The 72,089-nt window shown below is 44.7% G+C and overlaps 1 long non-coding RNA gene across 1 annotated transcript; it reads left to right on the top strand.

Moving 5' to 3' along the window:
• Nucleotides 1–52,345: 52,345 nt before the first annotated feature.
• Nucleotides 52,346–71,087, top strand: LOC141984460 (uncharacterized). The gene is made up of 3 exons (XR_012638736.1): nucleotides 52,346–52,405; nucleotides 56,780–56,908; nucleotides 70,665–71,087. It is a non-coding gene; the product is annotated as an uncharacterized LOC141984460 (long non-coding RNA).
• The last annotated feature ends 1,002 nt before the right edge of the window (nucleotides 71,088–72,089 follow it).

Raw genomic sequence — 72,089 nt, 5'->3', positions numbered from 1 at the left:
TCTCTTCAGTCATATTTTTTGAGTTCAGTGAAATTAAAAATAATAGAATTTTTGCAAATTGCAAAAACATAACGATTTAATTTTAGAGCAAGCTGCAACAAAAATGTCTGAAGTTTGAAACCTATTGTCTCCTAATTGTGGTCAAGTGGCTTTGTCTGGCATGGAATAAGTTGATTTTGATTTGCCATACCTGATCCACAGTCCATTGGAGTCATTGTTCTTTGGATCAAGCCCTTTAGATTTGTAGTTCCATCATATTTCTGTAGAGAAAGTTTAATGGATACATACCTCTCTGCTGTTCAGTTCTCTCATATAGACAACAAAAATGTCACCAATAATACTGGTTACAAAGAGGGACTTTAGTCATGTTAAATGCTTGGAGACTAGGCTTGACATAACAGTTTTTTGTTTTGTTTGTTGCTCTTGCCTCATTTACTGTAAAAGGACCTGACCCTGAAAAATCTTACTAGCAGTCCACTGATATCCTCAAAACCACTGCTTGGCTTTTGCCTAACCCTCTAGGTGCCTTAAGTCAACTAGCCACCTAAGTTGTGATGCTGCCCCACAACTGATGAGCTGCTCACTGGCCCTGCTCATGCCTAAGCCCCAGCGGGATTCTCAAATTAGGCATTCCCCTGCCTGTAACCTGTGGGGCCCTGTCCGGTAGTCATTCTTAGAGTATTTCTATGTGGTTGCGTCTTGCACAAAAGACTGCCGGGGGCAAGCAAGACGGAAATTTTGTGTCATGTTTGTGGCAGAGCATGGATTTGAATCTGGGTCTTTCACATCCCAGTTGAGTGTCCTAACTACTTGGCTATAACAGGGTCTCCCCCTCTCTCACTTTTCATGAGATCTGCCTGACCTGGCTTAGGCGCTAAATGCCAGGAGAGGATTCATGGCTGGCAATCTTGAGCGAAGACAGTCACTTAAATACCTTTGTGAACCTTAGCGCTAAGCCCTCTCCTTTCCCCTGCACTGCACTCCTGCCTAGTGTAGGTAACTCCCCACTGCTGGCTTTTGCTTTCTTTTTGTAGGTGCCTAACTCTCCCCATATGTTGTGTGGGGAGTCTGGGTGTCTAACTCAAAGCTGTGAATTCCATTGGGCAGCAGGTCACCCGAGGAGTCAGGAGTTGCAGGTCTAGTCCTTAGTGTCTTTCTCTCTCAGATGTTTCTAGGCTAGAGTGTTCTACTCAAGTCTGTTTGTGAAACCACCACCCTCCAATATTCAAATCTCTCCCAGAACTCACTTGTGCTGCAAAACCAACCAGAGGACATGAAGAGGGAAGTAGATAGATGAGGGGAAAGGGTAAGCTAACCAACAAGTTATAATTTTTTTTAAAAAAAGGAACTGAACCACCAAGGAGAGCGTGTGCCTTATGAAGTAATCACTGATCTTATGACAGTCACCCTTGAACTTCCTCTTCCCTTCACTACCCCTCTCTCATCTATATATGTCCCTCACTTTTAGTTTCATATCTTTTCCAGATTGTCAGCACTTTTCGGGTAGGTACTTTCCTTTGCTTGTTCAGGAGGTGCCCAGCACATTTTTTGGATGCTCAGATGATGATGATAATTAATAATACTGATAAGATGGTAATTCAGGCTCTATGCCCATTTTATTTTTGGCCTCTCTGCTTGACATTCGTAACAAAGATTCCAATTCTTACCAACTGGAGGATGGATTATTTGATGTACAGCAGTCACCGAGCCACCGGTAGCAGGATACCTCAAACTCATGTCACATAGGCCTCCAAACAGCTGTCAGATGGATCAGGTCTGAAACGATAACCTGGAGGTAAAAGGCCTTGAATCCCATCACAAATCTCTTGAGCCGTCAGGCAGGCATTTGTTTGGTTTCTGACACTGAAGGATTTAATTATTAGAGATTTATCATTTTTCAGAGCACCTCTAATTATTGTTAAGCATTGGTTTGGAGAACAATTTCCAAGAGCTCCTTTCTCTTTTTACTGTCAGTGTTTCTCTTCATGTCAAATTTCATTATTATTATTTCAGAGTGGTAGCCGTGTTAGTCTGTATCAGCAAAAACAACAAGGAGTCCTTGTGGCACCTTAGAGACTAACAAATTTATTTGAGCATAAGCTTTTGTGGGCTAAAACCCACTTCATCAGATGCATGGAGTGGAACATACAGTAGGGAGGTATAAATACACAGCATATGAAAAGATGGGAGTTGCCTTACCAAGTGGGGGGTCAGTGCTAACGAGCCAATTCAATTAAGGTGGAAGTGGGCTATTCTCAACATTGTCAAGAAGGGGTGGAAAACACTTTTGTAGTGCTAATGAGGCCAATGTAAACAAGGTGGCCCATTTCAAACAGTACAGCTATTCTGTACAGCTGTTTGAAACAGGCCACCTTGTTTACACTAGCCTCATTAGCACTACAAAAGTATCTACAGCTCCTCCCAGTTTAGTGACATCTGCAAACTTGCTGAGGGTGCAATCCACGCCATCCTCCTGATCATAAATGAAGATATTGAACAAAACTGCCCCAGGACCGACCCTTGGGACACTTCTCTTGATACCAGCTGCCAACTAGACATGGAGCCATTGATCACTCCCGCGATCGCCATGAGTTTTCAAAGATAATGGCCAATGGCTCTGCAATCACATCCGCCAACTCCTTTAGCACTGTCGGATGCAGCACATCAGGCCCCATGGACTTGTGCTTGTCCAGGTTTTCTAAATAGTCCCGAACCACTTCTTTCTACGCAGAGGGCTGGTCACCTCCTCCCCATGCTGTGCTGCCCAGTGCAGTAGTCTGGGAGCTGACCTTGTTCTTGAAGACAGAGGCAAAAAAAGCACTGAGTACATTAGCTTTTTCCACATCCTCTGTCACTAGGTTGCCTCCCTCATTCAGGAAGGGGCCCACACTTTCCTTGACTTTCTTCTTGTTGCTAACATACCTGAAGAAACCCTTCTTGTTACTCTTAACATCTCTTGCTAGATGCAGCTCCAAGTGTGATTTGGCCTTCCTGATTTCACTCCTGCATGCCTGAGCAATATTTGTATACTCCTCCCTGGTCATTTGTCCAATCTTCCACTTCTTGTAAGCTTCTTTTTTGTGTTTAAGATCAGCAAGGATTTCACTGTTAAGCCAAGCTGGTCGCCTGCCATATTTACTATTCTTTCTACACATCAGGATAGTTTGTTCCTGTAACCTCAATAAGGATTCTTTAAAATCCTACTACCACACTGTCCCCACTACCACAGGGGGATCTAGATCCTAAAGACCCCAAATAAAGTCATGCAGCTGCCAGAACATCTCCATGGGGATACAGTCCCCTCTGAAACCTACAGGTGTTATGGTCCCCTTCCTCTTTATACCTGTGTCGGTGCACAGTGGGAGTTGAAGCACCATTATCTCTCACATGGGTACTGCTAGGTATTAATTGTGTCTCCAGAGTAGCAGCCCACACAGCAGTTGCAGACTCAGTCCCAGCCCTGTCAGACCCTCTCAACATCTGAAGCACAAAACCTGTGGTGTTGCAATGGAGTAACCACAGCAGGCTTGCGGGGGATGGGGGGGAGCGGGGGGGAGCAGAAGGAAACACACAGTGGATCCCCTTTACTCCAGCTTCTGCTCAACTCTGCAGGAGAGGTGTGGGGGAACATGAGTCTTTGTATTTTTGGGGTGATGTGGCTAATGGGATGTTTTAATGATGGGCACAGTGAGACGTAGTCACTGGAGCTCCTACTCACTACTTCCATGCATTTTCCCATAAATGCACAGTGACGTTATCTAATTAGAGTATGACCATGAAAGTCATGTTGCTAGCACTGTTATATAATTGCAATGAATCTTATACAAAGTGTGATGCATGGCCAGAAAGGGTTAAGCATCCTGCAGGATAAATGACCCAGATTCAATCTTTACAGACATGCTAGAAAAGTATGCAAATAGTAATTAGGGCCATTCCATGCTAGATAGGCTAGAACTTTGAAGTGTAAACCTGTATTGTTAGAGAATTAGAGGTAATACTAGTTGTATGTGTTTACTTATATCTTGTTAGATGCTAGCCATGGAGACAGACAGTTCCTGTCTGTCACAATAGCTATTGATTCAGAGATCAAAAGAGAATATTAACATTTAGATGAATCCTAGGTGCAATAATGTTATTGTCTATATGTCTCTTTAAAGTTTGTGATAGACTGCCTAGTGGATAAATTGCCTTATGTTAATTTGTGTAGCTAATTACTGGTGATGCTTAGGAAATAGGTCTACTTCAAAGGCTCCATAATTGCCTATTGTTCGCCTAAGAACCCTGAGCTGTCAAAGAAGACCTGGAACGGTATAAAAACCCCTTTGGTCCTGATCCTTTTAATCTCAGATCTGCCTGATGCTTCATGCAGGGGAAGCTTAAATCATAAATCTGAGATCTCCAGTCCCAATCTGGAACTACCCTGAATATGAACATTGGACTATAACCTATGGATTAAATCTAAAAGAACTCTTTGCAGCTACAAATCTCACCCTGATCTCTACTATGAATTTACTCTCAAGAACTGTACTCATGTCTGTATGTATGTTGATCTTTTAACCAATACTCTCTCTCTCTCTTCTTTTTTAATAAATTTTAGTTTAGTTAATAAGAATTAGCTGTAAACATGTATTTGGGTAAAATCTGGAATATTCATTAACCTGGGAGGTAATGTATCCCAATCCTTTGGGATTGTTAGAACTTTTTTATATGATGAATAAGATTTTCAGTAATCCTCATATATTTGACTTGGGTGTCTGAGTGGAGGCCTAAGGCTGGGTTACTTTAAGGGAACTGTGTTGTTGGCTTCTGGGAAACCAGCAAGGTATTATAGAAGCTGTTTTATGCTGGCTTGATAAATCTAAGTATTGGAATGTCCACCAGCTTTGGGGATTGTCTGCCCCATTCTTTGCAGTTCACCCTAATTGGCTCCCCTGGGACTCTGGTCACAGGCACATTGACTTATGTGAGTTGTAGTTCTGGAGGCTGATGCCTTCATTCTCCTCTATGGGCCAGGCTCCCTGGCTGTACTACATCTCCCGTAATACACCCAGAGTCACAAGACTTCCAACATGACCTGAGGAAGACCTGAAGAAGAGCTCTGTGTAGCTCAACAGCTTGTTTCTCTCACCAGAAGTTGGTCCAGTGGACTCCCGTAAAAGATATTACCTCATCCACCTTGTTTCTCTAAAGAAAATTTTGACACTTCCAAATCAACATTTTTCAGAATTTCTGTTTGGTAAAAAATATGAAATACACCCCACTTTTTTTTTTCAAAACTGAACATTTGTCACATTTGATCTTGCCAAGTGATGATCAGTTGGCAAGAGCAAACAGGACAAATGCCCAGTTTTATCAAAAAAAAAAAAAAAAAAAAAAAGTCAGGACATCCAAGACAGGGTTTAAAAAGGGGACAGTCCCAGCCAGAACACAACATTAGTCACCCTAGTATTACAGTATGTGAACACCGACTCCTTACTATTCCCAGAAGCCACTTTGCTTTACCACATGCTCATCAGTTAGATAAAAATCACAGGAAAGATCTGGATCATTATGCAGTTGCAACCCATATACTTTCTGGTGTGGTGTTCTGTCCCTTCTAATGGCACTGAGACCACTTAGAGAGAGCGAGCCAGTTGACTTTTAGCTCATGCGGTAGAGACCTCTGACTACTGTGTTTCTGCTCCAGCTAAGTGACATCTCTGCCGATCCTACAGGCTTCGTTGCCACTCCAGCCACTATACATAATTGTCACCTTTAGATAGAGCACTTCCTGCTACTTGTGGACAAGATCTGACACTTCATAAAGTGGGGCCAAGCCAAGGAATGTGCAGTGGAGAACCAATCAGATTAGCAGAGGCCTTGTTTGCTTTGGCAGTAGAAATAGTAGTCCACTTGTGATCAACAATGGATTATACTTTGCACTTATGTAGCACCACCAACGTCAAAGCAATTTGAGACACCACCATCAAACAACCCCGTGATGTGGGTATTACAGCAACTATACCAATGAGTGAACTCCAATACAATGAGGTTAAGGCCATTTGTAGACACCTAAATAAGTGGACTGATTTTCAGAGGCACTGAGAAAACACGCCATATGGCAGAGTCCAGCAGAATTTAATAGGATTAAATTTATGGGTTTCTATAGATATTTAAGAGAAATTTCTCTAAAAAGCAATTTATAGAGTTCCACATCCTTTCCATAGGTTTTTTTTTAAACTACTTTATAGGAGATATATAATTTTCTATTAATTAAATTCTATAGACTAGTCCAAAAACACCTATAGAAATGTTATACCTTCCTATTAAGTTCTCTGAAACTTTTCCATTAGGCGCAACTCCCATTGGAATCAAAGGAATCACTTTTGGGCCCCCAAATCTAATATTTTTAATTGATGTAGAAACAACAAAGATCTGTTGAAGAAGAAATTAGATTTGCAACAAGTGTTATGCCTGGAGGCATTCAACACCTTGGAGTATTGGTTGACCACAGGATGACTATGAGCCGCCAATGTGATATGGCCGTGAAAAAAGCTAATGCGATCTTGGGATGCATCAGGTGAGGTATTTCCAGTAGAGATAAGGAGGTGTTAGTACCGTTATACAAGGCATTGGTGAGACCTCACCTGGAATACTGTGTGCAGTTCTGGTCTCCCATGTTTAAGAAGGATAAATTCAACAGGTACAGAGAAGGGCTACTAGGATGATCCGAGGAATGGAAAACCTGTCTTATGAAAGGAGACTCAAGGAGCCTGGCTTGCTTAGCCTAACCAAAAGAAGGTTGAGGGGAGATATGATTGCTCTCTATAAATATATCAGAGGGATAAATACTGGAGAGGGAGAGGAATTATTTAAGCTCAGTACCAATGTGGACATAAGAACAAATGGATATAAACTGACCATTGGGAAGTTTAGACTTGAAATTAGATGAAGGTTTCTAACCATCAGAGGAGTGAAGTTCTGGAATAGCCTTCCAAGGGAAGCAGTGGAGGCAAAAGACCTATCTGGCTTCAAGATTAAACTCGATAAGTTTATGGAGGAGATGGGATGATGGGATAACATGATTTTGGCAATTAACTGATCTTTAACTATTCATGGTAAATAGGCCCAATGGCCTGTGATGGGATGTTAATTGGGGTGGGATCTGAGTTACTACAGAGAATTCTTTCCTGGGCATCTGGCTGGTGAATCTTGCCCACATGCTCAGGGTTCAGCTGATCGCCATATTTGGGGTCGGGAAGGAATTTTCCTCCAGGGCAGATTGGAAGAAGCCCTGGGGGTTTTTCGCCTTCCTCTGTAGCATGGGGAACGGGTCACTTGCTGGAGGATTCTCTGCACCTTGAAATCTTTGAACCATGATTTGAGGACTTCAGTAGCTCAGACATAGGTGAGAGGTTTATCACAGGAGTGGGTGGGTGAGATTCTGTGGCCTGCATTGTGCAGGAGGTCAGACTAGATGATCATAATGGTCCCTTCTGACCTTAATATCTATGAATCTATAAACCTGTGCTCGTCTAAATGCAGCCAAAAGCACATGGCCCTCCCGGCACCGAGCTAGCTGGCAAACACTGGCTTACACACCTAGGTACCAGGCAGGTAGAGACACAAATGTGAGTCATCCGAAGCACAAGAAGGTGAATAACTAGGAGATGGTTTCAGCCCTGAAAGGGCACAAACACCACATTTAAGGAAATATGGGTTTGCACAAAGCTAAACTTTTATCTACTCTCCTTTTCAAGTTTCTTTTTATTTGCCAGTTACACTTTTATTTTTCAGCTGGGCAGAAGTACTGAGTGAAGGAAATACGTGAGCCAGTCCCAGGCAGGTCTTTGAGATTGTTGGATCAGGAATATTACTAGGGAGCATTTGAGCTGAACCTCTTGTAGTGGATCACCTGTTGGTATGAGTTATCCATTTACTAACAGAGGCCCTGATGAGTCACAGTTGCACTAAAGCCCCTTTTAGCCCATTCTGGCAATAAACAGGAGCCTTAGCCCTTGTCTTCACTGGGAAAAACAGGTGTAATTTGTATTAAAATCCTAGCGTGGGCAAGGCCAGTTGTAGTTTTAACATGTTAGCTGGTTTGAGGTAAATTCTAGGCTCCTCCCTAGATCACTTCAGCCAGCCAACATGTGTTAAAACTACAACCACCTTGTCTGCCTTAGGGTTTTAACACAGTTTATTCTAAGGTGGACATGGTCTTAAAGGAAGTAGAAACAGCCCCCTGAGCTCCAGCTGGCATGGCCCTTCTCCCTGTCCAGCATGGAGTACACATATCTCATCATGTGTGGGCGTGAATGTGGAAGGGAGGGAGGGCGGAAGGTGGTACACCGTGCGTAGGAGAGGGCATAATGCTTTATAGCTATTTTCTGCTTCCTGAGGGACAATAGCTCCAGGGCGGCTATAATTTACACCAGGTGCTGGGCAAGTTGTTGCCCATTATTGCAATTTTGTACATTTGGTGTTTTTCTTAAGCCTCCAGCTCTTGGAGTCATGTGATTAGGTGAGAATCTCAGCTTTCATTTACAAAAAATTAAGTTTCTAGAGCTGTGGTTGCAGAGAAAGCTTGAAAACATGAACTCTAAAAGACTCCAAACCCAGAAGACTAATGAAAAGAACGCAATATAATTATTCATGATTATGAGGCCAGTCTAATAATTATAAAAGATTGCGGCTGGCAATACTGAGTGTATGGAGTGCAAAGGTGGTTTAAATCAAACTTTCTTCCCCCTAAAACCTCTGTTCTTGCCCCAAACTCAAGAACAAAGTACCTAAGAATTGGGTCCCCAGCATTCATATGTAATCTGATTGCACAGACTACATTCCAAGAGGCCCAATCACTTAAATTACTAGCCGTCCCTGTTCTAAGCAGGATAATTAGCTCTTTCTCCTAGTGTCTGCTGATAGCTACCTGATGCATTCCGCTCAAAAATGTGCTGATTGTTTGTATGCTATGCATAGAGTAACAGTTTATGGGGAGAAAGTCCATCAACATCCTTAGCCAGCAGTATGAAACAGCAATTACAATGTAGTCAGACAGCAAGGAGCCTGTGCTTTTAATGCTATTAATTCTGTCATGGCTTAATACATTCAGTGCACTGGAGTAGTCAAGACTGAAGTTTAACAAGCACAGCACTGAGAGTTTTTAACCTATTTACCTTCATATTTTTAAGAGAAAGCTGCCCTAATCTGAGGCCTCTGATAAATTGCAAGCAGCAACAGCCATAAAAGTCTATTTTTTTTTTAAATCTGGTATTTTTAGTTTCTCATTTTGTACATGCCTCACAAACTCTGATTTTTAAAAAACAAACCAAAATTACATACCATTTCCATGGAGTTTAAGGGATAAAATTTACCACCCTTCTCTTCCTATGGGGTATGTATGTGGAGGTGCAGGGAGGACAATTGTTTGGGGTCCTTCACCACTTTTTAGGGGCCGGTTGGCGAGAGATGCCAGTACAGCATCTTCGTCCTGCTGATGGATGCTGCCCTTTTTCAGTTTTGTGGGATGGGAACATTGGCTAGCTCTGGGGCCTTTGATGGTAGTGGGGGGAGTGGAGGGACCATCCAATGAAGTGAGCTGTAGCTCACAAAAGCTTATGCTCATATAAATGTGTTAGTCTCTAAGGTGCCACAAGTCCTCCTTTTCTTTTTTCAGGCAGTTGTGTCATTTCCATACTTAATGGGGTCTGCTAATTCCATCCCCACAGCACCCCTGTGCTGAGCTACAGAGGGTAATTTTCCCCTTAATTTTACAAATGGGGAAACTGGCAGAGAAATTAAGTGACACACACGAGGCCATAAGGTGTCATTGTGTCATTATCAGAGCAAGGGTTAGAGCTCAGGATACTCCCAGTCCAGAACACTAGACTGCAGCTCTTTATTGTAACATACAAGGCTTTATGAATGTGAACAGTTAAAAACCTTCCCTTCCCACAATGTGTGCAAGCCAATTTCATTTTTGCAAATATTTTCTATTATGAGAGATACGTTGGAGGCGGGGGGGGGGGGGGGGGAGCGTGGAATAAAAGTTTCCTGACAATATGACCTTGTGATCTGAACCAAGGTCAGATATCTAGGTGCACTTTTTCAGTTGATTAAATGTATATGGCTACCAATATCACTGTACAGGGACCTTCCATCCCAGAGGATCCCAGAGAACTTTATTAACTATTTGCAAGATAGGAATCCATTAACTCCAGTGGTGCAAGTAGAAATCATTTCTTGCCAGTACTGCATTCATGGGAGGGATACAAGGGAAGGCATGTGACCTCCCCATGTGACTTCTCCCTGCCCCAGCCCAGGGCCCCCACTCTCTCCCCATCCCCTCTGACACCCCCCTTTGTATATACAAACATCAACATGCGTAACTACTCACTTTCCCCCCTAAATATGTAGTGTTCAGTCTGTTTATATGGAATATGGGAGTTGGGTGAGGAGCCATTTCAGCATATGTATGACTTATTAAAAGACAAATTTTAAGTAGAACTGTATCCTAAACTGCTTTATGGTATTGTGTCCAAACATTGCTTTTCAATGCGGGATTCTACTTCCTTTATAGGAACAGACTACTGAAACTTTTACCAGCTCACAAAAGTGGTCCATAGTCAGGCAAATAGTCCCATTGTCTTCAATGGGATTGATCACATGATTAAAGGTTTACAGGATTAGGTTCCAAGTTTGTAAATTGTTCTGGATGAAACTGACAATGCCTGAGCTGTCAGATCAGAAGGAGCTTCTTTCGAATAAAGGTGGGCAAATGTGTGATAAGTCTTAGCTCCATTGCTAAGATGAGGAACATATTTTCAGCAAAGTTCTTGGAAGATTCCTGAGGCAGCTAGCAGGCTTAAGGCTGGTTTAAGGCTTCACTTATAGTTTTCTCACCCACAAAGCTGGAAAATGAGGCATTTGTTTTCTTTGTTTTGCTGCTCCAGTTCCAGTTAACAAAATTCATGTTAGACTAGTTTGGCTGCAAAGAAGAATTCTAGGTACACTGGGGACAACACCTGATTCCCATCAGGCTGCAGAACTGGGCTGACATCAGAATCCAAACATCCTCTGGTCAGTGCAAGCAGAGGCATTCCTCTAATGATTTGGACTTGCTGTAATGCAATATGGATGTCATGAATAATTCGGAACAATGGGGAGAAACAGAATAAAAAACACTGTTTAAACACCTTTCGTCCCCCCCACCCCTCCCCTTTTGAGGACTCCTGACCAATGTAATAGCATAATATATATGCTAACAAACTTAAACAAAGCCTTTGTTTAAGTTTGTTAGCATATGTATGGTGCTGTTAACGCCATATAAAGAATGAATGTCCTCTCTAGCCGCATTCTGCTCCTTTAAGGAGCAGAGTGCAGCACCCACCCACCCAGAGGGGGGGCGGGGCTAGCCCCAAGTCTTTCCGATACCCCGTACCCACTACAAATCTCTTGCCAGGACTGCATACTGGAGAGTACCGCCCTACTTGCACCCTTGGTTAACTCACAAGTGAAATGTAGCTACTTGCAGTATTCTGCATATGCAGCAGCTGTCTAGCAATACACAGCACCACACAGCTGTTTAAGGAAGGAAGTGAACAAGAATTCAATAGCCAATTGAAACTGCAGGGAGAATTTAGAACCAGAATTTGGCACTTGAATTAACAGTGCTGCTCTTGAGAAAGGTGTCCTGCAATCTGTAAAAACAGCAAATGGTCAGGACCTCAGTTTGTACGTCCAACCCCAAAGACAAGGACATTGATTTCTCAAGGGAATTAGGTTATACCAGAGCTGTGCATTTTCCCTCAGGCTCAAAGCCTCTGCAGAAAATGACTGCTGAGAGACTTTAAATGGGTGTGCCTCATTGATATTTCTGAAGAAAGCTTATTTGCTGGCAAGCCAGTGCAGACTGGTTTGACTTGACCAGTTTCAGAAGTCAGAAAATGTAGTTTCCTCAGTAAACTTTGACACATGAGGCTTCAAATAGTTAGGAACTGCTAAATAACAAACAACAAATGTATTATGTCTTTCCTTCTGCCAAATAGCTTTTGCTATATGAATGCCATGGAAAAGTATACTCTTTTTATGCTACTATACTTCCCTTGCCATCTCTAGAATGATAGATCTTGTAAAGGTAAATGGAAAATAGTGTACCAAAAATTTATCTTGCTCTAAAGACATGAGGGGTGGAGGTAAATCCTGATCAAGCGGAGCTCACATAAGATTAAATGCAATAGAAATAACAAAGTTTTCTAATTATGTGGAGATGGCAGAGCTGCTTCTGATACACAAATATGTATAAGAACATACATGTTATATACCCTTCTGTGCTGGTACATATGGAAAAAAATGTGTTCTGTTAATTCTTTTTCTATTGCCAGTAGGGTGACCAGACAGCAAATGTGAAAAATCGGGACGGGGGTGCGGGGGTAATAGGAGCCTATATAAGAAAAGGACCCAAAAATCGGGACTGTCCCTATAAAATCGGGACACCTGGTCACCCTAATTGCCAGGTAAAACTGGCAGCACACGTCTGGTGCCAGGCTGAGGCTGAGGCTGCCTCTTTTACATATGCATAAGTGAAAAGTGCTACCAAGAAACAGACTCAAGGGAGAAATTGTGTCCCATTCATAAGAACATAAGAACCGCCATATTGGGTCAAACCATGTATGGAACTCCTGCCTCCCATGTTCTATAGTTTTTCTGAGGCTGGAGCAACAGATGGGGCATTCTCAGTGTGTGAAACTCTTGGTGGTAGTATGTGCAATGCCTAACCCCATATAGGCTTAGCTACAGTCCTACCAAGTTTAAGAGCATTTTGGGGCTGAGGGCCATTTCTACAACCTGGAGGGCTGTAACCACCTTTCAATTAATGGAATTTGATTAATATGTGAACATTAGGGCTGTCAATTAATTGCAGTAACTCACATGATTAACTAAAAAAAATTAATCGCGATTAATCGCAGTTTTAAATGCACTGTTAAACAATAGAATGCCAACTGAAATTTATTAAATATTTTGCAGGTTTTTCTACATTTTCATATATATTGTTTTCTGTGTTGTAATTGAAATCAAAGTGTATATTATTTTTTATTACACATATTTGCACTGTAAAATGATAAACAAAAGAAATAGTATTTTTCAATTCACCTCATACAAGTACTGTAGTGCAATCTCTTTGTTGTGAAAGTGCAACTTGCAAATTTAGATTTTTTTTGTTACATAACGGCACTCAAAACCAAAACAATGTAAAACTTCAGAGCCTACAAGTCCACTCAGTCCTACTTCTTGTTCAGCCAATCGCTAAAACAAACAAGATGGTTTACATTTACAGGAAATAATGCTGCCCTCTTCCTATTTACAGTGTCACCAGAAAGTGAGACCAGGCATTTCCATGGCACTTTTGTAGCTGGCATTGCAAGTTATTTATGTGACAGATATGCTAAACATTCATATGCCCCTTCATGCTTCAGTCACCATTCCAGAGGACATGCTTCCATGCTGATGACACTCGTTAAAAAAAAATGCATTAATTAAATTTGTGACTGAACTTCTTGGGGGAGAATTGTATGTCCCCTGCTCTGTTTTACCCGCATTCTGCCATATATTTCATGTTATAGCAGTCTCGGATGATGACCTAGCACATATTCATTTTAAGAACACTTTCACTGCAGTTTTGACAAAATGCAAAGAAGGCACCAATGTGAGGTTTCTAAAGATAGCTACAGCACTTGACCCAAGATTTAAGAATCTGAAGTGCCTTCCAAAATCTGAGAAGGACGAGGAGGGGAGCATGCTTTCAGAAGTCTTAAAAGAGCAACATTCCAATGTGGAAACTACAGAACCCGAACCACCAAAAGAGAAAATCAACCTTCTGTTGGTGGCCTCTGACTCAGATAATGAAAATGAACATGTGTCGTTCCACACTGCTTTAGATTGTTATCAAGCAGAACCTGTCATCAACATAGACACCTGTCCCCTGGAATGGTCATTGAAGTATGAATAATGTGGCACCAAAGATGTGCAGTAGGCCCTATCAGCAAAATGGGTCAAATTCTATACTGCTTGCACAGCCAAAATTCACACTGTAGGCTACAGGAATTTTTCCTGTTTAAGGAGCAAAGAATAACTCTTTAGAGCTTATAACCATTTCCAAACAGACTGGCTCACCAGGAACTTGCTATTGGGAGGTACTAGGATGGTGGTTGGCTACAGTATGGTTTGGGCTAGCAAGGCTCCCATTAAAATAAACAAAGAAACAAAACAACACTCTGCACAGGCCAGGGAACCCATGGTAGAGTTGTGATTGCAACAGGCAAAACAGTTGTCAAGCACAGAGGAGGCACATTCATGCTCGACAGCTGGTTTGAAACTCCAGTGTTACTAGCAGGCCTCCAGCTGAAGTGAGGACAGATTTGCTATGCCTACAGGACCCTGTGCATTTCCCTTTTTTTATATGTATCATGAAATAATATACTGCAAAATATAAAATGTCAGTATCGATCCAAGTGTGCTGCATGGGTTGTTCCAATTAGGAAAGGTCACAGAAGGAAGCCCTGCTTGAAGTGAGATCTTAGCAAGTTTAGCAAATTAGCAGACTGTGTAAAAGGAATTCGCCCACAACAAGAAAAGGAATCGTATTGCACATTCTTTGGTGCTGATTCACTGAGAGCAGAAGAAGCAGGCTGCTGACCCATGCCCCCAGATTCAGCTCTGGGCAGTTTTTTCTGTTACTTTAGTTGAAGAACGATTATCAAAGAGAAGTGATGAAAAGGAAGCATCTAAGTCTGTAGAACTCAATTCTTTTAATAAAACCTCAGCTCTTTGTGTGTGTTTGGGGGCAGGGTGGACTGAATAGAAGATATTTTACAAAGGGAGCTCTTCTTCCCTTCTCTTTGCACAGTGTAGGGGGTGGAGTCCCCCAAAATTACGAACATTCTGCAAGAAATTTGCCCAGTGATAGCATGGCAGACAAGGGTAGTGGGTCACACTTAATGTTAAAGTTCCATTTAAAAGTACTCTATGAAGATCTAATACATGATCAATAGACAATTAAGTAGATATTAAAACAATTGTTAGAGATGGTTAATATCCAGCAGGTCCATAGATTGCTTATAGCTAGGTCTGGTCAAAACGTGTCCACTGAACCCTTTTTTTTAGATGAAAAATTGGGTTTTCAATTGAACAAATATTTTTGCAGCAAGTGCCTGGTAGTTTTTAGATTTTTCTTTTTTATCAGAACCCAACTTTTTCAAACAAAAATGGAACATTTTCACATTTGGAGTTTTTCAAAGACAATTCAAAATTTTGCATGGAGAGGGAGAGGGGCTTTTTTCTGACCAGTTCTACTTATAAACATCTTTAACACTTCCTTCTGATGTCTTTATATCTCACTATCAAACATACTACTCTTGTCTGGTAATGACAACATGAGAGAGACAAGGTGTGTGAGGTAATATCTTCTGTTGGACCAACTTCTGTTGGTGGAAGGCACAAGGTTTTGAGCTTCACAAAGTTCTTCCTGAGGTCCTGTGAAGCTCAAAAGCTTGACCCTTCCCCCAACAGAAGTTGGTCCAGTGAAAGGTATTACCTCACCCACCTTGTCTCTCTCATATCCTGGGACCAGCACAGCTACAACAACCCTGTAACAACATGCTTATATGTGTTAATAATTCATTAACGCTTCATAAACCCTTTATAAATTAAACCTTAATAGAAAGTATCCAGTGCATCTCTCTGAGTGTGGTGTCTTGTGGCAGATTTCCTTTTTATCTGTTTTCTATCTAATCTGGGTGAATTTTCAGAAGGGCTCTGTGTTAGCCTAACTCTGTTTCTCTTCGGTGGGAGTTTTACCATCAATTTCCATGGAAGCCAAGTTAGGCCAATGTTGAGCACAGCTGAAAACCCCACAATCTAGTAGCTCTGTAAGTAAAGCACCCTGAAAATTTACAGTAATATGTGCAGTACTTTATTAATGACTTAAACCTTTATACATTAAATCAATACTGTCAAACTCATTGCCACAGAATGTCACCATGGCCAGAATTTAGCAAGATTGAAAGAGCAATGGCTATATGGATAACAATAACCTCCAAAGTTATAATAGTTCATGTTAACTACTTCAGGCTGTAAACTAATCTCCATGCTTTAGAAGTTAGGATGCAAACCTTCATAGGGGAACAGATTATCCCACACCTGCCAACTGTGGGGCTCTCCCACTTCCTCTGACCTGGTGCTGCCCAGGGTTGGAGGCAGGTTACTGGGCTAGATCAAGTATCAGAGGGGTAGCCGTGTTAGTCTGGATCTGTAAAAGCGGCAAAGAGTCCTGTGGCACCTTATAGACTAACAGATGTATTGGAGCATAAGCTTTCGTGGGTGAATACCCACTTCATCGGATGCATGCTAGATCAGTGGCTCTCAACCTTTCCAGACTACTGTACCCCTTTCAGGAGTCTGATTTGTCTTGCGTACCCCAAGTTTAAACTCACTTAAAAACTACTTGCTTACAAAATCAGACCTAAAAATACAAAAGTGTCACAGCACATGATTCCTGGCAAATGGCTTACTTTCTCATTTTTACCATATAATTATAAAATAAATCAATTGAAATATAAATATTGTACTTACATTTCAGTGTATAGCCTATAGAGCAGTATAAACAATTCATTGTCTGTATGAAATTTTAGTTGGTACTGACTTCCCTCGTGCTTTTTTTGTAGACTGTTGTAAAACTAGGCAAATATCTAGTTGAGTTGATATCCCCCCTGGAAGACCTCTGCATACTCCAGGGGTACATGTACCTCTGGTTGAGAACCACTGTGCTAGATGGATCTCAGGTCTGATCCAGTCTGGCAGTTTTTACATTCATTTATTTTTCCATGCACCCATCCATCCCAGAGCCTGACGGACTCATCTCCATAACAGCTAAGCATTGAGGGAAAACACATTACAAGAGGAGCTATGTCCTTCTCCCTCTCATCCATTCAAATTCCTGCTTTGCATCTGTGCAGCAAGGGCCAATAGCCCATGGTATCACAGCAGGCTAACCCATTCATCGGGAATTTGTCAAGTCTCTGAGCCATTTTCCCCCTCTGCCCCCTCCCTGTGCTATGCAAAGGATTGATCCAATGCCCTCTGGAGTTAATGGAAAGACTTCTATTGACTTCAGTGGGTGCTGGATCAGGTCCTGGGTCAAGAAGCAGTAAAGCAAGGGAGGTGGAGAACAGGTGCCCATAATAATGCTCTGGGTTCACCCTAAGAGGAAGCACCTGAGCTATTTCAAGGAATTATATTCACCTTTGCAGCCTCTTGGAGTGAGAACAAAGGTATTTGGGTCCTGATTCTGCAGAGTGCTGAATACCTCCTAGCATCCCATCAGATCATGGGAGCTTAGGGAGTTCAGAACCTTGCCATACCAAGCCACTGGTGATTGATGGTACCAAGCACTGCAGAGATGCCGGCTGGATGAGCCCAACCTCATTCCATGTGATCTGTGAGAGTAGATATGGAAGGAGGAGTCCAGCATTATTCAACATACAAAGTTCACACTCAGGGCTCCATTTGTCACCTGTTGAAGTCCATGGGAGTCTTTCCAATGACCTTAGTGCAGCTAGACCTGGTCCTTAATGTACACCTTGCATAAGACAGCATTCCAGTGCTCCCTAGGAAATAATCACCAATTACAGAATGTCTTGGCTCTATCATTTTTCTTTTTAATGAAGAATGAATTTAATGAAAGCCCCTCTATTTTAAACAAGTATTAAAGTTGCAAAGAGAGAGACTGAAAATCAGCAATTGCCAAAGTTAAGACTGCCCTTGTGCTTATGTTTTATTGTCGAGTCTTTGATTACAAGATCAGAAGCTGCCTCTTTTCCAAAGGACCCTGCCTGATTCATGGCATGTGTTAGACATTTTGCAGTGAATGTGGCAGGGATATTTAGGGATTGAGAGATCAGGGGACTAAACATGCTAAAAGTCAGGTACGTGCTCAGGTGCTTTTCTGAGGTGAGCCTGCGTGCTCAGTACCATGTAGGACTGAGCCCGGATTAATAAGCAAACTCATTAGGAAAAAAGCAGGCAATTTAATCTGAGTGCTGAATGGGCTTTTTGGATTAAGGGATGTAGTTATGTCGCTATTCTTTTGATCAGAAGGGAATTATTACAAGAAGTTTTTGTCCTTCCCAAATAGTCTAAAAGGATATCCTTGTCTCAGAACAGAATCAAGCCATATTCCAGATGTTGCAAGAGGATGTTTATTAAATGACCTAGGGACTACAGACAGACTAGACCAAGACAACTATTTAACTACATTCAGTCGTTAACTCTTGGATGCCAGGAGTTTGACTAGCCAAAATCATCATGCAAATGCAAAATGTTCAGGCTAACATGGGAGCTTCAGGGCTGTTGATTTATTCGTTTTTAAAAAGATAGTATTCTGGAGGGGGACAAGGTTTCTAAATAAAAATTGTTTGAATGTCACAGAAGTGAAATAAATCTCTCCGAGGGGTACGGGTGGGGAGGAAGTGTCTTCCCCAGTATGTGCAACCTAGTGAATTATATGGCCAAATAAAAATATATTCTCAAAAGATTGTTGCCATAGTTCAGAATGAAAGGGAGTAACTTATCACTCCACCGTAACAACCTTTACCAAGAGGAAACAAGAAGGGATTGTTGTTTTCTTACGCTCTATTTTTCCAGTAGCAATTTCTTCAGCTATGATGCCTGAGATTTATAAGTTTATAGAAATATTTTCATTGGCTCAAAATCCATCTGAAAGCTGCAGGCACAATAAAAAAAACCACCTTCCTCAGCCCAGCTTGTGTCCCTTGAAACTTCCCCATCTAACACAAATAAGATCCTCACCACTCAAACTCAGTAAAATACATTCTCAACACACTAAGATCACCGCCCCCAAACACAATCCTGCTGGAAAGGCCATGGCTTATCTAAGCCTTGGTGCATGCCGTTAAAGTCAATGTACCAGTGTCAAGGACCCTTTGCTGAAAGCACGCTTTGACAGTCAACAGCTGTTTAAGCTTTGTCAACCCACAGGCTACAGCTGGCTACAACTGTCACTGTCTTAAGCTCATCGAAACCTGCAGCAAACTGTTCATTTCTTTCCATCTTGGCATAAAAAGACTCCAAAGGAGAAGTAAGCAACTAAGAGATCCAGCACCATCATTAGCAAAGGTAAGATTCCCCTTCACTAACGTGCATAGGATTCCAGAGACTAGTGTTAACTTTAGAGTTATCAGTGACCTGCCCTTGACTCTTGCAGTAATTCAGATGCGTGTATTATCTACACAAAAACTATGTGAAAAGGGCATTATTAAAGTTGCAAAGTCAAACCCTCAAAAGTTAGGAAATGCCAGAATTAAGCTTCCATTCCAGGCTCTGTACAGTAATAAGCACAGACTCTTTTGCCTTTTCCTCCCAAGCGTGACCCCTTCTGCCCCATTCCCTTCAACCTGTCCCTGTCCTGTCTCTTACCCATCCTTGATTCCTGGTCCCAGTCCCATTCTCCTTACCAGCCAGTCCCAGGTTCCCCCGGTCTGGATCTTCATCCAATCTGTTTTCTTCCCCTACCCTGGCCTCCAATCATGCCCCCACCCTTTGTACTCCAGGGCAGATATGGTCACTTACTATGTGTAGGTACAGTGCACAGTTGGGCTCTGATCTTGCTTGGGGCCTGTAGGTGCTACTGTAATACAAATAAATAATAGTAATAATAAACAAAAATATCACTTGGTATATATATGCACGCAAATACACACACACACACCCTGCACCCAAAGAGAACCCTTGAGTAGTTCCCCATGCTGTTCTGGTCTTAAAGTGTTAACAGCTCTCTGTATCCTGGACATGGGTTTATTCAAAGCCAAACTGGAGGAATTTATAGTCAGGATGCTTGGAAATTGTGTGCTTTTGAAAAGAAATAACAAATGAACAAAATACATACTGACAAAAATGCTTGTCATATGGGAAAACACAAAGAACAAGATTTATTTGGAAGAACTGCCTTTCTGAGCCCTCTTTAAATTCATCTGAAAAACACTTCCCTAAATCAGTTAACCATTTGTATCATTTACCTAATGTTTTACAGCCTCCCTTATAAAACCGCAGGCAGCTGGAATTCCGCTGCATTTGCAAACTTGTCCAAAGATTCACCTGATCATGCAGTCATTCCTGCCCAGGCTTTTAAGTCATCTGTAAGGAACCAATTTCACATTCAAGTCAAATAGTGGGGAAGGGATTGTTATTTCACTGGGGGCCAAGTTATCTAGACTGTGCAGCATCAGTTAAAGGTCCCTCAGCAAACAAGCAAGTTTGTTTGGAATCTTGTCCATGCTGACCCAAGTTATTTTCAATATTCTCCCAAGAGAAAGCACTAAGCATTACAATTGGTTGACACTAGTTAACACTCCTGCTTAGTGCATCCCAGCAAGGAGATATCGCACACATTCATATATCATCTGGCCCTAGGTATGAAAATAATTCATAATAATTCATAACTGTTGCAAACAGTGTCCTGCTGTTGCCATGCTTTGGTAAAGCTGCTACTTTAAGATTAAAAGGTGTAGCTAATCTCTTCCAATTACTGCATTAATAATGCTCTTATTAGAAATCACCTGAGCTGGCTGGATAGTTGAATTATGCTTGCTGTGACCCAGGGGGATCAGAAGTTCCAACAAGAAGTAGCAGTGCTGGGAGAGTGGTGTTATGCTGCTATTTAATCTCAAGAAAGGCCTTTTTTTCCATATCAAAGGCAGCAAAGACATGACAAATTTTACCAAAATGTTGCCATTTTATCATGGCATTCTGAAATCTGGAAAACATGACACAAAGCCCTGCCCTGTAATCCTACCGTTGAAGTGGGCAAAAGCCAAGCACAGGACGGGGGCTGGGACACAACAAAAATAGCTGCCCAGTGGGCATATCTGGTTTCCCCTTCTATCCGAGGTGTTGATTCGCTCAGCTAGAGTGGCTCTCAAACTCTGGCCTCATGTGATACCCTTGTTGCTCCCTTTGTAGATACTATGGTGGCTTAACAGTGGTTCTGGGAATTGAAACAGCTTTAAAAAGTCAACTTTTACCTCAGTTTATTACTTAGAATCAAATGACAATACTGCTGTTATTCCTTAAGTAGAAGGAAAGACTGCAACAGCTGAGCGAAACCTGTAGGAACTGAGTAAATATGCCAGGAAGGAATAGCTTCTCAGCTGGTGTGAGTAAGGAGCGCTCCGTTGACTTCCGTGGACCTATGCTCAGTCACCTGATTCTGACCCCTGTATGATTGAGGTGAAAAGTTTTTCCTGTTCTCAACGGTCTACACCACAAGGAACCAGCCAGCTAAGCTCTTAGTGTGGTGTGCAGTCTTGAGCAAGGGTAAAAGACACTGTTGGTGCCACCAGAACTGCCCTCAAGTGATTCCAGTCATAGCTAGAAAACGTTGGCATTAGCTCTTAGGATTTGTGGAAAGCCTTGGACTGACCACTCTGGGCAGTGACAGTTCAAGCTACATGCCACAACTCACCAATGTATTTCAACACTGTTCCAGCAGACACAGCTCTGGTGGCGTGAGGGAAGTTTGGTTTCCAGGCCTGGTTAGTCAATGGCCGCTTCGCTGTAACCATTCACTAACAACTAAAGTTTGGGAGTTTAGGTTCTATCATTTCCTTATGGGGTTTTCTGTTTGTTGCACACACTTAAAACTGTAAACCCAGATATCACGGTTTTGAGGCGCTTATAAAGCTTCTACTTGGGCTGGCCAGCCTCAGAAAAAGATTGTAATCTCCACAGGCTTCTAAATGAATGATAAATATTTGGAAATGGAATTGAAGAAGCTGTGTGAGATACAACAAAGCTGCTAATCCAGAGCCTGCCAGTTGTCAAGAAAGATTTTGTTTCCTTATGAGGTTAAAGGAAAATCTTTTATTTAATGAAAAACAACCCTGAACATTTACAAGCTTCTTAATAGCATCTGACCAAGTCTGTAATTAATTCCCTTCTGGACCCTGAAAGAAGTGCAAAATGAAAGGGTCACTGACATGACCTTGGAGATGTGGTTAATCTGGCAAAACACCCCTTGATGCATACGTCAGGCCATAAAAGATTATTTTCCTTGCCAGGGCCTTTCAGCCTTGAGATAGCAGCCTAGAGCAAATTCAAATAGGTGCATCATGCTTTTCATCAGATTAGCTGCACTTTAGTTAGGAAAGAAACACAATGAAGTGGTTGAACAAATATCTTTCAATCCATGTGGTCTCTGAAACCCAAGCATCCATTTCAAAAGGGTAACACAGCAAGGCTGTCTGTGTTTACATGTGCACGCTCTCTCTCTCCCTCTCTCTATATCTTTCCATACTTATGTATCTGGGGAAGGTCAGAGGGAAATGAGATATTGCCAGGCTGCCTTCACCAGCTTATTTTCCTCTAAAGCAAAAGTAAACAAAAAGCTCCACGATGGGTTTATTCTGTAGAAGCAAGTTGGGGGGAAATCTTGCTGAATTCACAGGATGTTTGCCACTGTAATTGGCATAGAAGATGGGGAGTTGTGACAAGTATGTTCAGTTTGCCTGAGATTTAAATGCCACCTGATGGATTTATCCAAGTTCATTTTTACTGCTTGTGTTTTGGGAATAAGCTTTCACTCCAGAACTTGGCAGGACTGGCCTACTTAACCTGGGAATCAAAGCCTGTCGCTGCATGTTGGTCAGACAGGTTCACGGTACAAAACAACAGCTTAGAGACATGTTTGGAAGGTGGGGAGAGGGGAGAAAAATATATCTGCAAATGCCCATTGAAAATGGGCAATGTGTCAATAAGTTCCAAATCCTGGGGGAAGGGAACTAGTTGGTGCACAGAGATTATTGTGATTTTGCACCTATAAATATAGCAACCTAGATTTTCAACAGCTCCAAGTTTGCACTTGAGACTGTGGGAAGATGGCACTAGGCCACATTTTCACTTCCCTGATCCTTAGCTGGTTAATTACTGGGTAAGTTATAATGGTTTCAGAATGATCTTAAACTCGCTGGAATGCATCGGTAAACCACTGGTGAGTCTCTCTCTCTGTGCTTGATCCACCAAGGATGTGGGTTTGACCATACTCCCAACCAGTGCTTAAATTGTCATATAGTATTTTCCGGCGCCCCCCACAACCTCCCTATTCGGGGCTCTGGGCTTCAGCTGTGGGGGGGAGGGAGTCTCAGGGCTTTAGCTCTGCAGGGTGCTCTGAGACTCAGGGCTTCAGTCCTATGGGACATGCTGGGGTGTGTGGCTTCAACCCCATGGGTTTAATAATATTTACCAGAGCTCTGCTCTGGACAGCTCTGTCTGAATTTAAACCTGCCCCCACTTAAAGAACTTTCACTCATGCTATAGCAGTGTCTGCTTTTATCTATGGAGGTCACCAGTTTGATCCTCTTTGTGTTGGCCAAGATATTGGCCATCCCATGTCTTTTTAGGAGTTTTCACCAGTGTAACTAAATTGTTTCCACATGGAACTGTCCCTAACATTTAGCCTAGTGGTTAGGGTACTCCTCCTGGATGTGGGAGACGCACCTGAGAAGGGAAATTTGAGCAGGGACTGGCAGTGATGCTGGAACAATTTTTATAGTGGGGGTGCTGAGGGCAGAAACCAAGTATTTGGGTTGTTCTTACTACTTCAAGCGAAGGGGTGCGTCAGCCCCTCTAGTTCCAGCACCTATGGGGATTGGTACCTCTCCGGTGAGTGCCCGAGCAACTGAGCTCTCAGATAGTCTGATGTGGGCCTCCCTCAGTCTCTTGTGTTGAAGCTGTTTCACTGTGGATTAGTAATAAAAGTATCATTGCGTGAGAGAGAAAGAAACAGGGCAAAAGCATGAGTGAATTTCTGTTGCCTGGTGGTTACAGCACACACACAGGATCCGGGCCCACCCCCCAACTTCAGTGACTAATGATTTAGCCATAATGGAACAGTTTCAACAGGAAAGCTTGAGGGAAATCCACATAAGAATTGCCCAGTGGTTATGGCATTCACCTGAGAGATGGCAGATCCCTGGTTGTAACAAACTCCTAAGGGCCTTCTGCATCAACAAATTAAAAATTTGGTGCCAAAAAATTAAAGAATCCACGCACAATATTTTAAAATTCTGCAAATTTTATCAAATAAATGTGGAGGCTCCAGCATGGCATTGGGGAGCACAGGCCACTGGCTGCACAGAGGTGGGAAATCACTGAGCAGCTCCCCCCTCCACAGCCCCCACCCCCCAGGGGCACAGACTCAGCAGTGAGGCTGCACCCAATCCTGACATAGCACAAGGACCGGGCCTGCCCCAAAAACACCCCCGGGCCCTGCCCCTCTGTGTCAGGTGTGAGCTGAGAGGATTCTGTGTGGGGCAATCTGGGTGCAGCAGCTCAGTGGGGGATCCAGATGAGGGGGGTCTGGATGCACAGGCCTTGTTGGGGGGTTTGGGTGCAACAGCAATGGGACTCTGCAGGGGGGTCCAGGTGAAGGTGTTTGGGGCTCAGCAGGAGGGTCTGGGTGTGGGGGGTCCAGATGCTGGAGGAGTGGGGTTCAGTGGGGTGGGGAGCCAGGTGCAGGTGGTTGTGGCTCAGTGAGGTGGGGCTCATCAGGGGTTCCAAGTGTGTGTGAGGGGGTGAGACTCAGCTGGAGGGTCTGGGTATGAGGGGGTCTGGATGCACGGGGTTGGGTGGATGGTGGAACAGCTCCCTTGTACACAGATCCCTCCCCCTGCAGATGAGGAGTGATGGTGCAGGAAGCGGGGCTTCCTGCAGCTGGGGGAGAAATCTGGAGGTGGGTCTGACCCTGCCCCAGATGCCATGCAGGGGAAGAGGAAGTCCCGTTCTCCCCAGCCCAGCTGGGACTAGCAGCTGAGCCCAGCGCAGGGTAGGAGCCACCAGCCGGGTCTTCCCCAGTCCCACTCCCTGTCCCACAGTGATTTACCTCTGACAGCTGCCCTGGGCACCCAAAACATACTGCTGAGGAGCATCGCATGACCGCTCTTGTAGTTTCTGTTTGCTTCCCCGTCAAAGTCATTTTTCTGCAGGGAAGCAAAGAAATCTGCAAAGGACATCAATTCTGTACATATGCAGTGGCGCAGAATTCCCCCAGGAGTAAACATATTGGGGCAATCCAAACCAGGGAGGGCTATGCACCCCTTCCCTGTAACCTGGGGTCCCTTGCAATGACTTACTGCTCTAGCCTCCCACCTGGACTGCTCACAACCAGTCACCAGCATGCCGATCACTCCCAGCTGTGTTTATGTAAGTACAGCCTGCCAGTCACATCCTGGCTTTCATTGGAATTGGTTATGCTGCAGCGTGTCCCCAACACACTCCCAGATATGTATGTCCTGTGCTACCCAGCCCCCTGCTGGACAGTCTAAATATATTAAGCCCATTATTCCTTTAAGGGAATAATATACCTTAGCCTGCTACCCCAAATAGAGTTACCTAGACACTTTAACTTAAACACACTGGTTAATGAAACAAGTTTATTAACTACAAAGAGATTTTCAGTGAGTACAAATAATGAGGCAATAAAGTCAGAAATGGTTACAAGAAAAATAAAGATGAAACACTTTGTAGTGTCTAACTTAACAAGCTATATTAGATTCAAAGCAAAATTTCTCACCAGAGGCTTCCAACCTTACTGACCAAACTCTTCCAATCAGAACCCATAGCTTGAGCCCCCTCTTGAAAAACATTTCCATTGGAGAACCAGGAGACAAAGTCTATGTGGAAGGATGTTCCCTGCTGTTTTTTTCATCTGTTTGAACCTCCTTTGCTTTCCCTTCCTGCTTGATGACTCAGTTTACAGCTTAAATGCAAATTAAGGCATGCACACATTCCTTTGTTTAGAACAGACCAATTCCCGATTTCTGCCTGGGCAGGGTTGTGGCGTTTGGAACATGTGTTGATAACGCCATACAGGGGGATATTATAACAACTTCACATACAATGTTGCCACATATTTTACTAGGACAATACTGACCAGCAAATTATGAATTTTCAAATGACACCTTTGTAATACTGCACCCCATATTCTTCATCGTAATATTGTTATGATAAGATTATGGCATAATTATGATGCATTTTGTATGAGACGGGGCATATAAGGGGTCACTGGAAAAGTTATGATTTGCTGAATAGGATTATCCTATTTGTATGTGTGATGCATGACTAGAAAGGGTTAAACATCCTGCAAAATAAATATCCCACAGAAGCCATGTGGGGAGATAAGGTTTGTGTTTTTGTGTATTTACATATGTATGAGTAGGGTGGACAATGTGATCAACAGTCCCTGTCTATGCTGTATTCTGATAATTCAGAGGTCAAAAGAACATCCTATCATGTAAATGAATTGTAAACATGAGATATCTCAGTATTCATCTCTCTTTGAAATGTACTGTGAATGGTGGAGGAACAAGCAAATGGTCTTATGTTAATTAGTATAGCTAAGTACCAGTGATGGACCTCCTTCAGAAGTCATCCCCATTACCTTTTGTTCCCTGAGGAATTCCAACTTGTCAAAAGACATGAAATTGTATAAAAGATCCTTAGATCTGCTTACACTTCATCAGGGGAAGTTTGAGTCGCAAGACTGAGGTCCCAGTTATGCTGGTACACCCTGAATATGAGATTTGGACATTTGGAGAATTGAACTCATGTCTGTATGTATATTGATCTTTTAACCAGACTCTCTCATTTTTAATAACTTTTAGTTTAGTTAATAAGAATTGGCTGTAGCGTGTTCTAGCAAAGTTGAGACTCACCAGCACAGCGCCTCCTGCTTGTCCTCTGGGAATTAGCTCTTTTCCAGCATACAAAGTGCCCACTGCAGGCCAGTGTCTCTCCTGCCACTGGCCTCGTGTCCCTCCCAGACCCTGGTGCCCCTTTACCTCAGGGTTCTGCCCCCAGCAGTAACCCACGATCTAGGTCTTCCCTCCCAGGGGAATCCCCAACCTTCTAAACCCACCTCGCCTCAGTGGCTACTGCCAGTCATCATCTACCCCCTTTCCCTGGAGCAGGCTGCAGTCTGTAATGGCCACTCATCACTGGCAAGGGGTTAGGACCTGCTGCCTTTGCCTATTCCCAGGCTGCCCCTCTGCAGCCCCAGTACCTTTGTAAGCCTTCACCAAGGCCTGCAGCCTAGGGGTTTACCAGACTGGAGCTCCCCAGCTCCTCTCGCCTTTTTCCCCAGGTCAGATCAGGTCAGGTCAGGCAGCTAGCCCTTCCCACTCCAGGGCTAGAGTGAGACTCCTCCAGCTCCTGGCCCTCAGCCCTCTTATAGGGCCAGCTGTGGCCTGATTGGGGTGTGGCCCCAGCTGTGGCTGCTTCTCCCAATCAGCCTAGCTTTTCCCAGCTGCAGCCCTCTCCAGGGCTGCTTTTACTATTGGCTCCCCCAGGCAGCCCTCTCCCAGGGCTGTTTTAACTCCTTCAGGGCCGGAGTAGACCACCCCGCTACACGTCTATTTGCGCAAGATCTGAAACATTCATTAACCTGGGAGGTAATGTGTCCGATCCTTTGGGATTGGTAGAAACTTTTCTTTTATATGATGAAATAAGATTTACAGAAATTTTCATCATATTTGATGTGGGTACCTGGATGGAGGCCTGAGGCTGGATCACTTTAAGGGAACTGTGTTGTTTGGACTTCTGAGTAACCAGTAAGGTAATAAAGAAGCTGTTTTATACTAGCTTGGTAAATCTAAGTATTGGAATATCCACCAGCTTTTTGTGGATTGTCTGCCCCATTCTTTGCAGTTCACACTAATTGAGTGACCACAGCTGGCTCCACAATAGGACCCCAGTCACAGTGCGCATGTATCATTTTTTTATCTGGAGTTACGAATATTAACTATGTATCTGTACTTCACATGTAGTCACACCTGAATGACACCCACTAGGCAAAATGCTTCCAGTCTAACTAGCTGGTTGTGAAGGGCTCATTCCGGGTAATGGGCCATTAGGGAAAACAATAGGCCTTAGAAGAAGCTTATTCTTCTAAGCTTTAGGTTGGTTTAGGTTGTGATATTAGGAAAAACTTTTTCACTAGGAGGGTGGTGAAACACTGCAATGCGTTACCTAGGGAGGTGGTGGAATCTCCTTCCTTTGAAGTTTTTAAGGTCAGGCTTGATAAAGCCCTGGCTGGGATGATTTAGTTGGGGACTGGTCCTACTTTGAGCAGGGGGTTGGACTAGATGACCTCCTGAGGTCCCTTCTAACCCTGATATTCTATGATTCTATGATTCCCCCACCTGGTGAACCTTCCTGTGGACATTTTGGCCAACATGTAAGTGATGGCTGCTATGACTGTACAAGGGCATGTGACCAGGCCGCATGACTCTGGACTCCATTTTGGAATATCTGTATTTTTCCACAAACTAGTCTGGGAACCAAGTTTGAAACAAAGGGTTCCCACCATATGCTAAAGCTACATAAGGCAGGGAGTGACATCATCTGTTGTTCTTCACTCCCCTACAACTGAAGACCTTAGAGATGGTCCTAAGAAAAAGGACTTGGAATGGGGGTGGGGATCCCAAGTTGCAAAGTAAGTGCAGCTTGTGCCTTGAGACTCTGCAAGCCTGCTTGTATCATCAGCCAGGGTGAGAATTTGCTTATTCACAGCCTATCTTTCTCATATCTTAGGCTTAGTTTACATTTTTGTTTATTTACTAGGTAATCTGCTTTGATCTGTTTGCTATCACTAATAATCACTTAAAATCGATCTTTTTGTAATTAATAAACTTATTTTATGTTTTAATCTAAACCAGTAAGTTTGGAGTGAAGTTCTTGGGAATCATAGCTCAAGGGGCAGGGGCTGTTGCATTTCCTCTCCAGATTGAGAGATGGGAGAACTCTATGAACTTATGCTGTACAGTTCCCTGTGCAGTCCAAGATGGTATAATTTTGGTTTATACTCCAGTGAGTGGATGCCTGAGGAGCTGGGGGTTATCTTGGCTGTAGCTGCTCTATTGCTGGTCAGAGAGCCTGCATGTAACTGCAGCTGTGTGTGTCCCTACCTGTGTGAATGCTGGTGCAAGTGTAGGACTGGAGCGGGTCAACAGCTTGTCACAGCAGCACAGTGTGAGAGGGAGCCGAGGCTGGTGAGTCAGAGGGCTCAGTGGTACCCCACTTCCAGGTGGCACTTCGGGGAGAACCTGTTGCAACCTTACAAGGCACACATTATTCAAAGATTACTACAGTAGTGTGTATGGTGTGAATACAGGGGTATATTCCATCACACTTAGCAAATCCTTTCTCCTCCTCAGATGGAGGGGGGCCGAGAACTGGGGGTTTCCCAGATGAGTACCCTAGCCCCTGGGCTAAAGCTATGAGATAACTCCTCCTCCTTCTTCCCCAAGAAGGGGTTTGCAGCTGAGAATCCCAAGCAGAGGGAGGCACCTGCACTTAGGCCATGAACTCAGGGCAGGGCCTCGGACACACCTCTGTCCTCAGCATCTCCTATTGGCTAGCTAAGGCAAGGAGCCACCTATAATGCTGACTTTTGTGAATCCCATTTTTAGGCACCTATCCCACACCATTCATAGTACGAAAGCCTGAGCACCTAACTCAGGCTTTGTGAATCCCAGTGATTTTGTAGGTGCCTAAAAGTTAGGTGCTCAGCATCATCATCATCAATGATGAGGGGGAGCCATAGCTGAGTGGTTTGAGGATTGGCCTGCTAAACCCAGGGTTGTGAGTTCAATCCTTGAGGGGACCATTTAGGGATCTGCAGCAAGAATTGGGGATTGGTCCTGCTTTGAGCAGGGGGTTAGATTAGATGACCTCCTGAGGTCCCTTCCAGCCCTGTGATTCTATGATGATTTCCACTGAGGCAAATAGTTTATTTGGCTATCAGGATTCTTTTTTAATTAGGTAATATTTTAAACATTAACTTTGTAGCTATGTATGTAACAAAAATACACAAGGGAAATTATAGTTTCAGTGCATAAATTCATCACCTGTGAAACTCAAAGAAAGCTCATTTTTCTCCACCATTTTGTACCACTGACAAGCTGCATCATGGGACTTGGACTACTGCTGGAAGCAGGATCCTGAACTAGCTAAATCAGTGATCAGATCCAGGAATGCAACTCCAGTGTTTTATTATGAACTACACACTTTGACACCATTCTGTTCCTTTAATTTAAAGAGATTTAAATTCAAAACGCCATCCACAAACTTCATTTGTGCTTAAAACCACACTGCTTAATGGAATTTCTGCCTCATCCCTTGTGGCTAACTATTCATCCCTCCTTTTTGTCAGACATCCATAAATATAAAATGATTTATCTGAGCACTGCCATGCTGTAAACATGATCACAGGAACCTGTTGATGGGAGACATCCATAATGTTAAACAATCAGTATTTGCTAAGACATTAGCTCAAAGCCAGTTGTAAAGTGCTGTAATCATTTGCAATTCAAATGAAAGTACAAAATGTCCTGTATCTTAGAGATATGCAGCTTGTGCTTTTTGAGTGGCAATCTAAACTTACTCTGCCTGCTATTATGACAACCTTTAGCACAGGTTCACACTGCGAGTTACAAAAATTAGAGCCAGAAAAGACCTATTAAGTCATCACATGTTCCTCTACTAATGCAGACTTGTTCTAGAGAACATATTATTGAGTGCTATTGGTATGTCCAGCCTAGTTTAAATGGACCAAGCAATAGGAACTCCAAAACTGCCTTCAAAAGACCATCCCACAGCCTAATAGACTTGATCAGTGGAAAAAATAATTCCGATAGTCAAACTAAATTTCGTTTTCCTCAGTTACATCTCATAACTCCTAGTTACACCTACTTGAACCATCCTGAATTTTGGCTCTCCATCCTTGGTGTATATATACTCTTCAAATACTTGTAGACAGTTATTTTACATGCCTTTCCCATTGTTTAACCAAACTAAACACATTAGTTGAAACTTTCAAAGCAGGCTAGAGGATTTTAGTCACAATTCCCAGAGAGAATAATGGGAGTTGACTAAAGATTTAGCCACATAACTCCTGTTAATTACAGTGGGAGTTGTGTGGTTATGTCCCCTAGTCAGCTTTGAAAAGATCAACCAGTTGGGTCTTCTTATTTCTCACAGGGTAAATCCCTCCCAGTACTATCATTATTTTTCTTGATGTTCTTCATAGAATATCAGGGTTGGAGGGGACCTCAGGAGGTCATCTAGTCCAACCCCCTGCTCAAAGCAGGACCAATCCCCAATTTTTGCCCTCATCCCTAAATGGCCCCCTCAGGGATTGAACTCACAATCCTGGGTTTAGCAGGCCAATGCTCAAACCACTGAGCTATCCCTCCTCCCCGACATGATGTGATGAGACTGGGTCACAGTGACCAGACTGCTAAAGCTGGTCTCACTCAACTGATTCAAACAGGGCTTGCTCAGTGCCTTCTGAGTTTTGCCTGAATAGATTTCTGGGGCTGAGTTAAGAAGTTGACAATTTCAGCAAACCTTTTTGTTAGAGTACTTTCCCATTGATTTTAGTCAGAGTAGCAATGGGACAAATCACTTGTTTTGCCGTTGCTATTTCCTAACATGTCTCTCCAAATCACCAAGAAAGTCAAATTTGTAGGCTGGTTTGGATGAAAGAGCTGCTCGCTACCAAAGCTCTAGCAACATGAGAATGAGCTCAGTCAGAGATATTTGGGGGATGATCAAAGTTGAAGACTTCTGCCAATGTCCACACCCCAGCCACATGGTCAGACCAGTTCAAGGATAATAATCATTATTTATCCTTCCACCAGGTAACTCTCCCACCCACTCACCCCCAAGCCACTTCTGAAGACAGCAGAATAGCTCTCAGGGTGCTAATAGGCCTTATATGTCAAGCTAGTGGGTTTGAAATGGTTCTTGACTCCACACATACTCCTCCATAAAAGTCTATCAAAATCTAAAATTGTGCCTGAAGGAAGTCTCCAAGTACCATGCCTCTCCACAGATTGCATATTGGGCCTGATCCAATGCCTGATGAAGTCACTTGACTTCTTCCCACCAACTTCCGTGGGCCTTGAATCAGGCCCACAGGATGTAAACCCTCTGATGAAGTAAAGTAGCTGAAGTTAACATGATATGACTTAGTTTGTTTTAGCACTCAGGGTGCTTTACTAGTACAAAATTAGCCTTTTGGGTCAACTATTAGACAAGGGCATGAGCTGTCAGACCTGATTCCTCTTCATCATACCATATGATTTTAGTCACATCTATTCACAGAGAACCTTACCATGCCTTACTTATATGGATAGTCAACCAGCTGTGCCTCTGAGATCATAAACCATCTCTTCACTCCAACACTGAGACCTGCTGTGAGCAATGAGACAAGAAATTGGAATCTTGTGCCCTTGAAGGCACATTGAACATGACACGTATAAAGCACTATTATATTAAAAGTGCAATAGGCAATAATAGCATGTCCCTGCAGTGAGGAGACTTCAATAATGCAATAAAACATCAGGCAAATAATCCAGATCAATTTAGATATGTATTCTAGTGTTTAGCTCAAGGCCTGAGAACTGGATCCAAAATTACTTTCAGCCACAAGAAAGGATGCACAGCTAACCTGAGATTTATGAGAGAAGCTATACGGTGGACGCTGATCTTAATTACTGATTAATTAGGCACTAAAAACAATTGGACAGCAAATAGGCACCACCAGCTATAAACCCCTACTGGGACGAATAGGCTGCTATAGTGCAGATTCAAACTTTTTAAATTAGCAGAACCCAACTCCTCCCAGCTGAAGCTGACTTGAAAATTAGATGTTACTGCATCTCTCATAAGCAGACAAGGATCTGTTTAGGAAAAATCAGTGACAGTGATTAAGAGAGCTCCTGTTCCTACCTCTGACATGCATTTTACTTTCCACATTGTACACACTGAAAAAATGCCCCCAACCAAAAAGCTGCACATACAATCATTCTGTAGACAGAATTAGCAAAGTATCTGGTTAGAGCCAGATTCTACCACCCGTACACACAGTGACAGTTATTATTTATCTGTATTACAATAGAAGCCCAGCTGAGATCAGGGTCTCCATTGTGCTAGTACACTACTATCATAGTAAAAGAGAGTCCCTGTGCCGAAGACATTACACAAGGTGGACAATGGGTGGGAAGAGGAAAAGAGAACACAGGGAGAGAAGTGAAATGACTTGTCCAAGGTCACGAAGCATGTTAATGGAAAACATAGGTCTTCTGAATCTCGGTCCAATGCCCTAGCCACTGGACCACACTGCTTCTCACTCATCTTCCTCCATGAATTGTCTCATTGATTTCTATGACCTTATTCTGGAGCAAAGTATAACATTAGAGAGATTCCAGAGGACTGGAGGCAGGCAAATATAGTGCCCATCTATAAAAAGGGGAATAAGGGCAACCCAGAGAATTACAGACAAGTCAACTTAACTTCAGTACCTGGAAAGATAATGGAGCAAATAATCAAGCAATCAATTTGTAAACACCTAGAAGATATTAAGGTGATAAGTAACACTCTGCATGTATTTTTCAAGAACAAATTGTGTCAAACCAACCTGATAGCTTTCTTTGATAAGGTAACAAACCTTATGGATGGGGGAAAGCTGTAGATGTGGTATATTGTGACTTTAATAAGGCTTTTGATACTGTCTTGCATGACCTTCTCATAAACAACCTAGGGAAATAAGACCTAGATGGAGCTACTATAAGGCGGGTTCATAACTGGTTGGAAAACCGTTCCCAGGGAGTAGTTATCAGTGGTTCACAGTCAAGCTGGAAGAGCATATCGAGTGGGGTCCCACAGGGATTGGTCCTGGGTCTGGTTCTGTTCAATATCTTCACTGATAATTATGATAATGGTATAAAGGGTCCATTTATAAAGTTTGCAGAAGATACCAAGCTGGGAGGGGTTGCAAGTACTTTGGAGGACAGGCAAACTGGAGAAATGGTCTGAAATAAATAGGACGAAATTCAATAGACAAATGCAAAGTACTCCACATAGGAAGGAACAATCAATTGCACACATACAAAATGGGAAATGAGTGCCTAGAAAGGAAATCCTCAGAAAGGGATCTGGGGGTTATAGTGGGTCACTATAATGAGAATGAGAATTCAAGCTAAATAAATGAATCAACAGTGTAACATTGTTGCAAAAAAACTGAACATCATTCTGTGATGTATTAGCAGGAGTGTTGGAAACAAGACATGAGAAGTAACTCTGCTCAGCTTTAATAAGGCCTCAGCTGAAGTATTTTGTCCAGTTCTGGGCTCCACATTTCAGGAAAGATGTGGACAAATTGGAGAAAGTCCAGAGGAATGCAACAAAAATGATTAAATGTCTAGAAAACATGACCTACAAGGAAAGACTGAAAAAATGGGTTTATTTAGTCTGGAGAAGAGAATACTGAGAGGGGGCATGATAACAGTTTTCAAGTACATAAAAGGTTGTTACATGGAGGAGGGAGAACTTGTTAACCTCTGAGGCTAGGACAGGAAGCAATGGACTTAAATTGCAGCAACAGATGTAATTTACTTTAATTTCCTAACTGTCAGGGCAGTAAAGTACTGGAACAAATTGCCTAGGGAGGTTGTGGAATCTCTGTCACTGGAGGTTTTTAAGAACAGGTTAGACAAACACCTGTCAGAAATGGTCTAGTTATTACATAATCCTGCTTTGAGTGCAGGGGACCAGACTAGATGACCTCTTGAGGTCCCTTCCAGTCCTACTCTTCTATGGTTCTATGAGTGAGGGATGCAGGATATAATAGCCCCTAGTGATCTGGAAGCTTTCAGCAGAGTCTCCTGTAGTTATTTTGAGACTACATTCTCCAAGAGGTAAGGCCACCACTTTTTAGCCTCACAAAATTCGGTCAGTTTTGGTTTTTGTAAGGTCATCATCCATCTTTGTGGTATCTGAGTAGCTGCTATGAAAAATAAACATGAAAATATCTCCTAAAAAATTTAAACTCTTTAAAAAACCTATTAGCAATCTTTGGACCAGATTCCTCCAGGCACTCCAGCTGCTTTTGCACTACCTGTCACCAGAGAGATAAAGCAGACAGCACACTGGTGAATGTGGCTGTTTATACTTACTCACTAATAAATATCTCCTGAAAGTTTTTTTACTATAAAACCTTTGAGCTCATTAGTTGAACTGGATCAGAGGTGCCTATTGCTGTCAATAATGTATTTGATATTACCATATCATCACTCCCAGAATATTTTTGCAGTACTTTTTGTATTTAACGAGGCTCTATTTATTCATTAGTTTTTAATAGCTAATTTTCACTGTAAAAACATTGAAATTTAAATAGAATTTTCAGCAGAATGTGCTCCAGGCAGTGCAATAGCATAACTGTGTCCCATTTTCTTTGATTAGGTTGAATCTTGATGTAGCATATTAGGTTAACCCTTGAACAAGATAGAACCTCCATGTCCTAAACTCTCAACCTCTCCTGGCTAATCCATTTGAACACAGAATAGTGTATATGAAATGGAAACTAATTGCATTTAAAAATCACAAAGATAGTGCACCTCACTGACCAATATAATGCTCCCCTCATCACCATAATATCTGAGGACCTCAGTCTTAAATGGATTTCTCCTCACAACATCCCTGTGAAGTAAGGAAGTGCTAGTATCCCCATTTTATAGATGGGCAACTGAGGCACAGAGAGCTAAGATCCAGATTCACAAAAGTATTTAGGTGCCTAACTGCCACTTTAGGCACCACTGAGATTCTCAAAACCATTGCTCAACTACCATCTAACCCCATAGGCTCCCAAATCCCCTAGCCACTTAAGTTTCCACCAGGCAGCACTCACAAAGCTGCCTAAATGCTGATACTGCCCCCAAAGCTAAGGAGCAGTTTGAAACCCTAGCTTAAGCCAAAGCCCCAGACAACCCAAAAGAGGATTCTCAAACCAAGCAGGGGAACATGCATCTTGCCAGCTGGGCCTGCCCAGATCAGCAGGGCCCAGTGCTCAGAGAACATCCCAGGCCTGATACCTGTCACAACAGCCAGCTGAGGGTGAGCAGGCCAGGAATTTTCCAACAAAACTTGTGTATGCGTTCTGCCAGTTAGAATACCCACCTGGGATGTGGGAGAGCTAAGTTCAAATCCATACTCTGCCTGATTTGGAGGAGAAACTTGGACCCAGGTTGTCTACATCTCAGGTGAATGCCCTAACCACCAGGCTACAGCTTATTCTATGGTGTGGGTGTCTTTCTCTGTCTCTGTTTTTTCACACAAGGATCTGGTTTTCAACTGCTAGGCCATGGGTTGGTTAAGATGCTTAACTCTGGATGGTTCACTGCTGAGGATCCCAAGTGGAGAGAGGTGCCTATCTCTGGTCCATCAGTGACCAAACTCAATGGGAGATAAGTGCGTAAATACCGTTGGCGATCTGGACCTAAGCCCTGCCCCTTTCCTTTGCATTTCACATCTGTCTAGCTTGGCCAGCTCCTTGCTCAGGTTGCTGGCTTCTGATAATCCCTTTCTTTGGCACCGAACTCTCCCTATACAACGTACAGGGAGCATAACCAAGGGTGGAGGAGTCCATTTGGTAGCAGGACACCTACAAGTTAGGTGTTGCAATTCTGAGCAAAGCAATGCCTAACTGCCGTTGAAATCAATGCTTTCAATAGGAGTTAGGTGCCTAAATACCTTTGAGGATCCAGGCCTAAGTGCCTTGCCTGAGATCACATGGAAATTTTGTGACGGAGCAGGGACTTGAACCTACATCCTCGGCTAGAGGCCTAACCTCTGGACCACCCTCCCTCAGTAGTACCACATTAACTGTCATAAATTACATGCTTTCACACTAATTCGAGAAAGAGAACTATTCACACTATGCATGCAGATCTGAACTTTGCAGCTGATGCCTAAAAACAGAAAGGACTTGAAAACACCTACTGATGGGATCCTCAGAAGCCATCGATGTCTCAAGAGAGATCTCAGAACTACCCAGGCTCTGACTGGAAGATCTGAGTAGTGCTGCTGGCTTGCCCCTTTGAGGGCTGCTAGGTCATGGTTAAATAACTGTTAAACATAAACTATTCTGTGTTATGACTATTGCATATGGGTTCTGAATTACTTGGCTAAAAGACAAGTGTCAAAAAAAGCACTTAAACAGAACAGCTGCTTCACTGCTGCCATCGTTCCTGCTGTGCAACAGTTGGCTCATTTAAATTGGCCCCAAATCCCCGTGCAAAGAGAAATTTTCCTCTGCAGGAACACAGGAGACACTGCTTAGGGGTATAGTTAGTATTTGTTACGTTTTAACATGAGTCCCCAGATCCACTTTGCTACTGGTTTCCCCCCCGCCCCCCCCATTTTTGAAGTCACTCGGTTCTGACTTACTTTGACTTAAGTAAAACTGAGGGCTTCATTTTTGCTGTTTTACATTGTGGTAGCACATAGCGCTAGATCCACAAAAGGGACGTAGGCGCCACTGAGCTGCTCAGAATGCCGGCTCAGCTACCGCCTAACCCTGTAGGTGTCTAACACCTCTGGGTGCCTACCAGTAAGGCACCTACTTTTCTGCCAGGGGGCACGCGTAGAGCGGCTTAAGTCCTGACACTGCCCAGCTCGTGCCTAAGCCCTAGGAAGACGATCACACTCGGTGGTTTCCTCACTTATCTCCCCTGCAGGGCCCAATCTGGTGGATGTTGTCAGAGCATGTCTAACTTGCACACTCGATAGCTGTGGTGGTTCCAGTCCCCCACTATACCCAACGGCTCAGTGGTCAGTGCACTCACCTGGGGTGTGAGAGACCTTGGTTTGAATCTCTGCTCTGTCTAGTTTAGAGCAGGGGTTTGCACCCAGGTCTCCCACTTAAGGGCCCTAACCACCAGGCTGTACAGTCAGTCTCACTGTCTCTGGCTCAATGCATCATTAAATATGCTATCCAAAGTGGAACAGCTTCAACAGGAAAGGCTGAGCAGACCCCACCCCAAAATTCCCAGTGGTCAGGGCACTCACCTGGGAAGTGGGAAAACTGGGTTCAAATCCCTACTCCAATTCAGGCAGAGCAGCATTTCAAACCTAGGTCTCATGCATCCTGGGTGTGTGTGCTAACCACTGGGATACTGGGTATAAAAGAGATTCCTACCCCCTCCTCATTTTAGCAAGAAATGTGCCTAAGCCTGGTCAGCTCTAACTCCAGAAGAGAGCTCACGACTGTGAATTCTTAGTGGAGGAAGGCACCTCCCTCTGTCTCAAAGTTAGGCACCTAATTCCTACCTCTCTCCTCAACATTTCTTACTGGCTAGCTTAGGAGGCTCCCCACTCAGCTTGCTGCAGCCTGTGGATCGACTGCATTCTTGGGCACCAGCTCCCTCATGCATTGTATGGGGAGCTGGGGTGCCTAATTTGTGGCTGTGGGTTCCACTAGACAGCAGGGCACCTACAAATTAGGCTTTGCAATGCATAAGACCCTTTGTGGATCTAGCCCATAGAGGCCAACCAGATAGTTCCCCATTTGCTAGGCCTGATCTAGACGCAGCTTTTGAACCAGCATGACTATGTCAGTTAGGGGGTGTGGGGTTTTTTGCCGATATAGTTATATTGGTAAAACTCATATAGTATACTGATAATACAGTATTATCGGTATACAAGTGTCTTGTAGCGGTATAATATATTCCCCTTCCTGTACTGGAATAGCTATACTGGCAGAAAGCACCTTTATACAACTATAACCATGTCCACGCACTCGGGGGGCGGGGAGGGGGGAGAGAGAGGTCACACCGCTTTAACTATGCAGGAATAGTTTAAGTAGTACAACTTTCTAGTGTGGTAAGCCAATAGAAAATAACAGTGCCTTTCCCCAAAGAGTTTACAGTCTAAATGACGAGAGATAACTATTGGATGAGACAGAGATGTGAACAGGGATCCAGGAGGGGGAAGACAGTGCACCAAATAATAGGATGGGTGCAGTTATTAGCCAATCAGAGCAGTAATCACAATTCCCAACCTGCCACACCATCTTCAGGTTGCACTTTACAGTATGCATTATGGAAGTCTTCGTTTTTGAATGTTTCTTTGTTACATTCATGCTAATGCTCGAACTGAAATACCAACTTCAAAGCACTATGCAATTAGTTCCGGATAAGGCCAAGGCAGGTAAAACTTACCCACCTCCGATATGTTCACAGCTGGTGACATCAGCAGAATCTCCAAGTTCCTTTTCCCCCAGCTCTTCACCAATTCACTTTGCATAGTTTATGAAACCAGTAGAGCTTGGAAATCCATTGAAGAAAGTGCGCACTGAACTAGCTGCCCATGTACGCACAAATATATCCATCTTCTATTACTATCACTTTAAAGGCCCAGCAACAGTGGAATTGTCAAAGCCACCTATGATATTTGGATATCCAGGCTCAGATGCTAACTGTATACTGCAGCCTAACTCCCACTGAAATCATTAATTTCTCATGGGATTTTGGTATCCAAGTCTCCTAGGGGGCCACATGAAGAGTCAGGTGTCATCAGTGACACTCAACCTTCACGCTGCTCTTCTGTGCACTTCAATACAGTTTTCTATTACAATGTCACATACTATTTTCAGTAGAAGAGCTGCCTCATTCAGTGTACAACCCAGAACTCCTAACCCAGAGCCTTGACCACAACACCATTCTTCCTCTACTAGGGAATTCCTACCTCATTTACGATATACCCTACAACGTCGGCAGTGAGAGAGGCAGGTGTGCTGCAGCCACCTGACTAATTCGCTACATAACTCTGCCGTATTCTTTGTTCAAGATGCTCATGAATGAGGGTTCTGGGGATAAACAGCTCATGTGCTTACACACTGCATTGCAATGCATATGCTCTGGGACCCAGGCTTGCACAGGCAACTTTAACTTTACCCTGCCTAAATTAACCTGTATCTGAACCAGGGGTGGCCAACCTGAGCCTGAGAAGGAGCCAGAATTTACGAATGTACATGGCCAAAGAGCCACAGTAATACATCAGCAGGCCCCCATCAGCTCCCCCTCCCCAACCCCACTCCCAGCGCCTCCTGCCCACCGGCAGTCCTGCTGATCAGCATCTCCCCCTCTCTCCCTGCACCTCCGGATCAGCTGTTTCGTAGCATGCGGGAGGCTCTGAGGGGGAGGAGTAAGGGCATAGCAGGCTCAGGGGAAGGGGTGGAGTCGGGGCTGGGCCTGTGGCAGAGCCAGGGGTTGAGCAGTGAGCACCCTCGGCATATTGGAAAGTTGGTGCCTGTAGCTCCAGCCCCGGAGGCGGTGCCTATACAAGGAGCCACATATTGACTTCTGAAGAGCCACATGTGGCTCCGGAGCCACAGGTTGGCCACCCCGATCTAAACTGACTGTGCTCAAACTGCCCCCTAAACCACCATCCTCCTACTCCCCGAAGTAATCATACCACACCGGAGCTCAGACCAAGAATGGAAAATTTCATCACAAAAGCCAAAATGCTTCAGAAAGAAACCAGCCTGAGAAAACAAGGGCCATTGTTTACAGACACCATTTTGCAACTGTATGCAGAGTGGACACTCTCCAGTGCCTGCTATCATGACTTGCAGCTTGTTGAGAACCTTACCTTTTAATATCCTAATTTAATCAAACTCAGAGTCATGATCCTACTCCTAAAGATGTGACATAAATGGTCCCCTGTCCTTTGCAAACACTTCTCACTCAGACCTGACAAACTCACTACACCAAACACATGTCTTGCAGGCTATTTATCCATAGAGTCACATGTAAACTATCTACAGAAAGAGCATAACTTATTGAGATTCATAATCATTACGAGATGTATGTATGGGTAATGTTTAAGGAATAATGTATTTATAGTGCAAATATGCTTTATGGATTTGGAGTAAAAGTTAGTCCCGTGGGGATTATATGTCATGGTGATGGCCCATTCGAGCAGGAGGGAGTTAGCCCCCACCCTGGTTAGCCAGTGATATAATGCAAGGCTCAATTGTCTAGAGTTTGTCCATCCCAAAACTTTCAATCAAACCAAACCATCAGCAACAACTGCAAACAATAAAAATAATTTGGAGGTTTAAAAGGAACATTACAACAGATAGAGAATCACCCTGCCTATGAAAAAGACAAAAGACAGTTTCAGTATAACATGGAAGAGGAGAGGCACCCTGTAGCCTTTCACTGAGGAGACATCTGGAGCGTGTGCAGATGTTCTCATGAAAAATTGGATCCTGATTCCTATCTAGCCAGCCAGCTCTGCCACAGACTTTTTTGGGGGGAAAACCTACTTTGTTAGATAGGAAAGGTGACTGTTAATGGGTGTAGACCCAGATTCATGGCTTTGTATTGTAACCATTTGTTTCCACCACTCTCTCTACATTCTTTCTGAAATAAACCTACCTTTGTTTTATTATAAGTGCTCACAAGCATTGTGTGATTTTACAGGGGCAGCAGTTAAAGGTAAAACTGGTAAATTGCGGTACACTGCTCCTTTGGGGGCAGAAGTTCTGGGCTTCCTGTGAGTAGCCAGTGTCAGGGGCTGGATATCACAGGGGAATGCTTCCAGGGGACTTAGGGGCTGGAGTGCACCTCTTGTTAACCTGCAAGGCAAACACAGGCTGGCGCTGCCTGGAGGAGAGTGCTTGAGTGGCTGAAAGGCTGGTGGGGTTAAGGAGTTGACATTAGCAAGACTCTCTCATGCTTCAGGCAGATGCTGGGTACCCCCAAAAACATCATAAAGGACTCACTGGCAAAACTCCCATTGACTTCCCCGGGAACAGGAACAGGCCTTTTACAACAGTTTTGGACGTGATTTAGTTCTAAGGCTAATGCTTTCTAGTTTAGAGTTACAGACTTTGCTTGTTATTTAATCCCCACCAGAAATCTCCTGCCATTGCTTTGGGGGTGGCTTTGTTTTAAAAATATTTATTTCAATCAATCCCCTCTTCCTCAGCTAATTTCGGTGGCTCCAGGCACACACAGTGACAATGTTAAAGTCACGGCAGCTGCAAGCGAGCTTCATGCGTCTTTCCAGCTGTATCCTGGCAGACTTTGCTCCAGAAGTCTGTTCCACTTAAGCTGGGACAAAGGAGCACGTTCCTTGTTTATCTGTATGATAACTATGGCAACACTTCACAAAGAGACCTCAACAAATAACTGGCCAAGGCACAGCCTACTATCGAGCTGGCAAAGAGTGTTCTCTGGGAGCTAAACTGTGCTTCATTTTCATCAATTCTTAAATTGTGCTTCATTTTGAGCAAGAGCTTACTTTGTTACCTAGAAACAGGCCCCTGGTTTAATGTCTCCGGTAGCTGTCAGCTAAGGCACATGCTATGTCTGACAAATAGAACTGCACAGGATTGATCCCTAAGGCAGGTTATTAAGCTTCCTGTGCTCGTGGTTAGCTTGATGCAGAACTAACCTATTCCTCCAACAGAGAGTCTTGGCCTGCCAGGCCCTCAACACTTCCGGTACTGCCTGCTGTCCCACAGCACAAATCACCCTGGGATCCATTTCAGTGAGTTTGGTTCAATGCCTCTAGCTACGTGGCCAAATTCTAAGATGACGTTAGGTCATACAATCATAGAATCATAGAATATCAGGGTTGGAAGGGACCTCAGGAGGTCATCTAGTTGTACATACCAACTGGAATGGGTGTGGGAACAGCCACCCAGAAAAACAAGTGGGAGCCATTGTGAGCTAAACAAATATAACAACCAGGGCAGTCCCTAGCCATTTTGGTGCCCTACACAGCCCCCCAGTCCTCCATGGGGGGGGGGGGGGGCTGGCCCCAGACCTCTGCAGGGGGGCTGGCCACTTCCTGCAGAAAGTGGAGTGACCCGGCCCCAGCCTGCTCTGCACCCCTGGCTCCCAGGCTTGGAGGGCAGGGGGGAAACCACCCCCCCAGCACTTGCCGGCGGCGTGGCTGGGAGCCAGGGGAGCGGAGCAGACTGGGGCCGGGTCGCTCTACTTACCGCCGCCGGTGAGTGCAGGGAGCCCAACCCCTGCTGCAGTCCTCAGGGAAAGGGCTGGCTGGACTGGGGGAGGGGCTGGGGCAGAGCAGGGGTGAGAGGAGGTGGGGCGGGGGCAGAGCAGGGGCAAGGGCTTTGGGGAAGGAGTGGAGTGGGGTGGAGCAAGTGGGAAGAGGGGCGCTGGGGGTGGGGGCCATGAGGAAGAGGTAGAGCGGGGGCTGGAGTAGCACACAGCTGCACAGGGCACCAGGAAACGTGGTGCCCCAAATTTCCTGGGGCCCTGCGCCGCTGCATACTTTGCGTATGGGTAGGGACGGCCCTGATAACAACTATTTATGTTCCGCAACTGTGTGCGTGCGTGCATATGCTCAAATTACAGGCATGCCTTAGTTCCACTGGGGGTGGTGAACCCTATTTCTGTCTATACCTAGTGAGCCTTCTATACTCTTGTAACACGTAATTGGTACGGTCACCCTTGCCCCTGCATTACTTATTTTACCTTATGGATACTGCCTGCCCTCTGCTGGCTACACAGGTTAGCGAACCATATGCCTAAAGGACCTTTCCTGTTCCCCAGCCGCGCATCTCTGCCACTGTTTCTGTCTGTCCTCACCCCCTCTTCTCTGACCTTGCCCTGCCTGCTTCTCTATAGTTGTGCTCGGCCCATTCGTTACAGCTGTTTCATGGCCAATGGCAAACGTTCCCTAGTAACAGGCAGGACTGGGTAAAACGCCGCATACGCTATCAAGGAATACTCTGGAGTCACAATTTATCCACTTGCCAAACGATGTGCATCTAATTAATGGTGTTAGGGTTTTTTTTCCCTTGAAATGCCCTTTTTTGGCTAGCTTTCTCCCTTTCCCCCTATACGCTATGCAATCAGGCTCGTTTGCAGTAGTTTTGCCCCTCCCAACAGAATGCTTGCTTCATGAGGTCAGCTTAAAGATATTTGATACTTACACCCTTCCCCCCACTTTTTAAATGCACAAATGGTGACATCATTGACAGCAGTGGGAGAGGAGGATACTCCTCACCACTCGGGATCAGGCCTCTAATAAGGAACAGGCACGCCGACAGCTATTCCAGGCCCCAGGGCAGAACAGCCAATGGGCCCCCCGACACGCACAAGCCGCGCCCGCGCAGAAACAGTCCGTCTGACGTTTGGGCAATGCTGCGTCTGTGCTGGCTGGTGCCCAGCCAGCTGCCGGCTGCGCTGCTGGGCGCGCTCTTCTAGCAGGGCCAGGGCTTCCACATGCCCCGCCTGGTAGGGTTGCCAACTCTCTAATTGTGTAAACCCAAAGATCCTTGCCCCGCCTCCTGCCCCACCCCTTCCCTGAGGCCCCACCCCATCCCGCCCCTTCTCACTCCATCCCCCCTCCCTCTGTCCATCGCTCTCCCCCACCTTCACTCACTTTCACCAGGCTGGGGCAGGGGGTTGGGGTGCGGGTAGGGGTGTGGGGTGTGGCCTCTGGGAAGGAGTTTGGGTGTGGGCAGGGGTGTGGGTTGCAAGCTCTGGGAGGGAGTTTGGGAGCAGGAGGGGGTGCGGGCTTTCGGAGAAAGTTTGGGTGCGGGAGGGGGTGCGGGGTGCAGGCTCCAGGAGGGAGTTTGGGTACGAGAGGGGGTGTGGGCTATGGGAGTTAGTTTGAGTGCACAGGCGGTTCAGGGTGCAGGCTCTCAGAGGGAATTTGGGTGCGGGGGGGGTTCAGGGTGCAGGCTCTGGGAGGGAGTTTGGATGTGGGAGGGGGTGTGGGCTCTGGGAGGGAGTTTGAGTGCATGAGGGGGTTTGGGATGCAGGCTCTGGGAGTGAGTTTGGGTGTGGGAGGGGGTGGAGGGTGCGGGCTCTGGGAGGGAATTTGGGTGCGGGACAGGGTACAGGCTCTGGGAGGGAGTTTGGGTGCAGAAGAGGTGTGGGCTCTGCGAGGGAGTTTGGGTGCAGAAGGGGTGTGGGCTTTGGGAGGGAGTTTGGGTGCAGGAGAGGTTTTGGGGTGCAGGCTCTGGGAGGGAGTCTGGGTTCGGGCTCTAGGCTGGGGCAGGGGGTTGGGTGTAGAAGTGGGGCAGGGGGCCAGTGCTTACCTCGGGTGGCTCCCGAAAGTGACCCTTTGGCAGCGGTTCCTAGGCAGGGGACCCAGGGGGTCTCCGCGTGCCACTGCCCACAGGCACTGCCCCCGCAGCTCCCATTGGCCGCAGTTCCCAACCAATAGGAGCAGTGGAGTTGATGCTCAGGGCAGGGGCAGCGTGCGGAGTCCCCCTTCCCCCCCAAGGGGCTGTAGGGCTGTTCTGGCCACTTCTGGGAGTGGCGTGGAGTGAGAGTGGGCAGGAAGCCTGCCTTAGCTCCACTGCGCTGCTGGTGGTGGCGGCCGCTGGGGACCCCTGGGCCCTTTTAAATCACCCAGGCCCCTGGGCAATTGTCCCCTTTCCCCCCACCCACTTTCGGTCGATGGGCCTGATAAGGAGAAAGAGTTGCTTCCAAGCTTGTAAAATGTTTGCAGAAAAGAACACAATGCTTTCAAAAGCAAAGTTTGTTTCCAGATTCCAGCATGCTTCTGAGTGCAGATCTTTTTCTTAAGTAGCCAGAAATAGGCTATTTAAAAAGAACACAATGCTTTCAAAAGCAAAGTGCCAATTTTATTTATTTTTCTTTACAGAATTTATTAGCTGAATTAAATGTTAAAGTTGTTAGGTTACTTTTCCTCCATTAGTTAGATGAAAGGAGAAAGATCTCTGAAGCTTGTAATATTGAACAGCTAATCTGGTTTTGATAGATAGATAGAAGAAAGATAGTAAAGGAAAAAAAGGCTTTTTACACTATTCACTTCTTGAGCTTTTTAAGTTCATCAAGGATTTAACAGCCTGTTGGGAATAGCCTGATGAAAAGTTCAAAATCCTTTAAGAGATCCTGAGAAAGCTATTTAAGCCTTTCAGTCTATACTGCACCTCTGACATTTAGGAACTATGGATCTAGCCAAACCCATTTTACAGAAGTAAAGAAAGAATAAAGAAAGACACAGAGAAGTTAAGCTACTAGCACAGGCCTAGGGTGACCAGATGGTCCGATTTTATAGGGACAGTCCCGATATTTGGGCCTTTTTCTTATATAGGTGCCTATTGCCTCCCACCCCCGTCCCGATTTTTCACACTTGCTATCTGGTCACCCTATACAGACCACACAGCGAGACAATAACAAATCAGGGATAGAACCCATCTGTCATAAGTCCTAATGCCCTTCTCTAACCAACAGACAACTTTGGGTCACTAGGACTCTACAGCAACCTCAGTTCAGAATTTCTTTGTGACATCTCTGGGTAGATTTTATATTTTGCCTTTTGCATTGAAAGTATTTTATGCAACTTATTTGGATTTTCCATATTTCCCCATTATGGCCGCAATTCAGCAACATACGTAGGCATTTGCCTAACTTCGAATTCACAGGGACTAACACACATACTTGAAGTTACAGATATGCTTAATCATAGAATAGAATATCAAGGTTGGAAGGGATCTCAGGAGGTCATCTAGTCCAACCCCCTGCTCAAAGCAGGACCAATCCCCAACTAAATCATCCCAGCCAGGGCTTTGTCAAGCCTGACCTTAAAAATCTCTAAGGAAGGAGATTCCACCACCTCCCTAGGTAACCCATTTCAGTGCTTCACCATCCTCCTAGTGAAATAGTGTTCCTAATATCCAACGTAAACCTCCCCCACTGCAACTTGAGGCCATTACTCCTAGTTCTGTCAGGGTATGTCTTAAGGGTATGTCTACACTGTAATTAGACACCCAGGGCTAGCCCATGCCAGCTGACTTGGGCTAAGGGGCTGTGATGCTGTATGGATTCTGGGGGACACTTTAGGATATTATGAATACCAATATTGTAAAATTGCTGTGAGTTGTGCCAGATATGCTGTGTAAGGTATCTGTGAAAATGTTATAATTTGCCAAGTATAATAATCTTGTTTATATGTTTGTATCACCTTTGTATTATGAGTTATAGATATGTCTGCTATATCTGTATTTCCAAACTTGTGCTGTGTTTCTGGGTGACACCCCCCAGACAGATTGGCATCAGCACTAGACCTACTTGATGGCTCACCAAGGGACATCAACTGTACAATGAATTCATTGAAAGGGCCAGGGACTACACCTTATGACTCAACAAGGCATGCCTGTGGCGAGACTCTAAGGCCTTTCAATGCCATATGCTATGAGTTTGTGTTTGGAACAAAGGCAGTACCAGCCACATGGCAAAAGATGATAAAAGGCAGCTGCATCATCTCCATCTTGTCTTCAATCCTGCTTCTTACCTTTTTTGCAAACTGAAGCTCTGAACAAAGGACTGAACGACCCATCCAATGGATGTGTTCCAGAAGGACGTTCAAGCCTGCAAACTCGCCCGTACTGCTAAGAACCTGCGATATGTACTTTGAAGTCTTTGTATGTTTGTGACTGATTTACCATTTAACTCTCTATTTTTTTCTTTCTTTTTTCTTTATAATAAACCTTTAGTTTTAGATGCTAAAGGATTGGTTGCCAGCGTGGTATTTTGGGTAAGATCCAACCTAAAATTGACCTGGCAATGTGATTGGCCCTTTGGGGGTCAGAAAAACATTTTGTATAGTGAGCAGATATTTAAAATAACCCCTCACCTTACTGCACCTAGGTGCTGATTAGGAGCCAGAGAACTGGAATGCAATAAAGGGGGCTGTGTGATTTCTTTTTTTGGTTCTTGATAACCAGTGGGGGGGATCAGGAGCACAGTTTGTGACTGGTTGGGGAGATTAACTTCAGTGTAAGCCACCAGTCTTGGGAATATCTCTCTCCCTTTTGCAGCATGCCCTGACCTTGGCATTTATAGTGTAGGCTACCCCAGGCACCTCGGGTCACAGGGGTTCAGGCTATGGGGCTGTGTAGATGTTTGGGCTTGGGCTGCAGCCCAAGCTCTGGAGTCCTCCCACCTTGGAGGGTTCTAGATCCCGGGGTCCAGCCTGAGCCCAGACATCTACACCACAATTAAACAGCCCTTTATTCCAAGCTCCTTAGCCAGAATCAGCTGGCACGAGTTGGCCACGGATGTCTAATTGAGTGTAGACATACCCTAAGTGTCTTACTGAATTATGGCATCTCAGCTGCATAATATACTTAGTACTATACTAAAAGCAGGATTCCCAACATTCGAGGAGTTTATGGATATGTCTACACTGCAATGTATTTGTTAGTAAATTTGTTAGTCTCTAAGGTGCCACAAGTGCTCCTTTTCTTTTAGCTGAAATGTAGTCTTCTTATCTATGGCCGGTTATGCTCCAGTCATCTCCCCTTTCCATAGTTGCTGCATTTCAATTATTAATGAATCCAAGGCAAATGCTTTCTGAAAATCAAAGCCACTCTTTTACAATGGTTGTATCTTAAAAAGAAAAAAAAAATACACACACACACACACACAAATGTACCAGCTTGTCAGGGATGCCTGTACTTCCTTTTCTGAAATGATTCTTTTTATTAGGGCTGGTTGAGTAGAAAAACAAATTTGTGAATAAAAATGCTGAGTTTGGATCCCTGTGACTCCTGGGGATATTTTATTTGTTATTCATAGGACTACTGAGTATTTACGAGTCCAAGCAATTTTACAATTTTAGTACAAATTATTCATCCGAAATTCATTAGGAAAGTTCATTATTTGTTTTCCTTGCATTCAAAAAGTTTCAATCATCCTGTCAGGGAGCTGGAACAACAACATATGGTTAGGGCACCAATCACCTAACATAAATAACAAAACCACCAGTATGAGAACCACCTATAGGTAGAACAGTGGTTCCCAAAGTTTAACAACCTGTGAACTCCTTTCACTAAAATGTCAAGTCTCACGAACCCCCTCCTAAAAATGAATATTTCCAGGCATTTTCTCCTTTACCTGAGTATAAATTATAAAAGCAGTGATCTTGGAAATATAAAATTTGTTTTTATGACATGCTTATTACACACTATTTATTATTAATCATTACAGTATTTTTATTATATTATGAAAACGGCAACACTCTTCCAAGATCTCACTTTCGTAGCTTGTATCACTTTGAATAAGCCTGTTACAAGACAAGGCTCCTATGTTTCATCAAGGAGTATCAGATGTGAAACAGCATGAAGGAATTTAAGAAGCCAATTCAAAGAGTTCCTCTTACACAAGCATTCAGGTCTTGAGCAGTCCAGGCAAACAACTCACATTACAACAAAGCTTAAACTTGTTCTTCATGATAATTTTAAAAACAATACTAGTTGCCTATTTAATTTTAAAAACAGCGAAAAATATCCACCTCCCTTTCCATTTCTTATAAGGAGTCTTGAAGTTTAAATCTCCTCAGTGTGATAGATATGCTTGCTTTGATCTGCTTAGCTCTTGGAAGTCCAGGGGCTCCGGGCTGCTGGCCCCATGCTGCCTGGGGTCCCAAGAGACAGCTCTGTCCGCCATTAGGGAATTTTTCCCTGAGAACACCCTGTAACATTTCACGAACCCCCAGGGGTTCATGAACCCCAGTTTGGGAACCTCTGAGGTAGAACATTAAATGAAACTATTTGGTGATTACATATCAATAATGAATACATTCACTGAAATCAGGATTGGTTCGTGAAAGGGCTAAATTTGTAACTATCACTGGCTCTGATTTGGGAAAGCACTTAACTACGTGCTTAACTTTAAACATGTGCAAATATTCCATTGACTTTAATGGGACTTCAGAATGTGCCTAAATCCTGTCCTGAATACAGGTGCTTTGCTGAATGAAGGCCACTTGTTTTAACAAATACTTGGATCTACTCTCTCCTTATTCTCAATTAGAAATTGTTTCATACCCTTCCTAATTTGTTCCTTTAAAACTTCCCTCACAGTTAATATCAAATGGACTTAGAAGCTGCGGCTGTTACACTCCTGGGCCTTTCATTTAGTACTATTTATTTGCTTAAGCTAATACTGTCCTATCCCCACATCAGTGTAATGATTCTCTTCTGAAGTGTCTGACCTTGGAAAATTCTGCCAAGGCTTCTCCCGTTACCTCCCCCCACTTCCTTTTGCACTCTTGGACGGATGTTGTCTGCACTTAATGCCTTGTCAATACCAAGAGGCTCTAAGTCTTCAAAGGATTTATCTGCAGACTTCCTAATTCTCCAGCTTCTCTCCCTGTAAATCTGATCGCCAGTTTATGTAAAAGTCCACCCTTTTCAGTCCTAAAGCCAGATAAATAGTGGTCTAATAACTCTGATATTCTGTTATTTTTAGACTGGTTCCCCACTATCATTCCTTCAAGGAATAATCCTTTCTGTCTCTGTCTGGAGCATACATTATAAATACGCATTCAGGTCTCTCCAGTTAACACTGCTCTCCCAGCGTACGTCAAGCTTATTTTTCATTCTATATTTCATGTTTTTTTCTAGCTGTATTTGTCTTTCCCCCACCTTCTCCTCCAATTTATTAGTTGTCATAGCTTTCCTATTTGTACAGCACTTCACATTTATATAGTATGAATCACCCAGAGACCTCAAAGCATTTTACAATTCATTAAGGAAGTGAGTTAGAGCAGGGAACTGGGATTTGCTATCCTGGGTTCTAGTCCCAGCTCTGTCAGTGACTATCTATGTAACCATGGGAAAGTCCCTTAATAGCTCTATGCCTCACTATATTCATCTTAGAAATTAGCAGAATAATTACAAATCTCTCCTGGGTATTCAGAGATTTACTGTGTGTATAGTACGCAGACTGTCTTGGATGAAAGCCACTGTATAAGTGTTCAGCTATTAGGATGATGAGCATGGCATTAAAAACTAGACAGGGGTTAAGTAACAGTAAACCCATTTTACAGATGGGTAAACTGAAGGACAAATAAGTTAAATGATAACATAGTCCCTATTTATCTATACTATGAAGAGCCCAACATACCATAGTAGTTACATATATAGTTACAGAAGACTGAAATTTTCTTTCATGTTCCAATCTTTAGTAAAAGATTAAACAAGAGGACATGAGCAGGGCTAAAGTTAAATTAAAACCTTTCCAGACTGTTGGGTATTTGTTTTGTTCTATAATGTCCAGGTTTTTCTTCCTTGAATCTTAACTCTAGATTTCCATACTTTAAAAATGAAAACATTTTCAACAATATATCTATTCTCAATTCTGTGCAAACAAAGTTTTCCTCCTGGAAATATGGGGCCTGATCTAGAATACTTTGAAGTTAATGGAAAGACTCCCATTTACTTTAGTGAAGTCCGGATCAGTCCCATGTAGATAACTCACCCATTGCAGAAGTGAAGCCACTTCATTAAACAGCCCATTAAGCAGAAACACCTCAGCAATTTAAGAAAGGACATGATGAAGAACATTATATTCAATGAAAACTGGTTTTATCATCAAGTGAAAAAGCAAAGGTGAGATTTCACTAGACAGCAAACGCGTCAATGTCTCCTTTGCAAAGTGCTTTCACTGGCCAACTGGGTCATGTCCTGGAAAACTATACTAGCAGATTAATTATTAATAGATTTCTAACAATAGTGTAGCAGATATGAACAGCAGAGAAAGACCAGGCTCTTGAATTGAATTATTATACTTGCATAGGTTCTTAGATTGAGCACTTTATGCTTTTGATCAAATTATTAGAATTAATATATGCTTTTCAAGCAGCAATCTTCCTCAAGAGGTTATTTTCTCTCAACCATTTTCTATGGAGTAATTTTCATGACAACAATTTGAGTGATGTCAAAAGAAAAAAAAAATATGGATCTCCATTACACAAGAGGTTAAGAAACTAGCTTAATTCTAAAGAAAGAAGCTTTTGGTTTTATTAGAAATAAATACTTGCTGTTGAAGTATTGTTGAAATATTCACAATTACATTAAAAGGCAATTTAGTCACAAACTAGATCTTTTGCAGTATTTCTTTGTGGCAAAAGTTACTTTCAAAGGAGGGTTACAAATGGGCTTTTAACATCTGGCTTGAACTTTTATTTAAAAGTGATTTTGTAGTAGGGTGACCATACGTCTCATTTTGGCTGGGACAGTCCCCTTTTTAAGTTCTGTCCCAGATGCCATGATTTTTTTGGCAAAACCGGGCATTTGTCCCGTTTGCTCTTGCCAAATGATGACTTGTATGCTATTCAGAATAGACTAGTCTACTTGTAAGAAAATCTTTTTTTATATTATTATTCAGACCAGGACACAGTAAAAAATAAAAAAGCATTTAGATCAATTAAGTGGTGGCTTACCTCAACATCATAAACTAGAAGTTTTCAAATTGTGGGGCGGGCACAGAGGAATGTTTTGGGAGGGGGGTGGGGCAAGTGGTGATGCCAGGCAGCTCGGACCAGCCCCCCATGGCAGAGCTCGTGCCAGCAGCCATGCCAGGCAGCTTGTGCCTGCCCCATGCAGTGGCGCTCGGGCCAGCAGCAACACCTAACCGGGCTTGGGCAGTCCTGTGTAGCTTCACACCCTGAAGAACAGCAGCAGACAAGGAGCAATACCAGTAACTAGTGAATTGTAAGTAAAATATGTGAAACTAAAAAAAAATATGAGCATGTAGATAAAATATATGAAACGGCCTTATCTTTTTTGCATACAGTAAGTAAACTCCCCTGAGCACTTACCCAGTGGCCTGTTTTCAGTTTAAGGAAATATCTTCACCCTACTTTGTAGCTAATGGCATAAGAGGGTCATGTACTTTTCCTGACTGAGAAGAGTGACAGATATTTATGCTAGTAATGATTCTTGTAGCAGAAAGGTTTAGCTACTGAGAATTTCTCTGTTATTTCCTCAGCATTGATTTCAATAGGAGGTGCAGCAGCTCTCAGGATCTGGTCCTAATTTTTAGTGTAAGAATATAAGAACGGCCACACTGGGTCAGACCAGTGGTCCATCTAGCCCAGTATCCTGTCTCTGACAGTGGTCAGTGTCAGATGCTTTAGAAGGAATGAACAGTATAGGGCAATTTTGAGTGATCCATACCCTATTTTGTCTAATGCCAGCTTCTGGCAGCTGGAACTTTAGGGAAACTTTCTGGCCAATGCTGTGGAGATAGGGAAGTCCAGAGAGCCAGGAGTGGGCCCCTCAACCCCTGAGATCACTTTCTAGGTTGTGTTTGGATGGGAAGAAGCAATATAGCAAACAGGACAATCCATAGGCGCTCTCAGCACCCACCAGCAGCCCCACCGATCAGCTTCTCCACCTCCCTCCCAGTGCCTCCTGCCCACCACGATCAGCTGTTCAGTGGCATGCAGGAGGCGCTGGGGAGCGGGGGAGGGGCAGGGACAGGAAGAGGCGGGGAAGGGGCAGAACGGGGTAGGAACGGGAAGAGGCAGGGAAGGGTAGAGCAGGGGTGGGAAGAGGCAGGGCGGGGATCAAACACCCCCTGGCAACTCACAAGTCAGTGCCTCTGGAGCAACCAGAGCAAAGGGGGGTGATGAGCAAATCATAGGCTAAAGTTGGTGGAAAACTGTTTTATAGAGAAATTTTGAAATTTTTCCATGTGCTGGTAAAAACTGGTTTGTACTTTCCTCTGAGAGGATTGCAAAGACTAAAGAAAATGAGGAGCTCACAGCAAGCAAGGTTGCATAAGCGGTGGAGGGGCACGAGTGAAGGGCAGTGCACAGTTGCATTGTCCCAGGAGCAGACTGAAAAATAAGCTGTAATGTGGTCCGAGCTAGCTGCACGCCAGCACTATAGTGGGCACAGCTTAGCCCTCTGTGCTGGCCGGTGCATTGCAAGGAAGATGGTACAGGCAAGGCTCTGTCTATTCCCCTTTTCTGCTCACTCTGCTGTGGAGAGAGCCCATAACAGCCTTGTGCGGGCTGCTGTTCCCCCACACACAACCCAACGGGACACAAAAGTGGCACCTTATGCCTTTGTACTAGAGCTGCTCAGAATTGGAATTTCCATCCTGGGGGAAATTCCAATTGTTCAACATTCGTTTTCCTCCCAAAAACGGGGAGTGAAGGGGGAGGAGTCAAAAACACCACCATTTTTCACAGAAAGTTTTAAAAAAAATCTATTTGGAAATGCAAAAACATTTCATTTCAGTTCATGTCGACATTGAACTGCATCCGCCTGACCTTCCATTGTGCCTCATGGGAATTTTAGCTCAGGTACTTCATGCCTCTATGTTTCAATTCACTTAGACAAAGCAAAAATGTTGACCCCATCCTACAGTTCAAATCTGTGTCCAACCTGTCCAATAGTTTCATCAGATATCACTGTAATTAATCAATAATAAAAATAGTCCTCCTGAGCTGGTCAAATTTTTTCAAACTAACTTTTTAAAATCATTTTTAAAATTAAAGTGATTTCTTTTAAATTCTCATTTTTTGCAGAGCCCCAAATAAAAATTTTCATTTTTTTTTCCAGTGGCAAAATAGAAACGGGAAAAGGGAGGGATGGGAAAAAATAAAAATGGAGGGAAAAACCCAAACCCTTCACATTTTCAAAATCAAAAATTTTCCAAAAAAACCTGTTCCTTTTCAAAATCCACATGTCAAGCATCACAACTGTCTGATTTTTTTCCCGGAAAAATCTTTATAGTTTTTTTTACCAGCTTTACACTTTTCATCCATAGATTTCAAGGCATTTTACAGAAGGAAAACAATTTATCACTGAGTCACAAAGTTTACCTGACTGGTCCCAGTCAAATGCACAGTCAAGAAAAGAGCCAGGAACAGCCCCCTGCCCCACTCCAGGGCCTAGTCACAGAGTTACACAGCCAACTCTTTACAGCTTTCTGCATCCCGTAAGAGTCTGAAAATCCTCTACAAAATACAAGCGACTCTGGAAATCTTCAAAATGAGAGTATCTGCCGAGAAGTTATTGTTAAGGCATGAAAAGTGGTATCTTGGCTCGTGCTTATTGTGCATTATTTATCTTATCTCTCTTCCTTTAGAGTCAAGTAATTCAACTAACTGTCATTTCTCACTCAGTGGCTTCGTCCAGTATTGAACTTTCATATTGGTGATCCTCAACAAAAGGAACAGCTTTGTAATGGTGTAAATTAAGGCTGCGAATGAGCTAATGTTGCCAACTTTCTACACGCACAAAACTGAACACCCTTGCCCCGCCTCCTACCCCGCCCCTCCTCCAAGGCCCCGCCCAGGCCCCACCCCTTCTCCGGGGCCCCACCCCACACTCACTTCATCCCCCCTCCCTCTGTGGCGCGCTCTTCCCACCCTCACTCACTTGCTCATTTTCACCGGGCTGGCTCAAGAGGCTGGGGTATGGGAGGGGGTGAGGGCTGTGGGTGAGGGCGCCAGGGTGGGGCCAGAAATTAGGAGTTCAGAGTGCGGGAGGGAGCTCTAGGCTGAGGCACTGGGTTCAGAGGTGAGATGGGGTGAGGGCTCCAACTGGGGGTGCGGGCTCTGGGGTGGGGCCAGGGATGAGAGTTTTGGGGTGCAGGAGGGGGTTCCAGGCTGAAATGAGGGGTTCAGGGTGCAGGAGAGGGCTCTGGGCTGGGGCAGGCAGTTGGAGTGCAAGGGGGTGAGGGCTCCAGCTGAGGGTGCAGGCTCTGATGTGGGGCTGGAGATGAGGGATTTGGGATGCAGGAGGGTGCTCTGGGCTGGGACTGAAGGGTTTAGAGTGTGGGAGGGGGCTCTGGGCTGGGGCAGGGGTGCAGGGGAGTGTGAGGGCTCTGGCTAGGGCTGCAGACTCTGGGGTGAGGCTGGGGATGAGGGGTTTGGGGTGTAGGAGGGTTCTCTGGGCTGGGACCAAGGGGTTCAGACGGCAGGAGGGGGATCAGGGCTGGGGCAGGGGGAATGTGAGGGCTCCGACTGGGGGTGCGGGCTCTGGGGTGGGACTGGGGATAAGAGTTTGGGGTGCAGGAGGGTGCTCTGGGCTGGGACTGAAGGGTTTAGGGTGCGGGAGGGGGCTCTGGGCTAGGGCAGGGGGTTGGGGTGTGGGGGAGTGTGAGGGCTCTGGCTGGGGGTGCAGACTCTGGAGTGAGGCTGGGGATGAGGGGTTTGGGGTGTAGGAGGGTGCTCCAGGTTGGGACTGACGGGTTTGGATGGTGGCGGGGGGGGATCAGGGATGGGGGAGGGGGTTGGGGCGCAAGAAGGGGTGAGGAGTGTAGGGTCCAGGAGGCACTTACCTCAGGCGGCTCCCAGAAGCAGCAGCATGTCCCCTCTCCGGTTCCTACATAGAGGCGTGGCCAGGTGGCTCTGCACACTGCTCTGTCCACAGGTGCCACCCCCAGAGCTCCCACTGACCGTGGTTCCTGGCCAATGGGAGCTGCTGGGGTGGTGCTTGGAGGTGAGGGTAATGTGTGGAGCCCCCTGACTGCTCCTACGCATAGGAGCCAAAGGGGGGATATGCCGGCTGCTTCCTGGGAGCTGCGCGGCATGAAGGCTGGCAGGGACCCTGCCAACCTGTACTGTGCGGTGCCGCCAACTGGACAGTCAACGACCCAGTCAGTGGTGCTGAGCGGAGCCACCGGGATCCCTTTTTGACCAGGTGTTCCAGTCGAAAATCGGACACCTGGTCACCCTAGAGCATGTAAGGCCTGATCCTGAAGTCCTTTTGCACACAAAACTTCCATTGCAATCAACGCACGTGATCAGACCTTTAATGTAAATGCAACAAAACAGTACTGATAATTAAACACAGTTAATGATGTTTATAACATGGGAGACCCACATGTGTAAGAGACCAAGTGATGCACAGACCACAGAAAAATGCATCTGACTGGAGCTCATCAGTCTGCACATTGGAAACCCTCGTAAAACCCAACAGAACTACAGTTCGACCTCCCAGATGTTATCAGCAGAGACCAGGAAGCAAGAATGGCGCTGGTAGCGTGTTCTGGGCCATGCGGGCGCCAACAAACCCTGCTGAAGTTCTTCTTTTGGACTTATTCCAAGCTTTCTTATTCCACTGCAGAAGAATTGACTGTGCTCCGTATAGCTGATCGGAACCCAGTTCCCCCGACTCATTGAAACCGCCAGTGCAGACTCTCCAGCGTCACAGCATGCCATCTAACCAAGCTGGGAGCAAGTCTAATGAACATCGGTACGTTTCTGAATCAGGGCCTAAGTGTGTGGCTAACTTTAAATAATGAGAGTACTCATTTGCTTAACATTGCATATGTGCTTAAATACTTTGCTGAATCAGCACCGGAGTGTGCGAAGTGGCGCTAGCCACCAGAGTCCATCTCCTCTAGAGCTTTCAAGGGTGCTGACATGGCTCAGCTGACTTGGTATTAGCAACAGCAGAACGTTTCCCCAGTGCAGGCAAGATCTAAGCAGCTAATCTGACCATCCCGCAATAAACTAGAAACTGAGCCTGTGTGCAGCCACATTGCTTTAATGATGTATTTATTGTGCAATTTTATAAATGCCCCATTTTACTTGGGCAGGGTCATTTCTGGGGTCACTGGGATTTGCTTTTATGAAGTAATCAAAACTTGTGCAAGGAGTGGTCGTGAGAATCCACAGAGACTATACCAATTCCTTGTACTGTGTATGAAACCCCTGCAGCATGTGGAATTACACTTTCATGAATACAAATGGAGCCTCCTTTTGAGCCCATTTAATCCACCGAGATGAAACTCATTTTGGGTGGTTGTCTTCCCTTTAGTCATAACCATAGCCAAAGGAAAAGACAAATTACAGGCTTGGGGAGAAAAATCAGCCTTTCTTACAATCACAGAAGCAGCAGTTGGCCTTTTCAGATCCGATCCATCTTTTTTTCTCTTTCAAGATGTTTCTCCTTTTTAGTTCGTTTTCCAATCTAGCTAAAGATTTTTTTTTAACTATTCTAATCCATTCATGTTAGTGTGATCAGCTTCCTCCTAAAAGCTAGTGGCAGAAGTGCTCTTAAATATTGCTTGGAGTGCTCACAATCTTTCAAAGAAAATCAAAATAATGTTTAAGTGTTCTTTCCAATCATTTAAAATTAGTCTGGCCAATTGTCAGGAAAACAAAGGATCACTGGTTGTAAACAAACCAAGGAAGCTTATTCAATGCAAAATTTAAACGTTTCTGTTTCAATGTATATTAAAATATTTCTGGAAAAAATGCAGATCCATGAGAAAAGGTAGGCAGGTCTGCTTCTAATAACAATCCCTTGTATTTATACAGTGTTTTTCATTTTAAAAATCCAAAAATAGCATTTTATAGCCTGGCTGAGATTTCAAAAAGCACTCAGCATTGAAGTCAACGGGCGTTCTACCATTGGCTTCAATGGGAGCACAGTTAGGCCAGCCTTTGTTCTTCTGGGCATATTACCCTGTGTGTATGGGGAACCCCCATCCCCAAACACACTATAGTATGGCTGTATTAGCAATGCTAGACAGGGATGGGGACAATGCAGATAGCAATGTTAGAATCTTATCTAAAGCAACAAGGATATAAATAACTGGGTCAGGAGGCTTTCTGGGTCATCTTCGGGAGATTAAAAAGCTACTCTTTTTGTAACAAGTTATGTTCTTCAGGTGAGGAGAGAAAACATGACTATTAAAAAAGAGGGTTTAAGAAGCATTGAATGTGTAGGATTGGGGGGCTGCGGATAGTGGGGATTTTTTTAGTGGGGGAGGATTATTAGGTACTCAGCTATCACGGGGTTGGGTATAGTACAGAAATTAAGCAGAATAGAAGATAAGGTCTTTGTCTCACTCCTGGCTCCAGGAAGTTGTGCATTTGCCTGGCTGCTGCAGGATAGGATATGGGACACAAATTCATTGCCCTGATTTAAAGATGAGGGTTGCTAATCTCAAGCAAAGCTTTCCACCATAAATTCCTCTTTTGTAAATTTACCTTCAAGAGTTAATACTCACAACAACCCCCATGTAGCTCATTCTTCTGGCTTCTGCAGGCCTATGGAAAAGTTGCTACACCCAATAAACTGTAGTGTTTCAACAATTTTTGCCTCAGTTTCCCCGACCTTCTTTTGGCCTATTCTGGCCATAGAAGTGTCCTGGCCCTCCAGCCAGGCCACTTTACAGTGCACAGCTCCTTCTGGGGCCACAGACTCCTTGATCAAAGCCCAACAAAAGTCTACACAAATCAGACCTCGCTGGGTTCAACAGACTGTCACCTCAGTGCATGCATGCTTCTGTTACTACTGCTGCTCTCTGGTTCAGCTAGTCCCTCAAACCCAGGGGCTGACACACTCCTCCCTTTACTCAGCATGTCTAACATGCTCCAGCTCATCAGGGCCCTGTCTCAGTCAGGCTTCCAGCTCTCACTTGGAGAAACCTATCCTGCCTTTTTCCCCTTACTCCCTCTCAGGGTATGGCTACACTGTAATTAGACACCCACAGCTGGTCTATGCCAGGTCTCTTGGGCTAAGGGGCTGTTTAATTGCAGTATAGATGTTCGGGCTCAGGCTGGAGTGGGAGGCTCCCAGAGCTCAGGCTGAAGCCTGAGTCCAAACGTCTCCATCACAATTAAATAGCCCCTTAGTCTGAGCCCTGCGAGCTGGAGACAGCTAGCACAGGCCAGCCCCGGGTGTCTAACTGCACTGTAGACATACTCTCAGCCTTCTTTTCAGTTTTTTTCCCAGCGAAAGGGCACTTCCCACCCCCTGCCCTCTGGGTCTTCTTTCCCCAGTTGGGCTCACCCAGCTCTTTCTGGAGTCAAACCCTCCTCTCCCCCAACCTGGGCTTTATTTCTAATTAGTGCTGGCCCACCCTCCAGGCATATGCAGGCTAGTTAATCAGCTTCTCAGACCCATATTAAGCCTGTCACAACCTGTGTGAAGTAAACACCCCATCACAAGGCCCTATGACATCAGGCAAAGCTTTGTTAATGTTTTCAGGATGATCCATCTTCCACTAAAGCTGTTTGTCTCGAGGCTTTGGCCTTGGCTCAAATGAAAAACGCCACTGAAAAACTTTGAAGAGCAGACTCTCCATTTACTCTCATAATCCACTAAACGAATTTGGGCCTGATTTATCCCTGGCTAATCTCTTGCGAAGCCAGTGGATAAACCTGGCCTAATAAATCTATCTTTATGATAACAAGAAGTGGCCTTGACCTAGTCTTAATGTGCTTGTCTTCTGTTGATGCAAAGAAAACAAAATTCAGATTTTCAAATCGGAGCCTCTGTGGGTGGTGGCTGGATGTTCAGCATTGAAATACGTTTCATAGAGAACCTCCATCTTCCCTGACACATATATTGTGCTCATTTATTAGGAGTCAGATGAATACTGACTCTTCTACTGCAACTGTAGCAATGTAAATCAGTGGTTTCCAACCTTTTTACGCCCAAGATCACTTTTTTAATCTAAGGGCAACCCAGGATCTACCCCGCCCCTTTCCCGAGGCCTCAACCCATCCCCAAAGCCCCACCCTACTAACTCCATCCCCCCACTCTCTGTCGCTCGCTCTCCCCCACCCTCCCTCACGTTCACCAGGCTGGGGCAGAGGGTTGGGGTTCGGGAGGGGGTGAGAGGGTGCAAGCTCTAGGAGGGAATTTGGGTGCAGGAGGGGGCTCTGGGTTGGGGCAAAGTGTTGGGGTGCAGGAAGGGGTACAGGTTGCTGGCTCTGGGAGAGGAGTCAGGGCTGGGGCTTGGGGTGCAGGAGAGGGTATGGGGTGCTGGCTCCAGAAGTCTCCCGGTCGGTGGCGGGCGCAGTGAGGCTAAGACAGGCTCCCTCCCTACCCCAGCCCGACACTGCTCTTGGAAGGAGCCAACATGCCCTCGTGGCCCCTGGGGTAGGGGGGCGGGTGGCAAATGGCTCTGAGTGCTTCTCCTCTCTGCAAGCACCACCCTTGCAGCTCTCCCGGCCAATGGGAGCTGCAGGGATGGTGCTTGCAGGCAGGAGCAGAGCGCGGAGGGAGACCCCTGCCCTCCCGCCCCCCGGGGCTGCAGTGGCCGCTTCCGGGAGTGGTGTGGGGATAGGCAGGGAGTCTGCCTTAGCAGCAGCCACACTCCACTGCTGCCAGAGATTGCGATCAACTGGTTGGTGACCACTGATGTAAGTGACTGAACCACACACAGCTGTTAATGAGTGACACATTACGTCATATTGCTTAATATTCGGTGGCTCCCAGAAGCAGCAGCATGGCCCCACTCCGGCACTCCAGCTGGGGAGCAGGGTCGGGGGCAGCTCCACGTGGCTCCCGGAAGCAGCTGCATGGCCCCCCTCTGGCTCCTATGCACTCCAATAGCCCCTCTGGCATTCCAGTGGGAGCTGCAGGAGTGGTGCCTGCAGACGGGGCAGCATGTAGAGCTGCCTGGCCGCACCTCCACGTAGGAGCCAGACAAGGGACATGCCACTGCTTCTGGGAGCCACTTGAGGTAAGCTCCACTGGGAGCCTGCACCCCTGAACCTCTCCCCACCCCCAGCCCCTGCCCCAGCCCTGATCCCCCTCCAAACTTCTCAGTCCCAGCCTCACCTGCACCCCAAACTCCTCATCCCTATCCCCACCCCAGAGCCTACACCCCGAGCCGGAGCCTGCACCCCTTCCCATGCCCCAACCCCCTGCCCCACCCCTGATTCCCCTCCCGCCCTCCAAACCATTCAGTCCCAGCCCAGAGCAGCCTCCTACACCCCAAACTCCTCATCCCCCGCCTCACCCCAGAGCCTGCACCCAAAGCCAGAGCCCTCACCCCCCCGCCTCATCCCAGAGCTCCCTCCTGCACCCTGAACTCCTCATTTCCGGTCCCACCTCAGAGCCAGCACCCGAACCAAAGCCCTCACCCACTCTCGCTCGCCAACCCCAATTTTGTGAAAATTCATGGCCCGCCATACAATTTCAATTGCCAGATGTGGCCCTCGGGCCAAAATGTTTGCCCACCCCTGGTGTAAGCTCATGAAATTCGCCCCCTCCCTCAATGTGGAGAGAGATATGCAACAGCTTTTTGCTTCCCAGTTATGAATTCCACACATTGGGTTTTAGACAAAACAAAAACAAGTTTATTAACTACAAAAAATAGATTTTAAGAGATTATAAGGGATAGCAAACAGATCAAAGCAGATTACCCAACAAATAAAACAAAAATGCAATCTAAGCTTGAGATACTAAAGAAACTGGTTACAAGTAGTAATTTCTCACCCTAAATGTTGTTTTAGGCAGATTGCAGAGATTCTTGAAGGCCAGTTGCACTTGCCTGCAGCTTAAATCTTCAGATATTTCATTCACAGGCTAGACGACCTTCCAGCCTGGGCTCAGTCCTTCTCCTCTCATTCAGTCTTTGTTTCTTAGATGTTTCTCATCTTGAGCGGGGATGCAGTGAACAACCCCTGATTATATCACTCCCCTGACTTAAATAGGTTTTACATATGGTGGGAATCCTTTGTCTTCCACTGTGATTCCCCACACCCCTATCTGTGGAAAAATACTAGCATTATCATGGTGTCCAGTATCAGGTGACTTGATCACATGACCCGGCAGCCATAACTCAAAGGCTGTTTGTAGCATCCCCAGGAAGACTTCTCGGTGGGAGATAAACATCTTCTGAGACCTATTGTTCTCTTTAATGGCTCTTCCTCACAGTGAGCCATCTAGACTGATTGCATTCTGTCTGGTGGGTGTTCCCCAGTGTAAACACACTTGTAATTGGTACATAGTCAATATCCCTAACTTCAGATTCAGAAATGATACCTACATACAAGTAGGATAATCATATTCAGTAAATCACAAGCTTTCCAATGATACCTCACATGCCTTATCCTGCACAAAATACATCCTAATTATGCCATACTCACACCATAACAATATCTCAATGAAGAATATGGGGGCATAGTGGCACAATGAAATTTCATATAGAATATGGGGTTTTGTGCTGCACCAATTGGTTGTGTTCTCTGGTGTAAGGTTTCAATATGATCATAAGCAATTTACTGATTAGCAAGAGACTTTTCCAATCTTCTCATTGTTTACATTACTTACAAGGGAATCTTATGAGTTTTAATAACTGAATTAAAAACTGACTATTTCCATGCATGCTAGGGCCTCTGTAGAAACAGAACTGAGCATTACAGTAAAATAATCTCAGTGAGATGAAAGCATTAGTTCTGAAACTAACGTATAAGAAAAGGGCAATGTACAGCCATCCACATCAAGCTTAAGCCAGAAATTGGCATTTGTAGCAATATTAGTTTAATTGCTAATTGAAAGGGTGACTGCTTTCCATACCTCAAGGCAGAAACTCTCTGGACAGTTTCTCGCCACTCTTCTGCTATCTCAAATAAAGCCCATGAATGAAAACCTACTTGTACCAAAAATGTCCACACTGATCATTCTTCCAAACACAGCTGGCAGACATAGTTGCATCTTGCCAGTAGCCCAGTCTGCTAATTAGCTGGAAAACAATTCAAGTGGGCTCCTGGACTCATGAAATGATAGTAGAAAGATGGGACATTCTTAGTCCCCTTTTGGGAGGGTTTCCTGTGGAAGTTTAGCATCGCGGGTTATCTTCCAGTAATGCTTACAGGTGGGTCAGCTCTGTCAAACCAGTTCTCAACAGGCCAGATAAACAGGAGCCTGAGTTTCATATGGTCTCAGAAGGTAACCAGCTCACCACATGGAAAAATATCAGACACCTCAGTCTCTTGGGACTTGATTCAGGTCTCATTTCCACTGGCTTCAGAGGTGTTAATCTGGATTTAGATAAGGACTTTTCAAAACAGGAGTCTCTAAACAAATTATTTAAGGCCTCTTTGTCCAAGAATAGTAAATGGCAAGACCTGTGGGTTAGTTACAGTAGCTGGACTCAAGTTATGTGTTTTCCTTTTACAGTTAGGACTTGTGTGATCTCTCATTTCCCAAGCTTTCATGATTCTACATTTATGGCCAACATTATGTGTCCACTTTAACTATGTGAGGCAATGCGATAAAGAATATATGAGTGAATATGATAGATACCCCTTTGTATATTACACTGAGACCTGGATTATCCAAACCTATGTTATATGAAACTACCTGTTCTCTGAAATGGAGTCATGTTCCCTGAGAACAATGAATTACATTGATGACTGTGTATGCTCGCAGAATGTGTTGTGTGTGTCCTCTCCTCACCCCCTGCTCCCCTGTACAAATATTTAACTTAAAAATTAGTTGTTTCAGTCATTATATCTATGCACTATAAGATAAACTCAGCCCTTGGAAATCAATGGGAGTTCACAGAATTTAAGGATAGAAGGAACCGTTTTGATCATCTAGTCTGAGCTTCTGTTTTATAAAGATCATTAAATTTCACCCAGTATTTCCTGCATCGAGCCTAATAATTTGTGCTTGAACTAAAGCATCTCTTTTAGAAAGACATCCAAATTTGATTTAAAGATTTCAAGTGATGGGGAATCCACCACATCTAGACCTAAATTATTCCAATGGCTAATTACTCTTGACTTCCACAAGAAGCTTAAACATTAAAGATGGAAAACACTTATTAAGTAATCTAGGATAACATTTTCAAAGGCACCTAAGTGACTTAGACTCCTAAATATCATTTTCTAAACTGAAATAGATCCTTAGGCCCAGATTTCAAAGATATTTAGGTGTCAACTGCTATTCACCAAAACCTCACTGAACGTCAACAGGACTTAGACTGCTAAGAGCCCAAGCTTCTTTTGAAAATGGGATTTAGGCACTTCTAAAAATTTTACTACAAGTCCATCTCCCTGATAATGAAGGCTTATTCCCTACAGCATAGTTCAAATGTCTTCAACAGCAGCCATGGCCAAGGCCCCATCTTTATGCCTTTTTTTAAAGTTCCACCTTCATGTTTTTTGCTTGCTAAGAGCTCATGAATAAAATGATTTCTGACTGACTGATTGTAGGAATTTTACTAGTGCGTCCATCCACATGGCATTTTAGGGAACATTATTGTATTTTTTTAAGGAATGGAAATGCTCTTTCAATTTCAAATGAATCACAGAAGTTTACAGATGGTAAAGACCATGTGGGTCATCTTGCCCATCCCATGGGTTTGCTTCGTTGGTCCCTAAAGTATATTCCTCGGTTGTCCTAGAGTAGCTAGAAAATGAGCGAGGCTTAATAAACAGAGTTGGTATTGCAGTTCTGTTTCTAGAGGAAATACCCAAAAATGTTTATCTGCCATTAAAAGAAATGGGAAAGGGGAAAACTTGACCTAGAATATTTGCAACTTCCATATGATCATCTTTTTGCCTAGGGGGATGGAAGGTGTAAAGGAAGGCATAGAGTGTATGAAGAATATTTGTCCTTGTTTGTACCCCCATTCCCTCCTTAGCAGTGACAGCCCATGACACTATTGCTGTTACGATTGACTATGCCCTCATCTTTCCTCATTTAACCCCACTCATGTGGGTGACAGAGGACTTAGCAAAAGTTGTTATTGATGCTCTGAGCAACATTAACTTCTGCGAGTGTGCATTTCAGCCTGCTGTGATCTGCCTATGAGCCCCGCATCCAACCCAAACCTCTAGGGACTTCTTAACAGCTAGAATAAGTGAAATGAGACTTTCTGCTTTTACTTATATACACATGTAATATAAAAACTAATGTATTCCAGTGGCTCCCTCCCTTTGGTCTTTTGTGGCTCATCCGTTCTGCATGGAGGCCTTTGTGGTGGAGTGCAGAAGGAAGCACTTCAAGAACCAAACAGCAGGATGACCCTGGAAGGATCCTGCACTTACAGAAGTGGAAGGGACTTGAGAATGGATCTTGAATCATAGAATCTCAGGGTTGGAAGAGACCTCAGGAGGTCATCTAGTCTAAACCCCTGCTCAAAGCAGAACCAATCCCCAATTTTTTGCTCCAGATCCCTAAATGGCCCCCCTCAAGGATTGAACTCATAACCCTGGGTTTAAGCAGGCCAATGCTCAAACCACTAAGCTATCCCTCCCCCCTGAGAGCAGAGGGACTTCAGAGTTGGGCCTATGGAAATTTGGATGCTGTGGGAGCTCAGTACTAAGGGGGTATAGGCTCAAACAGAGGGAAGAAAATAACTTTGAAGCTCCAACTTCAGTCCTTGGTCTGAGAAGAATCTTTCCCTACAGGAGGCCCAGAGAAATGATCATACTCTCAGGCCCCTGAGGAAATTCCTGCAAATCCAACCTACACAAGAACTGCCCCCAGCAATCCCACTGTGGTGTTGGGTGGTGGGACCTGGGGACCAGGAGAGAAAGTGACTTGGGCAGGTGTCAGGATAATGAGATTGGGGTATAGCGAGTTAGAAGAGTCAGGGGAATGTGATTGGGATGACACTTCCTCATTTAAATTTTTGCAGATTGATCACAATTCTTCCCCCCATCATCCCTTCCTCCCCTCCAACTGTGGCCCCTATGAGAAGTAGGGAAGCCAATATCAGGATGTACAGCCTGTCTAATTATTTCAGAAAACTTACATTTGTGTGTGTGTGTGTGTCCAACCTACACCCCGCAATTTAGGTGGGTGCTGGCTGTGACAGTAGAAATGCATTAATCTGTTCTCCCTTAAGACACAACGTGCTCTATCCTGCCTGGAGCTGAGCACTCTCAGCTCACAGCACTGAGCCCTACACATTGTAATGAATGCGAGATACATAAGTTAACACCTGGGCACAGAAAACAAAGACCAGCTCAGTCCAGCATATGCCAGAGTTGCCTGAGAACAGTCGCTGCCTGTTCAAACATGCAGGCCACAGGCATGCAAAGAAAGTAAAGCCGGCCAAAACGAGAACCGTGAAAAGGAAAAGTCTCTATATTAATCCTCATCTCGGACTGAGAGTCCGTTTTGCACAAGCTGAAATTCAGTTTGTAAGTGTTAATCAAATTGTTCACCTTGCTTCATAGGAAAGAAGCACCCTGAGCATTCGCTGATAAAGAGTGTGGGATTTGAATGCAGAGGACAGACAGCTTTATAGGAGGAGAGCTGCGCTAACAGGCAGCCTTTACATTAGAATGCACGCGAAAGCACTCAGATGCTGCGGATCCACTCATGAACGGGTGTCTTCGAAACCTCAAGGCCTATCTAGGCACTCAACCTCTTTCCAGCTGTACGTGCTTGTTGCTTTAAGGAGATGCACACAGAGGGCTGCAGTAACTGATGTCCTCGCCCTAGTCACCACACAGGTGGCAGTAAAGCATGGTCCCCAAAAAATATGCCTAATCTGGAAAGCTCATCTTCAGATATGGAGGGTAGATGCCCATTCCTTGGCCACTCACTCCTGCAATTGCTCTTTCAGGTCTGGTACAGGTAGCTGAATAAGAGGGGAAATGGATGGACTCACGTTCAGGTCAGCCAGTCAGTTTATAGTGAGTAAACAGAATAATAAAATGGTTCCCAGCAGCAAGTCATTGATGTTGATTCCTCCAGGGAGAATTCCACCAGGGTTCTTTGATTTCAGTAGCACACTCTAGTTCTTTCCTTTGAGAATACAGGTTTGGTTGCTAAAGGTAACAGGGGTGACACCATAGCCTTCTGTAAATGGACTTTCAGCTGGGGGGACTGAACAACCTTAGAATTTATCTTTGCCTTTCCTACTCTTATAGAAGCCATATGACTTTCCATACTTGTTACTCATTTCCCTTGACAAGGCTCCATCCTGAGTTGCTCAAATCTAAATATGCCAAAAGCTGAGCTAATTCACCCTTGTCAGGATGTCCTAAATGGCAACCGTTTGCACGACCCCTCCCAATTCCTGGCTTTCTTCCCAGGTGTCCTCCCCACAAACACAATCTCATGCTGTTTTTAGCCTCTCTGCTGCAGAGCCTGCATCTCTTCTCCCTGGCTAGTAGCACTCAGCTGTACTTTGCGGCAGCTGGATGATAAGGTGCTGTACCACTTTACCCTTTGTCTCTGTTTCCATGACAAACATTTTGGACCCTGTCCTTCCCCTCAGTAAAACCCAACACCAGTAAATGAGCGAACAATTGGCTGGTCCTTAATGAAACTGAAAGCAGTTCTCATTTACAGTACAGCCATGAGGCCAGTCACTATGAGTGTGGTTTCTTGTCACACACTGACGCAGCTGCTTCTGGGTAACTTATGCTGGACACATTTCCCACGGTCTTGTTTGGACACTATCACGCTTATTACAAGAAGGATGAATTTGTGGTCAAGGCACAGGATTGGGTGTCAGGAGATCTGGGTTTTTCCCTGGCTCTCTGGCCACCTTCCTGTGGGATCCTGGTCAAGTCAGTTAAATTTTCTGTACTACCTCACAGATGTATTGTGAAGGGACAGATTGTGTCTTGGCCATCCTCTAGAGCTGAAGCAATGCCCCTCCCCTCCCCCCCCCGCAAATATCAATCACAGTCCCCAGTGTCCTGCCCCCCTCAACACAGACTGCTCTCTCCTAGCACCACCTCCATAATGCAAGCCACTCCAAAGGCGACAGATAGTAGGTGTGGCCTTTGCACTCCCCCATGTGCTAGCCAGCCATGGAGAGAGAATCACACTGCACCAGTATGGGGGTATCTACCCAGACCCTCAACAAGCTCTTTACCCCAACCCTCTCTTCAAGCCCTATATACTGGCTGCTGTGCAGTATATTCAGACACTTGGTATGTTTTACAGGAACATTTCCCACACAAACCTAATCTATGTTTGGCTGCCAATTTCTGGTGCCCTCCCCTCTTCAGTTATGGACAACAAAGCAACTCTGAAAACAATGAATAGGCTCTCAAGCCTCCCCTCTTCTTTTCAAGCCAATGCACCCTTTCCCCAGAAGACCTTGGTAATATATTGTCAGCACATCACTATGGAAACTCCAGGAAGACTTGGACTCCTTCCCAGAGTACTACCAACCCCCCTCATCCCTTCCCAGGCATGTGCCTTCCTGGCACAAATAAGCCCTTAATGTTTGTAAAATACTTCACAAATAAAGGCTGCCTCAGAAGAGTGTTATTATGACTCCAGACTCCAGCCTTTGCTATTTTGACTCCATCCAATCATTCACAAGTAACAGCTGGCAATTCTTGGTCGCAGTCACGCTTGCAGTTTACAAAATGCTGTGACAACTATGGCAGAAAAAAACATTCAAGACATTCAAAGCCACAGCGTTGTGCCCCCAACACTCCACTTCCTGCTTGGCACTCGCCTTCCCGGAATCTTGAGAACTGGCCTGCTCAAATGTGGCCCAGTTCGGTAATCAAGTGGTGTTAATCATTCTGCCTCTCTTTTGGCAGAGGAAATGCCTTAGTACTCATCCCAACAATAAATAAAGCAAGAAAAAAAGATAATTAGGGTCAGAGATCCAAGGGAGATGCAAATTAGCCTCCCTGTGAAAAGACCTGTATAGATCCTGGGATTATGTGTACTTATTACTACCATTAAATGTGGCATATTAAGAGGTTGCTGTTGCCAAAAATGCTCTTCTTACTCTCTCCCTCTCTCTGGCTTTGCTGGGCTAGTTCTTGAACTAAAGGTCAGAGAAAAGAAGAGGGAGAAAGCATTATATTTATTAACCACTCTTGGCTATTGGAAAGGCTGCCACATATATCCATGGAATAGGCAATACACTGAAATACATCTTGGGAAAGTTTCCTACACAAAAAATCACAAGTAAAACTCCACAGTTCAGCATTTCTCGGTCTCTCCTGGCTGGTCTCTCTCACCTTTGCACAGATGTTTCCCTGCACTGTCTAGCTATTGTTCTTCCATTGTCTTGACAGCCATCTCTGCTGCTTCCTCATGCGGCTTTCTCTCTTTGTATTATAATGTTTGACCCTTTGCATGATCCATAATTAAATAAAGGCCAAACCACACCCTTGATGCAGGATGCAGGACACTAGTCATCAAATAGAGGATGCCCCTTAAAATAGGGATTGGTGGTTACCCTGACGTGAAAAAGTCATTGAAAAGCCAGAATACAGCCAGTGTAATTTTGTACTCTAAAGCACAGTTTTATACTGAGGTCTCAGATGCAGGAAGTTAGAAACTTGGGGTCAATTAGCAGGCACACAGGTTTTACTAGGGAGTTCCAGTTGCAAGTTAAGGTCCTACTTCAGTAAGCACTCAATCACATGCTTAGTTCCTATTGACTTCAATAGGATTAAACCAAATGCTTAACATTAAGCACGTGCTTAAGTGTTTTGCTAAGTCTATCCCTAACTGCAGATCTGGTCCCATCCTCTTGAACGTGCCCATAGCTGATTTGCAATTCTGGGGTCTATTCTCTGGGATGGGGGTGACCCTGCTGATCATTTCAGTGGAGGTTTGGTCCTGGTTTCAATATATAAGCTGGCTAGTCAACTGGTGATTTCCCCCTGCAACATTCTCACATGAACCTAAAGGAACTCTTGAGCCCATCTGCTGCTGGGCTGGGTGCTGGCACAGTGCCACTTCTGAATTGGGTCCATTCTCGCACCCATTGTAGTCTGAGATATCCACATCCCCAAGTGCCAATCCTGCACCTCAAACAAAGATTTCCTTTCCCATCAGGGTGTTGAGATAGCAGCAGTTTTGAGTGTGGTAGGGAAAGATCTTCTGGAGATAGGCCAGTTGCACGTACTCGGGAATCATGGTAGAACAAAGCATTGCAGTGTATGTTTGCTAGCGTTCAAACAACATCCGTTCTTTATCTCTCTGTGTTATCCTCAGGAGAATGAGATATCATTCATGGTCACCTGGTTGAAATAGGGTGCTTTTCTTAAGGGGGCAATCAGAGGTGCCTGTTCCTGCTGGGCTGTTTGCCTGTTAGCTAAACAGAAATGTTCCCCGCTGTTAGCCACGGGGAGGGGCGAGGGATGAGGGGCTAGCCACGCAGTGGGGGGAGGCAAAATGCAACCTTGGAACAAAAGCACGTGTGCTATGTATGTAATGTTAACAGCAAGGTTTACCGTGAAAGAGTGTGCCCATTGTTCTATAAAATGTGTCTTTTTAAATACCACTGTCCCTTTTTTTTCCCCTCCACCAGCTGCATGTGTTTCAAGGATCACAGGATCTTCTCCTTCCCAGAGGCTAGCGAAGATTAGAAGGCGAAAAAAACGCACTCGCGATGAAATGTTCTCTGAGCTCATGCTGTCCTCCCACACTGACTGAGCACAGACGAATGCGTGGAGGCAGACAATGTCAGAGTGCAGGAAAGCACAAAATGACCGGGAGGAGAGGTGGCGGGCTGAAGAGAGTAAGTGGCGGGCAGAAGAGAAGGCTGAAGCTGAAAGGTGGTGGCAGTGTGATGAGAGGAGGCAGGATTCAATGCTGAGACTGCTGGAGGATCAAAGTAATATGCTCCAGAATATGGTTGAGCTGCAGGAAAGGCAGCAGGAGCACAGACTGCCGCAACAGCCCCTGTGTAACCAACCGCCCTCCTCCTCAAGTTCCATAGCCTCCTCACCCAGACGCCCAAGAACGCGGTCGGGGGGCCTCTGGCCACCCAGCCACTCCACCCCAGAGGATTGCCCAAGCAACAGAAGGCTGGCATTCAATAAGTTTTAGAGTTTTAAAATTTTAAAGTGCTGTGCGGTCTTGTCCTTCTCTCCTCCACCACCCCTCCTGGGCTACCTTGGTAGTTATCCCCCTATTTGTGTGATGAATGAATAAAGAATGCATGAATGTGAAGCAACAATGACTTTATTGCCTCTGCAAGCGGTGATCGAAGGGAGGAGGGGAGGGTGATAGCTTACAGGAAAGTAGAGTGAACCAAGGAGCGGGGGGTTTCATCAAGGAGAAACAAACAGAACTTTCACACCATAGCCTGGCCAGTCATGTAACTGGTTTTCAAAGCTTCTCTGATGCGCACCGAGCCCTCCTGTGCTCTTCTAACTGCCCTGGTGTCTGGCTGCACGTAAACAGCAGCCAGGCGATTTGCCTCAACCTCCCACCCCGCCATAAACATCTCCCCCTTACTCTCACAGATATTGTGGAGCACACAGCAAGCAGTAATAACAGTGGGAATATTGGTTTTGCTGAGGTCTAAGCGCGTCAGTAAACTGCGCCAGCACGCTTTTAAACGTCCAAATGCACATTTTACCACCATTCTGCACTTGCTCAGCCTGTAGTTGAACAGCTCCTGACTACTGTCCAGGCTGCCTGTGTATGGCTTCATGAGCCATGGCATTAAGGGGTAGGCTGGGTCCCCAAGGATAACTATAGGCATTTCAACATCTCCAATGGTTATTTTCTGGTCTGGGAATAAATTCCCTTCCTGCCCCTTTTGAAACAGACCAGAGTTCCTGAAGATGCGAGCGTCAGGTACCTTTCCCGGCCACCCCACGTTGATGTTGGTGAAATGTCCCTTGTGATCCACCAGTGCTTGCAGCACTATTGAAAAGTACCCCTTGCAGTTTATGTACTTGCTGGCTTGGTGCTCCGGTGCCAAGATAGGGATATGGCTTCCATC

Source organism: Natator depressus, chromosome 3 (genome assembly GCF_965152275.1).
Source record: "Natator depressus isolate rNatDep1 chromosome 3, rNatDep2.hap1, whole genome shotgun sequence".
Taxonomy (NCBI): Eukaryota; Metazoa; Chordata; order Testudines; family Cheloniidae; genus Natator; species Natator depressus.
Note: the sequence above shows the minus strand (reverse complement) of the source record. Positions and strands in the feature narration are given on the sequence as shown.